Here is a 72,089-nt window from a genome sequence, read left to right as displayed (position 1 = left end):
AGGGAGAATATTGGCGGTGGTGAAAGGATCCATCGAACAAGGGGAGGACTCCTTCCCAAAGAAGTGAGCATGGAGATAAAGGCGGCGGAAGAAGTGTTCAGCATTGTGCTGAGCCCAGAATTCATTGAGGTGAGGGCGTAAGGGTATGAAACTGAGTCCTTTGCTGAGCACTGAACGTTCAGCATCAGAGAAGGAAAGGTCAGGGGGGGTGAATACACGGTTGGGGCTGGGATTGGAAGACAGGATGGGGTCAGAGGGAGGGGCAGGGGTGGAGGATCCTGGATGGGCATTAGTGTCGATGAGTTGTTGGAGCTTGCGTTCCTTTGTACCTGGAAGAAAGAGATAAAGTTTCTTGTTAAGGCATCGGATGAGACGAGGAATAAAATGAAACTGGGGACAAGGACAAATTAGAGAGTCGGTGCTGCTGGAGGGAAAGGATCTCATCTTCCAATTAGGCACTTTACAGCCTTTTGGACTTAACATTGAGTTCAACAACTTCAGATCATGAACTCTCTCCTCCATCCTCACTCCCTTTTTGATCTCTTTTTTCTAATAATTATTATTTTTTTTATAGACATAGTTTTCTTTTCCCACCTATTTCCAGTATTATTTTTAAAATTTATTTCCATCCATTGTTTTATCTCCACCTTTTAACTATTTCAATCCCTTTCCCCCACCCCACCCCCACTAGGGCTATCTGTTACTTGCTCGTCCTGCTTTTTACCCTTAATGTCACCATTAGCACATCCTTTAGCTAATATCACCACCGTGAACACTGCTTTGACCTTTTGTCTATGACATCTTTGGCTATCTCTCCTTTGCCCCCACCTATCACTGGCCCTCTACCCAGCTCCACCTGGCCCACCCCCTTTAAACAGCTTATATTTCATCACATGTCTATTTCTCTTTAGTCCTGATGAAGAGTCATATGGACTTGAAATGTTAACTGTCTTCCTCTCCAGATTTCCAACATCAGCAGTATTTTGCTTTTATCGTAGGGAGATTTTAAGGACCATCTCAAAGGGAGAGAGGGAAAATTGGAGAATATGGAGAGGGGGAAGCAGGGTTATCAGTGACACAGCAATAATCTCAGGGATCTTATGGATTCAGAAATGAATTGCAGAGATTTCGGAAGGTTGAGGGGCTAGGGGGTTTACAGTGAGAGGGAGGGGCAAGACCATGGAGGGATTTGAAAACAAAGATGAGAATTTTAAAGTCCAGGCCTTGCAAGACCGGGAACCAATGCAGACCAGTGAGCACATGGGTAGTGGGTGAATGGGACTTAGCGTGAGTCAGGAAGCAGACAGCAGAGTTTAGCTAACACAGTAAAAAATACTCCAATATGTTTCATGGGAGCATTATTCTCAGACAAAATTTGACACTGAGTGACAAAAGAGGGCATTAGTACAAGCAATCAATAACTTGGTCAAAAAGGAGGAAAGAGAGGTAGCAAGGCAATGAGGCTTAGAGAGGGAATTCCAGAGCTAAGGATCCAGGCAGATGAAGGCACGGCCGCCAATGGTGGAGCGATTAAAACCAGGAATGAGCCAATGAAGTAATTTTTTAAGTGTTTTTGTTGCTATATGCAGGGGCCAATGATTATAAAAAGACATTATGATGTCAGGCACTGGAGAAAGTCTTTTATTTTGTAAGCCGCAGATACAGAAAGTGATGTCCTTATAAAATTCTGTGGTGGTGCTATGTTACAGTTCACGCAAGGAGTCTGAGTTACTGTGGCAACATGTACTTTTACATGCGCGTTATAGTCTGGAGCTATGGACAGTGATGGTAGAGGCTCCAATGTTTTTTTCCAGCACATGGCTGATCAGGAATCTTTCCCGCTCTTACTGCCTGCTATTGGCGGATTTACAAGTGTATAATCAACCTGTTTTGCCACATTATGAACGCACCTTCCTTGGTCATGAAGTCCTGGATTGGGACTTGAACACAGAGAGGCAGGGACATTACCCATTGTGCCACAAGACCTCAATAGAATTCTGTATATTTACTTAAACATTAATATATTTATTAGATATTTAAGATTTGATAACAGAACTAGAGAACGTGAAGGCAGTATTAACACCTAGACCAGAAATGCATTTCAGGGGAAGCTAGACATACCCATGAGGGAGAAAAGAATAGAAGGATATATTGATGGGGTGAGATGAAGAGTTGTGGGAAGTGACTCCTGTGGAGCACAAACACCAATGTGGACAAAGTGGGCTGAATGGCATGTGTCAGAGCTATGGATTTGCAGGTAATTCAATGTAATTAGGCCTGTCTCTGCAGCTCCACAGTTTTTCAGCAGCATTATACATACGTAATTGGATATTGGCATTGTTGCCAACTATCTTTCATGGTATATATCCTCACTCAGATTAGTTAGGTTCCTGCTTCAGCAAACACGTGCAAAAAGGAACCCGGATCTCGCACAATTTGGATTCAATACATCTGAGAGTCACATAAGAACATAAGAAATAAGAATGGGAGTAGAGCATTTGGCCCCTCGAGCCTGCGCTGCCATTCAATAAGATTATGGCTGATCTTGTTTTTCGAGTTCCACATTCCCATCTATCCCCGATAACCTTTGTTTCCCTTGCCTAACAATGCTGCCAGACCTGCTGAGTTTTTCCAGGTAATTCTGTTTTTGTTTTGGATTTCCAGCATCCACAGTTTTTTGCTTTTATCTAAGAATCTAATTACCTCTGCCTTAAAATTACTCAATGACCCCGCCTCTCCCTGCTTCTGAGGCAGAGAGTTCCAAAGTCGCACAACCCTCTGAGAGAAAAAATTCTCCTCATCTCTGTCCCTAAAAGGGTGACCCTTAATTTTAAAACCGTGCCCCCTTGTTCTGGACTCACCCACAAGAGGAAACGTCCTTTCCACGTCCACCTTGTCAAGGCCGTTCAGGATCTTGTACACTCCAATCAAATCACCCCTCACTCTTCTAAACTCCAGTGGGAACAAGCCCAGTCTGTCCAACCTTTCCTCATAAGACAACCCACTCATTCCAGGTATCAATCTAGTAAACCTCCTCTGAACTGCCTCCAATACATTTACATCCTTCCTTAAATAAGGAGACCAAAACTGCACACAGTATTCGAGGTGTTGTCTCACCAATGTCCTGTGTAACTGAAGCATAACATCCTTACTTTTATGTTCAATCCCTCTCATGATAAAGGATAGCATTCCATTAGCCTTCTTCATTACTCGCTGTACCTGCAGACTAACTTTTTGTGACTCATGTACCAGAACACCTGGGGCAGAATTTCCCCACACGGACAGGCGCTCACCCCGGCCTGAACGGGAGGAAAATAGTGCACGATGACGGTGGCTGAGCGTCCTGACACATGTAGTGTCCATGTGCCATGTTTCTCCCGACTCCCGCGCGCGCGCCCACCGACAATTAAGAGGGCCGTTAAGCCCACTAATTGATTCATTAAATTGATTTTTACTGTCAGCGGGCGGGTGAAAAGGCCAAAGCGGCCTTCGCATTTTTTTGCGAGACCTCAGCCACGGGCGGGATGAGATTTCGACCAGCGATTTTAAAAAAAAAGACCAGCTTTAAAACTCATTTCTAACATGTCCCTGCTCATGTGACAGAGTCGCATGAGGGGACGTGCTTTTTCTTATTTTTCAATCGTTTGTTTTTAATGTTAAAAACCTTCGGCTCCCTGAGGCATCTCCGCTGACTTCCACGATGGCCCTTCTCTCCCCCGCAACCCCCCTCCCTCCCACCCCAGGCAGCGCTGAGTATTTCAGAGCGCGAATCGTGCCGGCTGGCCATTAATTGACCAGCCAGAGTGAAGTCGCGGGCGGTAGTCGGTTTCAGGACTGCACCCGAGCCCGCCCGCCCAGTGAGGTAAGAAACCTGGCCCTAGATCCCTCTGCAGCTCAGAATTATGCAGCCGTTCTCCATTTAAATAGTACTCTGCTTTTTTGTTCTTTCTGCCAAAGTGAACAACTTCACATTTTCCCACGTTAAACTCCATTTGCCACATCTTTGCCCATTCAATCAACCTCTCTATACCCATCTGCAACCTCCTCACGTCCTCTTCACAACATACTTCCCTACCTATCTTTGTGTTATCTGCAAATTTAGCTACCATGTCTTCAACCCCCCCTCATCTAAGTCATTGACGTAAATCACAAAAAGTTGAGGCCCCAGCACAGACCCCTGTGGGACTCCATTCGTCACATCCTGCCAATCCGAAAAAGACCCATTTATGCAAACTCTCTGTTTTCTGCCAGCCAGCCAATCTTCTACCCATGCTAATATGTTACCCACTACACCTTTGCGCTTTGATGTGGCGCCTTATCAAACACCTTCTGGAAATCCAAGTACAATATGTCTATAGGCTCCCCTTTATCCACTGTGCATGTTGCTCCTTCAAAAAATTCCAATAAATTGGTTAAACATGATTTTCCTTTCATAAAACCATGCTGACCTTTCCCAATTACCTTGAGCTCTTCTAAGTGCCCAGCTATAACCTCCTTAATGATCAATTCTAATAACTTCCCCATGACAGACATCAAGCTAACTGGCCTATAGTTTCCCATTTTCTGCCTCCTTCCCTTCTTGAATAGAGGGGATATATTTACTACTTTCCAGTCTGATGGAACCTTTCCAGAATCTAGCGAATTTTGGAAAATTAACACCAGCGCATTGACTACCTCATTAGCCTCTTTTAGGACCCTAGGAATGTAGTCCATTGGGACCTGGAGATTTGCCAGCCACAGCTCCATCACTTTGCTCAGTATTGTTTCTCCAGTGATAGTAATTTCACCAAGTTCCTCGTTCCCTTTCACCTCCTGATTTGCAGCTATTACTGGAATTTTTTTTGCATCCACTGTAGCGAAAACAGAAGCAAAATATTTGTTCATTTCTTCCACGGTTTCCTTATTCTCACGTGATGAACCTCTCCCACTGTCATATCCAGAATAGCTATGCATCAGTGCACAAAATGGGCCCTTAACTGACTTGTTGGTCTTATGGTCTTGTTTCAAACCCAAGCCCCAATCATAGTTTTTTATTTATTCATTCACAGGATGTGGACTTCGCTGGCTGGGCCAGCATTTATTGCCCTAATGGCCCTTGAGAAGGTGGTGGTGAGCTGCCTTCTTGAACTGCTGCAGTCCATGTGGTGTAGGTACACCCACAGTGCTGTTAGGGAGGGAGTTCCAGGATTTTGACTCAGTGATAGTGAAGGAATGGCTGATATGTTTCCAAGCCAGGATGGTGAGTGACTTGGAGGGGAACTTGCAGGTGGTGGTGTTCCCATCTATCTGCTGCCCTTGTCCTTCTAGAAGGTAGCGGTCGTGGATTTGGAAAATGCTGGTTAAGGAGCCTTGGTGAATTCCTGCAGTGTAGCTTGTAGATGGTACACACTGCTGCTACTGTGCATCATCGGTGGTGGAGGGATTGAATGTTTGTGGATGGGATGCCAATCAAGTGGGCTGCTTTGTCCGGGATGGTGTCAAGTGGAGAGTATTCCACCGCACACCTGGCTTGTCCCTTGTAGATGGTGGACAGGTTTTGTGGAGTCAGGAGGTGCAGGATTCCCAGTCTCTGACCTTCTCTTGAGGCCACAATTATCTATGTCACTAGTCCAGTTCAGTTTCTGGTCAATGGTAATTCCCAAAATATTGATAGCAGGGGATTTAGTGATGGTAATGCCATTGAATGTCAAAGTCCGATAACTAGATTCTCTTGTTGGAGATGGTCATTGTCTGACACTTGTGTGGCACGAATGTTACTTGCCACTTGTCAGCCCAAGCCTGGATATTGTCCAGGTCTTGCTGCATTTGGACATGGACAGCTTCAGTATCTGATGAGTTGCGAATGGTGCAGAACATTGTGCAATCATCAGCGAACATCCCCACTTCTGACCTTATGATGGAAGGAAGGTCATTGATGAAGCAGCTGGAGATGCTTGGGCCGAGGACACTACCCTGAGGATCTCCTGCAGTGATATCCTGGAGCTGAGATGATTGACCTCCAACAACTACAATAACCTTCCTTTGTGCTAGGTATGATTTCAACTGTTGGAGAGTTTTCCCCCTGATTCCCATTGACTCCAGTTTTGCTAGGGTTCCTTGATGCCACACTCAGTCAAATGCTGCCTTGATGTCAATGCCAGTTGCTCTCACCTCTTGTTTGAGGTGAGCTGAGTCTATGTTTGATCCAAGGTTGCAATGTGGTCAGGATCTGAGTGACCCTGGCGGAACCCAAACTGAGTATCAGTGAGCAGGTTATTGCTAAGCAAGTGCCACTTGATAGCACTATTGATGGTCTCTTCCATCACTTTACTGATGACGGAGAGTAGACTGATGGGGCAGTAATTGTCCGGGTTGGATTTGTCCTGCTTTTTGTGTACAGGACATAGGAGGGCAATTTTACACATAGCCAGGTAGATGCCAGTTTTGTAGTTGTATTGGAACAGCTTGGCTAGGGCACAGCAAGTTCTGGAGCACAAGTCTTCAGTACAATTGCTAGAATATTGTCAGGGCCCATAGCCTTTGCAGTATTCGGTGTCTTCAGTCATTTCTTGATATCACCTGGAATGAATCAAATTGGCTGGAGACAGGCATCTGTGATATTGGGGACCTCCAGAAGAGGCCAAGATGGACCATCGACTCGGCACTTCTGGCTGAAGATTGTCGCAAATGCTCCAGCCTTACTTATTGTACTGAAGTGCTGGGCTCCCCCATCATTGAGGATGGGGATATTTGTGGAGCTTCCTCCTCCATTGAGTTGTTTAATTGTCCAGCACCATTCACAACTGGATGTGGCAGGACTGCAGAGCTTAGATCTGATCCGTTGGTTGTGGGATCGCTTAGCTCTGTCTATCACTTGCTGCTTATGCTGTTTGGTGCGCAAGTAGTCCTGTGTTATAGCTTCACCAATTCAACACCTCACTTTTAGGTATGCCTGGTGCTGCTCCTGACATGCCCTCCTGCACCCTTCATTGAACCAGGGTTGATCCCCTGGCTTGATGGTAATGGTAGAGTGGGGGATATGTCAGGCCATGAGGTTACAGACTTTGTTTGAGTACAATTCTGCTGCTGCTGATGGCCCACAGCACCTCATGGATGCCCAGCCTTGAACTGCTAGATCCGTTCGAAATCTATCCCATTTAGCACGGTGATAGTGCCACACAACACGATGGAGGGTATCCTCGATGTGAAGGCGGGACTCTGGATTGCTAGTGTGGTGACAATACTCCTAAACCACCACCTCCCCTATGGGAGGAGCCATGTCCTTCACCAGTGCCATCAGTTTGTTGCTGTAACCTCTTCCAGACCCACAACTTCCCGTGAACTCTGGACTCCTCTGATTCTGGCCTTTTGTGCATCTCCAAAAGACAGCCAGGCCTTAAGCTGCTCAGGCCCTAAGCTCTGGACATCTGTCCCTCTGGACAAGCACACATCATGTTAGTGCTCTGTTATTTGTGTAAATACACGGCATGTGCTTCATTTCATATTAGTCTCTCCGTCTGCCATATGTTGTAATCCACTCACAAGCGGACAGATAAACATGCAACTGGTTCACGAGCAAAGTGACCCTGTAGCAAAACATTTTCTTCTCCGCCGATGCTGCCAGACCTGCTGAGTTTTTCCAGGTAATTCTGTTTTTTTTTGGATTTCCAGCATCCGCAGTTTTTTTGTTCTTAACAAGGGGTCATTTGACTGAGGGTTGTAAGATCTTTAAAAGGATTGATAGAGTAGATAGGATGTTTACCTGCTGGTCAGAGAGCCTAGGACAACAGGGGCCATAGACGTAAACTCAGAGCCAGGCTTTTCAGCAGAAGCAACTAGGAAACATTTCTTCACACAGAGGGTATGCAGAGCTCTCTCCGGCATAAAGCAATAGATGCTAGCTCAATTAACAAAGTAAAACCTGAGACTGATCGACGGTGGCCAAGGGTTACGGGACCAGGGCAAGGTTGGTGGAGTTAGGGTGCTGGTCAGCCATGATCCCACTGAATCACGGAATCACAGAGCGTTAACGGTGCAGAAGAAGGCCATTCGGCCCATCGCGCCTGCACCGGCTCTCAAAAGGAGCACCCGTGGGGCAGAATCTTTCTCTCCACGGGGCAGCCGTGCACCCGACCCTCACGGGAATGAAGCAGTGCGCGGTGGGGGTGTGGGGGCGAGCGCCCTGTTTCAGGTCTTTCGGTCAGCGGACACAGCAGCGAGAGGCAGCAGCGCGCTGGCTGACAATTAAGAGGCACGCTACGGCCCTTAGACAAGTGATTCATTTGTATTGTTCACCGCCCGCTCAGCCATTCAGTAGGCGGGCAAGTGAATGGGCCCGGCGACCTTTGCACTTTTTAACGAAAGCTCATCCACGGGCGGGATAAGGTTTCCAACGGGTTACTACAAAAAAAAAATTTTTTAATTTTAACATCATTCTCGACTTGTCCCCCTTCATGTGACTAAGTGCTCGTGCTCCTCCTGCCCCCGCCCCCCCACCCACACCAGCAGCGCCGGAGCAGTTAGCGTGCATTTCCCGTCAGCCGGCCGCTAATTGGTCAGCCGACCGTGAAATCTCGGTCAGAGCCCGATCGCGGGCAGTTGTCCCTCTCTCGTGGCCGTTGCCGGGCAGACGTGCCCGGCAAGGGGGAGATCCTGCCCTATGGCTTAGTGCCACTCCCCTGCCTTTTCCCCGTACTGTTACGACCGGGATAGATAGGTTCTTGGTTGGTAAGGGGATCAAAGGTTACGGGGAGAAGGCGGGAGAATGGGGTTGAGAAACTTATCAGCTATGATTGAATGGCAGAGCAGACTTGATGGGCCGATTGGCCTAATTTCCGCTCCTATGTCTTATGGTCTTATGGGATGGGAGGAGTGCGTGAATTCGTGAATTATCAAGCCTCACTACTCCGCTGGCCATACCTTTAACTTAAACGCTTACTTTGCTCACCGAAATGGCCAATTGTTTACCTATACCTCTAGCACCCAGAAGGAAAGAGACTCTAAGCAGGCTTCTTTCAAAAACTCAGAATGATTAATTTATTATAAAACAAAACTCCTTCTCAAATACCCTATAGGTCAGGTGATTGCTTGGACGAGGCCTTCTTGTTGACAGTTCCAAGGTGAACTTACGACCTTCTTTAAAACAAAATCCCGGGTTAGCATCCAGATCATGCCAGGTCTTTCCATTCTGTAAAAGGAAACTTCAGCCTTGAGAGATATGATTCTGACAGTACCCCTGCACATTGTTCCCATTTAAATAATCATCTAATGCCCTCTTGGATGCCTCGATTGAACCTGCCTCCACCACACTTCCAGGCAGTGCATTCCAGACCCGAACCAATCGTTGTGTGAAAAAGTTTTTTCTCACCTCGCATTTGCTTCTTTTGAAAATCACTTTAAATCTGTGCCCTCTCGTTTCTGATCCTTTTACGAGTGGGAACAGCTTCTCCTTATCTATCCTGTCCAGCCCCCTCATGACTTTGAACATCTCTACTAAATCTATTAGCCTTCTCCTCTCCAAAGAGAACACTCCCAACCTCGTCAATCTATCTTCAACTGAAGTTTCTCATCCCTGGAGCCATACTTGTAAACCTCTTGTGCACTCTCTCCAATGTGTTCACATGCTTCCTGTAGTGAGGTGCCCAGAACTGTACACAATACTCCAGCTGAGATCTAATCTTATATTAATTCAGCATAACCTCCTTGCTCTTGCACTCTATGCCCCTATTAATTAAGCCCAGGATACTATATGCTTTATTAACTGCTCTCTCCACCTGTCCTGCCACCTTCAATGGTCTATGCACATATACACCCAGGTCCCACTGCTCCTGCACCCCCTTAAGAGTTGTACCCCTTACTTCATATTGTCTCTCCATGTTCGTCTATCAAAATGCATCAACTCACATTTCACATTGAACTTCATCTGTCACCCGTCTGTCCACTCCACCAACTTGTCTATGTCCTTTTGAAGTTCTACACTGTCCTCCTCACAGTTTATAATGCTTCCGAGTTTCGTATCATCTGCATGGTGGAATGGTGGAATAGACTTGAGGGCCTGAATGGCCTCTTCCTAGTCCTGTGTTCCTCCTTATAAGACATTCCTTAAGCCCTGTCTTTGACCAAGCTTTTGTCCACCTGTGCAGAGCTCTGGTTAGATCCCATCTAGGGTACTACAGTCAGTCCTGGGAACCACACCTCAGCCAAGATATAATGGTCATGGAGAGGGTGCAAGGCAGATTCACCAGAATGACACCAGGGATAAAATAGAAAGTGTGTGCAGGCAAGGAAATCAAGTTTCATAGGCTAGCCTCGCATATAGAAGGCTGAGCGCTGATTTGAGGTGTTTAAGATAATGAAAGGATTTAATAAGGTAGATAAACTATTTAGTCTGGTGTGAGGTTTCCAGAACAAGGAGCAAAGCCTTAAAATGAGAGTCAGGCCACTCAGCGGTGTTGTCAGGAAGAACCTCTTCATCAAAGGGTCGTGGAAACCTGGAAATCTCTCCTCAAAAAGTTGTTGAAGCTGGAAGTCAATTGAAATCTTCAAAACTGAGATTGATAACTTTTGTTCAGACAGTGTACAAAGTCTGCAGAATTGGGGCAGATAAATGGAGCTATGGTGCAGATCAGCCATGATCTAACTTAAGGGCTGACGGACAGAGGTCATGTTCCTAATTACCTTTCCATTGGCATAATTTATCAAGTAGGAATGTCTTCTAGTGCTTAGACACATTTCTTTTTGGCAATGTTGAATGCAAAGTAAATAATACAGCCCCATTTGATTTCCAGACACATCATTCTAGGGCATGGACTCAACATCACCAACAACAATGAAGTCTTTCATGCATGGTATCAAATGGTAGGATCTGATTATTATTGACAATGAAAAGCAAAGGGAACAACACCCTAGTATGTATTACTTGTGGTTTTGAGGAATGTATCAGTGTGCCCTCAGCGAAATAACAAGCAGTGACTCATGCCTGTGACTCCACAGAATGGCCATGTGCCTATCAGAGAGAGGGCAGAACTTTCCCAGCCTCGGAGAAACAGTTTGGAAATTTAGAGGACAAAAGCATTGGGCTGACTCCCTCACGTGTTCCCACTTCCTCGTGCTTTTCCCACAGGTGGCTTTAGGCAGATGGCGGCTCTACCCCTCTCCCCCCACACACCACCCCACCCACGCCCGAGGCAAGTTAGCAGCCATTTTTAGAAGGGGTTTGGATTTAGCCAATAGCGCGCCTGCCCCCATCCCGCTTTATGTGCAGCTCGTCTCCACAGAAGGCGAGAGCACAGCGGGAGGTCAGAGCACCATAAGATTCATACACCCGCATTCACTCCGGAGGACCGCTTTGGCAATCTGTAGCCTGCAAAGGTACACAAATCTCTGTGATCCACCTGTAGACGAATCCACCGGATAGTACTGAGCGTGAAGGATTGGCTGCCACTCCCATCTTCAGTATCTTGTGTTACCCAGAGTACAATGTGTGGTTTTCATCATCTAACTTAAGGAGGGTCATACTTGCATTGGTGACAGTGCACCTAGAGTACTGTGTGCAGTTTTGGTCTCCTTACTTAAGTCCTTGCATTGAAGGCAGGACCACTAGGGTGATCTCTGGGGTGAAGGGGTTGCCTTATGAGAAGAGGTTGAGCAGGTTGGGCCTGCACTCATTGGAGTTTAAAAGAATGAGAGGCGACCTTACTGAAACATATAAGATTCTGAAAGGTCTTGATAAGGTGGATGCCAAGAGAACATTTCCTCTTGCGGGGGAATCTAGGACTAGGGAGCACAGTTTCAAAGTAAAGGTCAAACCAGCCATGATCTTATTGAATGGCAGAGCAGGCTTGAAGGGCCGAATAGCCTACTCGTGCCCTTCAGCCTTCACAGTGGGGCTGTCAGCTGTGCTTCACTTTGGGGTCTCGAGTTGACCCTCCAGCATCACTGGGCTGCCTGAGCACGGAGGAACATTACTAATTCCCTGCCTGCTCTAAGATTAAGCCAGCGGGTGTTCTATGATGCCGCGGTCTCAATGTTGTTGCTCTCGATTTGGCAAAGAAACAGTGATCCCCTGCAGAGCTCTCTCCTTACACTTATAATTCAGATTTGGTTCTGATATGGTTAGCATTAGGGACTTCATTGCCAACGCAATTCTGTTCTACTCTGAATCCCAGAATATAGCAGAATCCCAGCAGATGGCTCATAACAGGAAATTAAATGAATTATCCCAGCATCAGCAAAATGTCCTAAAAAACATTAAAAGGCAACTACTTAACTAAAACTAACCATAAAAATGCAACCAGGTCCTTAAGAAAATGAGTGTTTTCCACATTTGGTAGAGATTACGCATTTTCATTGGTTAAGGAATACAACAGTTATCATTTTGCAGGAACAGCAGTTTCATATAGTGAGGGCCTCAAAGAACTGTGTGTGTTTACTTACCTTCAATCATTTAATTGAAACTTAATAACTCTGTTATTGTGAACTTATCTCAGGGTTCATTGGCTTCTCACTCTAGAAGGAATCCTGCCAGAGGCAATGATCTTTTGTTCAAAAACACTTACTTACACGTTGCTATGGTACAGCAGTTTGTAAAGGCTGAATTATTTAAAACCCCGGAAAGAAACTTTAAACAAACTGTCATAACCTATATTTTCAATTGGTATGTTTTGAGTTGCAGCTCTAAAATCAGGAATAAGACCACCAGTTCTCAAGAGGTTTTTATATCAAACTAAATGAGATATTTATTAATTTGCAACAAATTAAACACATACACATGGCTACAAATTACTGCTATCATAACTTTTAACAGATTCCCAAATTAATCTCCACTAAAGCAACAATAACCAATAGACTAAAACAGAAACCAGGCAAAGCATTTTTCACCTTATAAATTAAAAATGAGGCTCCTTTCAATTTGGTCCTTCGCAGACACAGTGGTAGGGCTTACAGGTTTAGATCTTACATGCCTCTGACCTGCACACACACAACTCCTTTCTGTTATACCCAGCCTTTCTCTTTGAATGTGAATTTTCATTGTATCACCAGGCCCTTTGAATCCCTTTCATGGTATCAATTTTATTAGTAATATAAATATTGCTTGGTGTCTCCTAGCTAGGTACAAGATTTCACCCCCAGCCTTTGAATGGTTTATTCAACAAAATGAAAATGCACCCTTCACCTTACTCTTTACTTCTCAAAACTACCATCTATCAAAGCACTCAGGCTAAATGGCTTTAATCCAATTAACACACATACAGACTAAATTTCTAGTTTAAAAAATAATTTCCAATAACATTATATCTATTAATATCTCTTCCTGACATATGCTCACTATTTACAAATGTTAAATAAGACAAAGGCATAGCTGGAGGTACTCTCTTGAGTCTATGCATATGCTCAGTAGCCATCATTAGAGTTAACTCTACTTCTTTACTCTACAATAATAGGACTAGAGAATACAGACACAGCTAAGGCAGAGGTGTATTTAAGGGCAAGCGAGATAAACACATGAAAGAGAAGGGGATAGAAGGATATGTTGATGGGGTGAGATGAATTAGGGTGGGAGGAGGATTGGGTGGGGCATAAATACAACTGAACTGAATGGCCTGTTTCTGTAGAGTAGACTCAATGCAATTGGGCACGACCCATTTCTGCAGGCCCATAGTTTTCCAAGCATTAAAATTAATGAACAGAAAATTAGGCCTGTGAATTGGCTGTCTAGCTAATTTTGCTCTGGAAATGTTTGCGTAATTGACACTTGTATGTGGTTAGTTTAAGTGACTGACCTATGGAAACCACACATTTGCATGGAATGGCACTTTTCTATTTTGTTATCAACTGAACTTCCTACGAGACATAACAATGGTGTTATAAATGTTTGATAAAGACGTTCATCAAAATATTGCCATTCTTCTCAGAAGGAATTGCAAATATTCTGGTTGAGCCTGTTTGTCTTGTAAATTCTATATTGTGAGTCTACCCAGCCTGCGTGTTCTTTTTTATTGATTCATGGGATGTGGGCTTCGCTGGCTGGGTTAGCATTTATTGCCCATCCTGAGTTGCCCTTGAGAAGGTGGTGGTGAGCTGCCTTCTTGAACCGCTCAGTCCATGGGGTATAGGTACACCCACAGTGCTGTTAGGGAGGGAGTTGCAGGTTTTAACCCAGCAATAGTGGAGGAACAGCGATATATTTCCAAGTCAGGATGGTGGGTGGCTTGGAGGGGAACTTGCAGGTGGTGGTGCTCCCATCTATCTGCTGCCCTTGTCCTTCTAGATGGTAGTAGTCACAGGTTTGGAAGGTGCTATCTAAGGGGCCTTGGTGAATTCCTGCAGTGCATCTTGTAGTTGACATACACTGCTGCTACTGTGCGTTGGTGGTGGAGGAAGTAAATATTTGTGGATGTGGTACCAATCAAGTGGACTGCTTTGTCCTGGATGGTTTCAAGCTTCTTGAGTGTTGTGGGTACTGCACTCATCCAGGCAAGTGGGGAGTATTCCATCACACTCCTGACTTGTGCCTTGTAGATGGTGGACAGGCTTGGGGGAGTCAGGAGATGACTTACTTGTCACAGGATTCCTAGCTTCTGACCTGCTCTTGTAGCCACAGTATTAATATGGCTAGTCCATTTCAGTTCAGTTTCTGATCAATGGTAACCCCCAGAATGTTAATAGTGGGGGATTCAACAATGATAATGCCATTGAACGTCAAGGGGCGCTAGTTAGATTATCTCTTTTTGGAGATAGTCATTGCCTGGCACTTGTGTCGCGTGAATGTTTCTTGCCACTTGTCAGCCCAAGTTGGAATATTGTCCAGGTCTTGCTGCATTTTGTCATGGACTGCTTCAGTGTCTGAGTCGTCACGCACGGTGCTGAACGTTGACTCTATGATTGCATATAGACATTTATAGCACGAGGAGGCCATTCAGCCCATCGTAGCCCATCAGCGAACATCCCCACTTCTGACCTTATGATGGAAGGAAGGTCATTGATGAAACAGCTGAAGAAGATTGGTCATAGGACACTGCCCTGAGAAACTCCTACAGTGATGTCCTGGAGCTGAGATAACTGACCTCCAACAACCACAACCATCTTCCTTTGTGCTAGGTATGACTCCAACCAATGGAGAGTTTTCCCCCTGATTCCCATCGACCCCAGATTTACTAGGGCTCCTTGATGCCACACTCGGTCAAATGCTGCCTTGATGTCAAGGGCAGTCACTCTCACCTCACCTCGGGAGTTCATCTCTTTTCTCCATGTTTGAACCAAGGCTTTAATGAGGTGTACCCCTCTACTTTAGTGAGACCTGGATAACGCATGCTAAGCAAGAGGAAAGGCCGACTGTTCCACCTTCGTTGTCTCAGACGTTATCATTGGCATCTCTTGGCAGGACAAGGTCACCAACTCAGAGGCCCTGGAGCATGCTAATTCCATTCACATACACTCATTGTTAAGCCCATGATGCCTGTGTTGGCTCGGCCACATTCATTGGGTGGATGATGGCTGTATACCCAAAGATGTCCCATACAGTGAACTAGCCACCGGGTCATACATACATATGAATTACGAGTAGGAGTAGGAGTAGGCCATTCAGCCCCTCAAGCCAGCTCTGCCATTCAATACGTCTGATCTGACTGTGGCCTCAACTCCACATTCTCACCTACCCTCGATAAACTTTGACTCCCTTGTCAGTCAAGAATCTATCTCTGCCTTAAAAATATTCACTGACCTGGCCTCCACCACTCTCTGCGAGAGTTCCAGAGTTTCAGACACTCAAAGAAAAAATGTATTTTCATCTCCCTCTTAAAGGGGAGACCTCTTATTTTTAAATTGTCTTATAAAGTCAGAAGTGAGGCTGCCTGTTGACGATTGCCGAAATGAGATCAGCCATGAGCGTATTGAATGGCGGGGCAGGCTTGGGAGGCTGGATTGCCTACTCCCGCTCCTAGATCTTGTGTTCTTATCTAGTTCTAGTCTCTCCCACAACCACCCTTTCAGCATCAACCTTGTCAAGTCTCCTCAGGCTCTTTTATGTTTTAATAAAATCACATCTCGTTCCTCTAAACGCAAATGGATACTGGCCCAGCCTGTGCAACCCTTTCTCATAAGTTAGCTCCTCCATCCAGTGAACCAGTCAAATATTTATATCCTTTCTTAAATAAGGAAGCCAAAAAATTGTATACATACTCTAGATTTTCTAAATATCTAAAAAGGGACATGCAAGGATGTGGGGACGTTGGGAGTGGTTGCATGTCATTTTCTCCTTCAGGGGGCTAGCACAGACATGATGAGCTGAATGGCCACCTTCTGTGCTGTTGTTTCTACTTGGCCTCATCAATGCCCTGTACATAACACCTGCTGGATGCTCACCTCCACCACAAGGACAGTGCAAGATATGAAGATGGTGGACATTGATACTGACAACTGACTGCCACAGCCTCTGGAGGGTGACTGTTTGGAACAGGCCAAGTGAAGCAGAACATAGAAAATAGGAAGAGGTCTTTCAGCCCTTCGAGCTTGCTCCACCATTCAATATGATTATGGCCGATCCTCTATCTCAACGCCGTACTCCAGTGGTGGTCAAGAGCAAAAAGGGGAAGATGGTTATTGATTATTATGCGTTAGCTGCGCTAGTTTTACTGTTGATGTTAAGTGGTTTTGGATGTGCATCATAAACAGCCAAAGATGATAGGCTGAGCCTGGACTCCAGGAAACCAAGAGCTTCAAGGCCACATTCTTGGGGATTTCCGATTCTGACCTCTTGTGCATCCCATATTTTGATCATTCCACCATTGCTGTCCAGGTCCAAAACTCTGGAATTCCTCCCTAAACCTCTCAGCCTCTCTCCCTTTTAAAAATGCTCTTAAAAGAACCTACCTCTCGGACCAAGCTTTTGATCACCTTTTCTATTATGTCCTAATGCAGCTCAATGTCAAACTGTTTGTGAAGCCCCTCGAGACATGTCACCATGTTGAAGCTGTTATAGGAATACAGGTAGCTGCTTACTAAATTACAAAGTTCGGTATAATTACGATTACTCTTATACTCTAACCCCTTTTCTTATCTTAATTGCTTGCCGCACCTGGATGTTAAATGCTGCATTTTGTGTTCGAGAGACCCAGATCCCTCCAAATACCAACATTTCTCAGTCTCATCATTTTAAAAATATTTTTCCTACCAAAATAGAAAATTTTACATTCTCCCACAATGTATCCCATCTGACACATTCTTGGCTATTCATTTAACCTGTCTACACTCCTTTGCAGCCCCCTCTCAGTTTACTTACCCAGCTAACTTTGTATCATCAGCAAACTTGGATACGTTATACTTGATCCCTTACCCAAGTCATTGATGTAGATTGTAAAAAGCTCAGGCTCAAATATTGATTCTTGTGGCATCCCACTTGTCATCCAACCCAACTAGAAGCTGACTCATTTATTTCTACACTGCTTGAATAATAGATTTGAGATTTGCTTTTCAAATTTGCCTTATAAGTCTAAGCATCAACTAACTGCAGCCACTTGGTGTCTGTGCAGTTGTAGAAAATTATTTCAAAGGAGAAATTATGGTTTGGTTGATTTTCATGGAATTAGGCCTGGTGGTTAGTTTTAGACTAACTTCACCATTTTTATACTGCACACATGGGGGACAATTTTGCCGTCGGAGAGCAGGGGCAGGGTCCACTCGCTGACACATAAAATGACGTGGGTGACATCAGGCGGAACCCCCGATGTCATCCCACCCCATTTAAATTTTCAGGAAGGCGGGGGTGCAGCAAAATCAGCTGTGCGCCCGCTGACCTGTCAAAGGCCAATTGAGGCCATTGACAGGATCATTTAAACAATTAAAGGACCTGCCCGTCCAACCTTAAGGTCAGTGGGCAGGCCAGGAGCCCCGGCGGCTAATAGAGAAAACATGAAGCCTCATCCAGCGGCGGGATGAGGCTTCACGCAGGGTTTTAAAAATTTTAATAAAGTTATGTAAATTATGAACGTGTCCCATGTCATGTCACAGGAGGTGGAGAGGTTAGGGGATTTTTTTTCTCTATTTTTAATATTTTTCAATGTGGAAACAATCTCCCTGAGGCTGCACTTAGCCTTAATTGGCCCACCCACGTAAAATGGCGTTGTGGCCTGCTTCTCCGGCGGGGGTCAGGCCCGCCCACCCGGTAGGCAGAAAATTCTGCCCATTGTAACAACTAACGAGGTCGAGGAAGCCATTCTGACACAAGCATTCATCAAATTACTGCATTCAGATAGTCAGCAGTCAGAAACAGATGGTTGAACAAGTAGTAATTCTTAATTGAGTTACAACTAATGAATCTATAGTGAATTAATAATGATTTTAGTAATGCTGGATTTTTATTTTAAAAAGTTTAAACACAGTTCATGTATCGGTATGAGAAAGCCAGTTTCAGATAGGCTGTGCTAGCAGTGACTCTGATAAGCAAAGTGCACTGTGGCCTTTAAAGAATTGGGCTTTATGACATACTTATTGAAACTTTAACAGTAGTGAAATTGCGCAAGATCGGATAGAAAGATGGAGTGATATACTTATTTCTCAGTGAATGGTCCGTGTTTCTACTTGGAGCTGGTGTACTTGGGTCACCGCCTTGGTGCCCAATGGAGTGATATAACCCCATTGTTTTCTCAACTGAAATAATGAGCACAGGTGGCTGTAATAATTGGGAACCCATTCAATTAGCAACAGCAAGGACTGATTATTAAATTGAATGTAGCCTGACTGACACAAGGTGATGGTGAGTCAGGGGTTAAAAGCAGAGCTTCCAAGAGGCTCCTTTGCTAGCTAAATACTGAAGATTCCAAGATGTTGTCTCAAAGGAGTTCCTTGTGGGTTATGTTATGTTTCAAATGGACTGAACACCCAGAAGTTGCAAAAAGTCATTATCTTAAAGTGTACCTTTTCTCCTTTCAAACTTCTTTAAAATTTACTGCTCAAAGAGTCCTGCCTTTGAGTTAATTGGTTCAGTCTTGTCTGAGTCAAAGTAAATTTATTGGTGTGGCTGAAAATCAATTAAGTTGCAGATAGCAGGAACGGAAAAAAAAAACTAAGTTAATTATGTACATGGTCAATCCTGAAAATATTGTATAGCATTAAGTTAGTTTGGCTCGGTATATTTAAAAATTTGCGTAAAAATACACTCCCATCAAATTCAACATGCTCTTCCAAACAAACACGTAGTCTCATCCCTCTTTATGTACAACATCAATTTTATTTTACACTGACAGATATAAAAAAAGTCAGACATCTCCTATTACATCACAATAATCTCCATTCTGAGCAAATGCAGCATTGGGGTAACTCATTGTTAAATCCAGAGCTCCCGGAGGAAGTTTGACTGTGTGAAGCACCTAGCAATTTAGTACAACTTTGGTTCAATACCTGCGAAAATTATGACACTACAAAAGACATCACACAAAATGTAATATTACCTAAAAGGACAGGATAACTTAACAGCATTTAAAATTACTTGTGGATATTTACACCAATATAGCCATGGAAGGCCACATTCTCTTATTCCTGTAGGTTAACAATAATACACAAATACACTTGAAGCATTACAGTAAATGAAACATAAATGGGTAAGGTTCGACACTGCACCCCACCGCAGATATTATTTATAGCTACAGTAGAAATCCACAACATGTCTATAACTTAAATCTGCATCCTTTAAAGGGAGCATTGCAATAGAATCTGAAGACCCATCTCTGCCTACTCGCCCTTGTTGGAGCGTGAGAGCTCACTAAAATTTACCAAAACCTGATGAAGCCAAGCCTCAGGGAGAGATTCCTCTCAAAAGGAAGACAAGATTCTGCACATTTCCATACGGAATGAAGATAAGTTGACAGATCCCCCCAATCAAGCCACAGCTCTTATTGAATATTACCCAAACACTGAGGGAATGCACACTGTTCAGTGATTAAGTATTATGCTATTCAAAGCATTCATTTTATTTAAGATGGCAAGTCTCCTGTTGGTTGTTGAACCTCAATTACAACAACTAGCATTTATATAGCACCTTTAACATTGTAAAATGGTCCTAGGTGCTTCAGAGGGAACATAACCAAACAAATTTTAGCCCCACTTCACGGAGGAGATGTTAGACCAGATGACCCAAAGCTTGATCAAAGAGGTAGGTTTTTAACAAGTGTCTTAAAGAAAGGGAAGTGAAATAAAGTGGGAAGAGAGGTTTGGTTGTACCATTCCGGAGAAATTAAAGTTCAACTACCAAGCTTCCATGGAAAAAAAAAACTTAAACATGAAGTGACAAAGCATCACAATACCAACATGAATATAGAATTACCTGGAAAAACTCAGCAGGTCTGGCAGCATCGGCGGAGAAGAGTTGACGTTTCGAGTCCTCATGACCCTTCGACAGAAGGGTCATGAGGACTCAAAACGTCAACTCTTTTCTTCTCCGCCGATGCTGCCAGACCTGCTGAGTTTTTCCAGGTAATTCTGTTTTTGTTTTGGATTTCCAGCATCCGCAGTTTTTTTGTTTTTACCAAAATGAATATGTTTTACAAGCCAGAGACAAGGGTCTACCTGGATCCTGCTAGTACAAAACTATGGCAGCAGTTCAAGGTGGCAACCCAGCGCCATCTTCTTACAGCAACCAACATGCCAAGAAGTAAAAGGCAGGCAGACCAGGTATATGTTACACAAGTCCTGCAGGAAGAACAGGAAGTAGCATTAAATTCCGGTAAATTCCACCCACCCATCAAAAAAGTTTCAGCTTATCCTGGCATGCTCCCACATGCGCTGTAGCCCTTGGTTACTTGGTTCAAGTTCTCATTCCAATCTCCTGGTGAGTTTAGACGGGCAGCATCAGGAGCTGGTTGAATATGGCGTCTAACTGTGCTATACCATCACTCAGCTTTTATACACACAATTTCCAGCAAGGCTTGATAGTGATCTATCAGGAGCGGAAATCCCTTGCTGATCCACTTTCGCCCTCACCCTCCTCACAACTAGAGAACTGCACTGGAATTCAGGCCAAGTTTGGCTAACTTTGATAAGTTGTTCCTAACTTCTGTTGATAGGACATGCACAAGAAGAATATAATAATAATTGGGGTGACAAACTAGTTAAAATCATTTGGGTGATTTAAAACCGGTATAACATAGGAAGTGTTAAACTACCAGCATTCAGGACACAGCAGGACCTGCAATTTCAGGAATGTACCTGTTTTGAGTGTAGCCAACTCAAGTCCAGGTTTAAAGCTCCAATTAGCAAGGATGGCAAGGTAATGCTATTTGTATTTCACCTTGTATACATATCCTAACCAAGAACCAATAGGAACATCTCAAAACGGCTTAACAGCTTTTAAGAAGTATATATTTTTAAAAAATATATTCAAGCTAAATGTAACCAGCATCTTAATGAATCATTCAACCATAAAATCAAAGGGTGCTCGTTGGAAGATTTATACTATCTGGGCAGCCCGATATCTGTTGAATGCATTTAAGGCATGAGAAAGAGGATAAGTCAACAACTGCCTTGGAAACTTTCCAAAGGAAACACTGCACCTTTGCAGAATTTCCAAAATACCTTTCACAAGATACTAAAGAAAAAAAAAAAAAAGTGGTTTTCGAAGCTCGGTCCTCGTTGTTATCTATTTAACGAAATGTTAGTCAAGGTCCCATGTTTGGGTCCCAAACTGCTGTAGTGCTCCAGTCCCATATTTTCTCTCACATCACTGCAGCAGCCAACAGATCCATTAACTGACTCAACTCCCTCATATCGATAGTCGTATACATAATCACTGGGGATAACCTGGTCTTGCGGATCCTCCTCTTCATACACCTTAAGCAAATCAAACGTCAAGTTAAAAATCCATAAGCCTTTCAGTATCAACAGCAAAACACATTCATTTCAACTTCAAGCTAAAAGTACCTTTCTTTTTTGGAGTGCCTAAATGATATCTTTTTTCGCAGATTGAAGAAACAAGCATTACTTACCAAGTAAACAAAGAACAAAGAAAAGTACAGCACAGGAACAGGCCCTTTGGCCCTCCAAGCTTGCGCCGATCATATTGCCCATCAACTAAAACATTTTGCACTTCCAGGGTCCGTATCCCTCTATTCCCATCCTACTCATGTATTTGTCAAGCTGCCTCTTAAACCTCATTTTCTAAATGGTAATTAGTGAAATAAAAAGAACCAGATGGGAGATGGGGAGAAATCTTTACTTCACACAGTGATTTGTGGTGATCTGGAATAGTGGAAGCAGATTCAACCACAATTTTTTTTAAGAGGGGAATTGGATAAATAGTGAAGGGGCGATCACTTGCAGGACTACAAGGAAAGTGATGGTGGCATCGGGTTGGGGGTGGGGGGTGGGGGGGGGAGGTGGGGAGAAGGGGCTGATGGAATCGGTGGGGGGGGGGGGGGAAAATGGGACCAACTGGGTTGTCGTTTCAAAGAACCAGCACAGGCACCAAGGATCAGAAACGGCCTCCCTCTGTGCTGCATCATTCCACGATTCATTCTAGATCACTTCAAACTTTCTCCCCCACTCCATTACAAACATGCATATATAGCTTAAAATACTTTGGATTTAATCCCTTGAAAGTTACAGGCACAAAGGCTTTACAGCTCAATTTAAAGCAGGACCAACATTTACCTGGTCAACACGTGATCGCAGGAGGTCCATCAGGCTGTGACTGTTTCTGCAACCTAGCGTGTTATCTTCTACCACGGTCAAGTTTGCATTCGCCATGCTGCTCTGGGAATGCAGCGTATGATGGATATTCATTGTTTCGCTATAAATCCCTCCACTGTTTAAATTCATTAGTTCATTAGTTGTCACCATTGTCCCACTATTCATTCCTTTCACTCCATCTGCATAGCTGACAGAGGGAAAATGTCCTCTTCCAAAGTTTGTTTCTTGGTTGCTGAGATGCTGGTTGCTGAGATGCTGGTCACTTAGAGATGCAAGGTTATCTTTCTGAGACAGTGGGACATCCATGGCATCAAGGTTCTGGGAAATGGGAGCACAGCAATTAGGGAACTGCGTCAATAAAAATCCATGAATCACCGTGATTAAGTAATAACAACCAACTGCACTTCACATTATAAATATAAAAGTGACACTGAACTAAAGACAGGTAAATATTGCTGTTGGAATGCCACATAGCTGGGAGGGTTCCTCGATGGAATCAGCAGCATTCAAACAACTGGAAAAAAAGTGAAATGCAAGAAAACTGTAATCACATTGGGGTGGATTTCGGCACTGGGCAATAGCGGGTCAGCAGCTCCCCTGCTACATCTCGCCTTAATTTTATTCCCATTTTAGCTCCAGCACAGTTAAGGTCCCAGGATTCCAAGAGAGTACTTGCATTTATGTACAGCGCTATTAAAGCCCTCAAGGAATCCCAGAGTGCTTTAAGCCAACAAAGCCTAGTAACTGTTTATAACGTGGGAAACACAGCAGCCAATTTGTACACAGGAAGCTTCCGCAAACACCAATGTGATGAATGGCCAACAAAGATAAAAACAAAAAAAACTGCGGATGCTGGAAATCCAAAACAAAAACAGAATTACCTGGAAAAACTCAGCAGGTCTGGCAGCTGTCGAAGGGTCATGAGGACTCGAAATGTCAACTCTTTTCTTCTCCGCCGATGCTGCCAGACCTGCTGAGTTTTTCCAGGTAATTCTGTTTTTGTGATGAATGACCAAGTCTGTCTCTGGTTTTGAACCACAATCTTCTGCCAAAAGGAGGTGAGATTTCTACCTACTGAGCTAATGCTGTAGTTCACGAGAGACGCAGAGAGCAGAAGCCCGGGTCTGAGGTAACCCACCTTATCTTTTTGACCGCCACCCTCTTCGTTAGAGACAATGAGGCTTTGGTGATATTGAGTACCGGGATATAACGGTGGTTTCGTCTTTTGGCCACCTCCACAATACAACACAACTCCTGCCAGGAGTAAGCCTGTTAAGAATATGAGACAAGGTTATTATGCACTTGAACATGCACGAAGTTTGTTAAACCAAAAGTTGGCAGCGTGCTTGAATTAATTATAGATCCACTAATTCTGATGAAAGGACACACACACACACACACACACACACACACACACACACACACACACACACACACACACACACACACACACACACACACACACACACACACACACACACACACACACACACACACACACACACACACACACACACACACACACACACACACACACACACACACACACACACACACACACACACACACACACACACACACACACACACACACACACACACACACACAGAGTTAACCTGAAATGCTAATTCTGTCTCTCTCCACAGAGGCGCTGTCTGACCTGCTGAATCGTTTGAGCATTTTCTGTTTTTATTTTGGATCTCCAGCATCCACAGCATTCTGCTTCTGCACAAATTCACAAAGCTCATCCTATCTGAACTTATTGAAGATTCATAGTGCTTTATACAATACAAGAAGAGGGAATGAACAACCCATTGATAATACAAATCTGGGACCACAGCTGTACACAATTCAAACTTGGGAATTGGCAGCTCAATTTCCAAATATGCAGATGACCCCAAATTGGGAGCTGCTTATAAAATAAAATGCAACAAAAGACAGGAAGACGTTAATAAACATAGAATGGGAGTATAATTGGCTAAGGTAATGGATACAAATATAAATAGCAGAGAAGAGGAAAAATATTCACAGGGTCATACCAAGACAGAGGAGTATACTCATCACAAAATGTCAGTCATTTGGTGGAAGGGTAATCTGATGGAGGTTAAGATTATGGAAGAGAGTTTTATAGCAGTGATGAGGGATAATATTTCGACGTGTGGGAGAGACTCTGGATCATAAATATAAGGCTGAAATGAAAAATCAAGCAGTGAATTCAGTAGAAGCCCAGAGAGCAGTGAGAGTGCGGAACTTGCTATGACATGGAGAAGTGGAGGCAAATAGCACAGATGCATTTCAGGCGATACTAGACAAGTACCGAGGAAGAAAAGAATAGAAGGAGGTGATGATACAGCAAGATGCTCATGAGAAACATAAACACCAGCATAGACATAGTGAGGCCTTGTGTGCTGTAGGTTCAATGAAACAGATGTGTAGATAAACCAACACTACAAAGTATTTTTCTCATTCTTTCATGGGATGTGGGCACTGCTGGCAAGGCCAGCGTTTGTTGCCCATCCCTAGTTGCCCTTGAACTGAGTGACATGGTCATTTCAGGGGGCAGTTAAGAATTAATCACATTGCTGTGGGTCTGGAGTCACATGTAGGCCAGGTCAGGTAAGGATGGCAGATTTCCTTCCCTAAAGGACATCAGTGAACCGGATGGGTTTTTACGACAATCAATGGTAGTTTCATGGCACCATTACTGAGACTAGCTTTCCAGATTTTTTTTTATTAATCAATTAAATTTATCAATTGAATTCAAATTCCACCAGCTGCCATGGTGGGATTTGAACCCATGTCCACAGGTTGGTAGCCTGGGTCTATGGATTACTAGCCCAGTGACATCATCACTATGCTACCACCTCTCATTGTTGACTCAACTCAAAAACCATAACAGTTATTCCGTGTGTACAACCTTAAGTAGTTATACTGTCACTAAACAAAAATCAGGAAACTTGTATTTCCCCTCCCCCCACCCCCCTTTAGCTCTATGAGATTTTACTATTAGAACTTTTAAAACAGAAGATAGCCATCTCACAAAACTTACAAAGCAGTAACAACATGGCCAACGACAATACAAGGATTCCCAATCCACCAAGAACAGCCCTTCCAGATGCAAGTCTTCCTGCGCAATTTATATTGTTTGGGCAGTCGCAGATCATAACCTTCAAGGTTTGTTCTTTTCCCTGGTGCTGCTGATCCTGAACCATGACAGGAACCTCATAATAACCGGGAGGAAGTTTATCGACTGGTTTTATATGGGCGTAGGATCCTAGAAGACAGGATATTGTGATGAGCTGGGGGGTGGGGGGGAGCAAGTCAAACTTACATTTTAATGTAACAGACAGTGAAACAATCCAATTTCTTCCAAGTCGCAAACGTAAGAGTACAACACTGTGCTTTCACGACTTTCAAGAGTCAATTAAAAAAAATTTTTTACGCAGAACTCCTGATACACTACACAATATACTGGGAACTAAAATAGGAAACCCACTAAAGTATGCAGATTTTTTTAAAAAAAGGTGCAAAATCATTCATAATGAATGCCATGTGATCAGCACTCAACACAAGCAGAAAAAGTTGTGTTCAAACTGTCAACCTAGAGTTTGCTTCACATGATATATTTATCCTCTAATGCAAACTAAGGCCAATTCGTTCATCAGCCTCCACATCCAAATGCACTGAGTTTTCAAAAGAGACAAGATTGGTAAAGGCAAGCTCTAAATAACAAAAAAAAACATCAGTCCACCTCATACTCACAACTTGTATGTACATCAACACTATCCAGAGCTTATCAGTAACTCCTGCATTATTGATTCTGTGGCCTCTCACATCAAGTATAATATCAAAAGAACATAAGATTTACAGATTTTCCGTCAATGGCAATTGTGCAAATTGCCTTTGTTGATGTACACTCTTCACATAACTGAGATATCAGACTCTACAGAAGTATACAACCAAAGTAGTGAAGATTTATCTTTTTTTTAAAAACTATACCCATTTGCTTGGAGATCAACCATTTTCTTTTAATTTCTGGTGGGTTATCTGATAGCAGAAATGTAAATGGAGCTGAATTAGGCGCTACATCGAGATCCTCAGCTGAGACATTCACGTATTGGCGGAATCCATTCTCGCAAATATAGAAGTGACCATTGCTAATTATCGGAATATTGTCATTGACATCGTCCAGGTTTATGACCACAGTTCCAGTTCCAGTCTTTGGAGGGACTCCTTATAAAACAGAACAAAAAACAGACCAAATGACACTGTATTGCAAAAAACTTTAAATTATTTAGAACATCTCAAATGTTTTGAGTGGCACAAAATGAAGATGATCATTTTCACACCTCACCAGGGACGCGCGCGAGAGAGGGCATGCAAGAAAGGGCGCGTGACTGCACTATTTAATGCCTGTGCACCCTGACCAGCCTTGGTGGTGTCGAGTCTGAGAAACATACAGTGAGTAGGCTGTGTGCACAGCTAAAAATGAGCAAAGTATTCACCCTTTTGGTGAAGAGGTGCCGCTGAGCACATAGGTAACCAGCTTCTCGTCTGCCTCTTACTTATTTGAGAAAATGCAAACAAATCTACCCAGTTAGCATATTATTTTTCAGTCTATGAATTACAGTCTTAAAGATATGCAAATCTGTACTTACTGTCTTCTATGGCCAGCACTGTAACATTATACTTATTATTTTTTACAAATTCAGATTCTCTGTCCATCACAGCGGTAGTCCTGATCCTGCCAGTTTTTGGATCAATGGAAACCCAATCTGCCGGATCACTTAGTTCTCTGTAGCTGGATAGTCAAACAAGAAATATAATAATTTCAGAAGTTAGCTCCCCGCCCTCATAATCCAGGTCATAAAGGATGTTCAGTTAAAAGCGTACTGTCCCATTTGAATGGGCATCTATGATTGCACTACACCCTGTGGCAGTGAGGTCCACATTCTAACCACCCTCTGGTTAAAGAAGTTTCCTCAGATTTATTAGTGGCTATCTTATATTTACAGTTCTTGCCTCGCCTGGAATTGGAAACATCTTCTCTATGTCTACCCTAACAAACTCTTTTCATCAGCTTGAACATAGAAGAGTTGAGAGCTTGAGGACATTGCCACTTACCTTATGCCAGAGGTGATACGAGGAAAAAAAAACATTTAAAAAAACAAAACAAAACATGTGATTAGAATCTGGGATGCACTGCTTGAGGAGGTGGTGGAGGCAGATTCAATCATGGATTTTACAGAAGGATTTGGATAAACACCTAAAAGGCAAAGGCAAAAAAAAAACTCGTGGCTACAAGGTAAGGGCTGGGGAGCGGGACTAGCTGATTTCCTCATGCAAAGTGTCTGCATGGACATGATGGGCCAAATGGCCTCTTTCCGTGCTTTTAACTATTCTATAACCTCTTATCAGGTCAACCTGCAGTCCTCGCTTTCCCGGAGAAGAGTTTCAGCTTATTCAAATCTTTCCTGATGTATAACGCCTTTTTATTTTTGCATCATTCTGGTGACCTAAGCAAGATGCCTTATGTCTATGACCAATGCTTCATATATGTATATATAAAAAAGGTGTTTAGAAAGCACCACAAACATCTACAGAAATAACAGCACCACGTCATTAACCTTGAAAGAATAAAATGAGCATTTCCTGTGTCACTGTCCTGGCCAACATTTACCACTCAACCAACATCACCAAATCAGATTACCTGTTCATTTCCATATTTCCTGTTCGTGGGAGCTTGCTGTGTACAAATTGGCTGTTACATTTCCTATTACGTAACAACATGACTACGCTGTAAGGAATTACTGCATTGACTGCAAAGTGCTTTGGGACATCCAGAGTTCTTCCAAGGCGCTATATATTATTTTTGCACAAGTGCTTTCTTCATTTACTTGAAATAAGTAATGGTCCTACCTGATGCCGTGGCTGCTCTTAGTCTCGGGATCTCTTGCTGTATAAGACCCCAGAACCTTCCCAATTGCCACGTTTTCCTTCGTCCAGAGCTGTTTGATGGCCGGATCAAATTCTGGACCTTCATCGATGTTCTGCACGTTAATTATTACCAAAGCAGTTTGCCTAGTGCCAGAACTCCCAGTCAGAGGGACCTCATTTTCAACTGTAATTTCTAACAGGATTGATGATGTTGCCTCAGCATCCAGTGGCTACAGAACAGGCGCAAGAGAGATTACATTAAACTCTCGATTCACCCCAGAATTCAAGCAATCCTGCAAGCCTATCTCAAAATGGATCACTGAATACTCCCAGGGCCACTGCCAGTGATAGCACAGATATGTTTATTATCTTAAAAGGAACTACATAAATTAAAGTGCAGTTTCTACACCTAGTACCCACCACCACCCAACCCCCCCACCAACACCCCCCCATAGCCACTCCACCTTTTATTTTGGCCAATACTAATAATTTTCATTCTGATAGGAAATTATTTTAACATTTGATTTAAAGATTGCAATATTTCAGGGATCGGTTTTAGAATAACTTGCGTATCCTGTTATGCATAGAACACAATAAAACCAAGTGAGACAAACCATGAAGGCTGTACAATCAACTGTGTCAAAGGCTCACTCACGGGTTCAGGAGTTATACCGCACCAGAGCCAGTCACAGCTGTTTAGTGACATTGGTTGGGGCTGGTTTGGAGGTGTGAAATTGAATGGAAGGATTCACGGTGGAGTTATGGGCACCGGCATATCCTGAAAAATCCACGAGTTGGGTAAAAGAACTTGACCCCTAAAATTAACCAAAGGCCAAAACGTGCAGATGAGAGCGTAAAACTTGTGCTGGAAAATCGGAAATAAAAACAGAAAATGCCGGAGAAAGCTCAGCAGGTCTGACAGCATCCGTGGAACGGGAAAGAGTTAACGTTTCAGGTCCGCGTGACCCTGCTTCAGCTCTGAAGGGCCAAATGGACTTGAAACGTCAACTCTGTTTCTCTCTCTGCGGATGCTGACAGACCCACTGAGTATTTCCAGCATTTTCTGTTTTTATTTTACACCATAATATGGCCTCGCTTTCATTCAATGCCTTGCAATAATTGTAAAAAAAAAACGTGAATGTTTCATTAAAAGCCTCGCAATACTGTTTTCTGAAAAATCTTTAGAACCAAACACCATCATTTGTTTACCTTTACAACATACAAGAGGCCATCATTTGTTTTGGGGTCAGTTTGGATTTTGAAATTTCCATCGCCGTTCCCCTTGGTGATAGTGAACACAGCCCTGGTAGCAGGCGTGTTCACCAAGTCTTTATCCTCTACAGGCATTCGGAGAATCATTATGTCGCTTATGGTCTCGTTAACAGAAATGATATACTGAAGCAAGACAAAGGTTCACGTTAAAAATCGTCTTGTTTTTTTTTAAAAAGTCAATACAGTCACAATTAAAGTTCTTTAAGCTTAATAAATGGAGAGAATTTGATTAATGATGCAGTACAGTTGTTATAGATGTGAGAGAGAATTCTGAAACCATCAGATAGTCGTTACTTAGGTCATGAAGATTTGTGTAATGATGATAATTACGCACGTGCACATTCCTTCTGCTATTTGGCTGCAACTGAACAGGTTTAAATGGCCTAAATCCTTTAATAAAGTAATGAACATTTCTGAAGCATTAAGCACTTTTTACAGCGTCTTCAATGCTTTGGTCTTGGGTCAACCCCACTTTCCAAAAGTTTATATTTTGTATGCAAATTTAATTAAAAAAAGGAAGGTTTCATGGTCATGTTAAATAAGGAGGCAGTTCATGATAACATGCAGAACCAATATGTTTTATCACCTTCTAGTAGCAAAAATCATAAGCCATTTCTGGGATTGTTCCCCTTCAAGCAGACGTTAAGATTTAATAGCGGGATTCTGAATTACCAAGGGACTTTGATGGAGTAAATAAAATGAAACTGTCTTCACTAGCAGGAGGGTCGGTAACCAGAGAGCACAAATGGCATAGCCGGGGGGGTGTGGGGAAGGGAGGGTATTGGGGGAAGAGATGAAGAGAATTTAGTTTTCCGTTAAGATCTGGAAAATGCAGCCTGACAAAAGGTAGAAGTAGATCCAATAATAAAAAAACTTTCGGTAGGGAATTGGATAAATATTTGAGGATAGAAAACTGTAGGGTTTTGAAGGCAAAACAGGGGGGAGTGGAACTAGTTGAATAACTCTCCCCCAAAGGGGTAGCCCATGAATGATGAACTGACTGTGCTTCTTCATGAACTGACTGTGCTTCTTCAATGCTACAAGTTTCCATGATTCTTAAATCAAGCACAAGAAGGATGACCGTGCTTTTCCAACAAGAAAAAAAATCAGATTTTTTTGTAGATGCCAGCAAACTTACTTTGGAGGTCTTAAACGTTGGAAGATTGTCATTCACATCAGTGACATGAACAACAACAGTTGCTGTCGAAGAACGTCCATCGCTTCTTCCTTCCATGTCTCTAACCTCAACTGTCAGGGTGTAAGTGTCCTGATCCTGAAAATATTTGAGATGTGAAGATGAAACAGCGCACGTAACTTCAAATGGCAAATCTTTAAATCACAAGCGCACTTAGTGCTTGGAGGAACCGGAGTAAATCATTTGGTTCCATCGAGCCTGCTCTGCCATTCAACAAATTATGGCTGATCTTTTCTCTCAACTCCACCTTCCTGCCCTATTTCCTTAATGTCCAAAAATCTATCAACTTCTGTCTTGAATATACTCAAGGACAGAATATCCCTCTAAAATGAAGAGATTTTTCATCCCAGTACTAAATGGTTGACCCCTTATTCTGAGACAGTGACCCCATGCTCTAGATTCTCCAACCAGGCTAACTGATTCCTCAGGTGTGTGTGTGCGTGAGTGTGCTAAACTGAATTTTGATCATCCCAACTCCCACTCATGCAATACAAGATAACTAGAATGAACATGTCTGCGGAAAGTGAAATAATTCAGTACGTATGGACAGTCTGACACATGATGCGTGGTAAAGCATAACATGATTGGGAGAAGCCAGTTTATTTGGGCACACGGTTCTCAAAGTTCTCCATCACTGGGGGCTTTCCTGGTTTCATGTCTGAGTCTACTGAAGGCCAATAGGTTGTAATTCAGAATGGCTTTCTCGATGGAAAAGGGAAATGAGCCATCTGCGGCCAACAGCTCACATGTCACCCCAGCATTCCCTTTCCCGTGTCACTTGACAGGCTGCGCGTTTCACTTTTGTCTTTTTAGGTCCCCAAACTACCAAAAGTGGTATTACACTTCGGAATGTGAAGAGGAGGCTTACGTCTCGGTCTAGTTTATCACTCCTGGTTTGGATTTCGCCCGTGAGCTCGTTAATAGAGAATAGCAGGTCGAGTTTCGAGGCCGGCTCCTGCAATAGAATCTTGTAGCGCAGCGAAGTATGTAAGGTGTTGGGCTCATCGCGGTCAGTAGCATTAAGCTTCAGGAAAATTGTACCTGAAAGAATGAAGTTAATTGTCACTTCCCGCAAGACTTACGCCGGCACGGTTCACTGCACAAGGCGAATCCTGCCAATTTCAGGCTGGTTCTTTACCCAACCTGCTCAGACCAGCAAAGAGAGGGTGCACCAAGCAGGTTGCTGGCAGTTTAAGTTCATGCCAGCTACCTACTTGCCCCATTCCTGTTGGGCTGCTGAGAGTTAAAATCGAGCCCAAGCTGCCTAATGGAAATCGGCTGGGCTGTTTTTATGCCTCGCTCGGAATGCAGAGAAAGTATCTAAAAGCGATGAGGTAGGCGTCTGGAAGAGATTCGATAAGTTACCCAGATATTCCACCCAAGGCAGGGCAGATCAGTTAAAAACAAAACCGAGACGCTGATAGCTAAAACTCAGAAGCTGTTGTTTCAGACAGAAATTGCGGCACAGAAACAGGCCATTCGGCCTAGCTGGTTTATGCTGATAGTTCTGCTCCACATGAGCCTCCTCCCACTCTATTGGCTTATCCTTCTGTCCCCTTATCTAGTCTCCACTTGGTTACCAAAAAGAACGCAGGACTAGGTAGATGCAGGAAGGATGTTCCCGATGGTGGGGGAGCCCAGAACCAGGGGTCACAGTCTGAGGATATGGGGCAGACCATTTAGGACTGAGATGAGGAGAAATTTCTTCACCCAGAGAGTGGTGAGCCTGTGGAATTCGTTACCACAGAAAGTAGTTGAGGCCAGAACAGTGTGTGCTTTCCAGAAGGAATTAGATATTGCTCTTGGGGCGAAAGGGGTCAATGGACATGGGGAGAAAGCAGAAGCGGGCTATCGAGTTGGATGATCAGCCATGATCACGATGAATGGTGGAGCAGGCTGGAAGGGCCGAATTTTCTATGTTTAGTTGTCTCCAATATCTACAATTATGTTATCGATAACTGCAATTAATGCCTTTCAATTATAAAAGTCTTAAGTCAATGCGCCCTTACATCTGTGGAGAGAAAGAGTTAATGTTTCAGGCCGACGGGTCATTAAGCCGAAACGTTAACACTTTCTCTCTGCAGGTGCTGCCTGGTCCTGCTGTGCTTTAAGCTTTGTTCGCTCTTGTTTCAGATTTCCAGCAACTGCAGTTTCCAGCTTTTGTATCCTTACCAACTGATGAACCTTCAGCTACATATGCAGTGAACTCCTCTTCAGTGAATTCAGGGGCATTATCGTTGACATCATTAACTTTCACAGTCAGGGGAAGAGGATCTTCGGGGAAAAAACCCTCCCTGGTTTTTGCCCTTGCAACCAGCTGAGGAATGGAAAATGAGAGAAGCCGTTACAAATTTGTCTGCAATAAACGTTATTCTTTTTTCACAAGTGCATCCAAAACAAGTTGCGTACTGAAAGAGCATCACCTGAACTCTTAAGTCGTCGTAGGGTTTTGCTCCCCAGCACTTAAAAGAAAAGCAACGTTGACAGAACATCTGGAGAACTAATCGATCTATAGAAAGTTGCAGCACAGGAGGTGGCCATTCAGCCCATCATGTCTACGTGCACCCTTTGTTTCAGCAATCCAATGCCCTACTCTCCTCATAGCCCAGTAACTTGTAATACTTGTTCAAAGTTATCTTAAAACATGCCTTTACCTGTGAAAAAGCATTCCATACGCCAGCGGCTCACTAAGAAAGATTCTCCAAGCTCCCTCTTTTAAAAGCTCCCTCATTTAAAATGATTATTTTTTTATTCAGGCCCTCATCTCTCCATATATATCTGCAATTTACTCTTACTGATCACTGTAGTACGCTCTCCTTTTGAGTACCCAAAATGGCACACACTGTGGTCTAAACAATGTTTTGTTCCTTTGTAAAAATTAATCATTACCCTTGGACTTTATGCTGCTATTTAAAATGTCTAAAATTCCCTGCGCCATTTTTATAGTTTTACCTGCACTTTCAGAGGAAAACACGTTTAAACCCATAGGCCTCTGTTCATTCACACCCTTCAGTTATTTTTCCATTGAATGTATATTCCTGCTCCTCAAAAATTCCTCAAGTAGTATAACTTTGTGCTTAACCATGCTAAACTACTTCTGCCACCTGCCTGCCCATTCCACCAGCCTCTCTAGGATTTTCCTGAAATCTTTTCTCTGTGCCCTGCATTTATCAAACCTACTTTTTGGTTATCCAGTTTCAAAACTATTCACCCCCCAACCTGGCTCTTTTAAATAGCGTCATCGCATCTTCTACGTTCAGCCTCGGATTAACAACTCACCCTAAGGATGGAACCTCTAGATTATTTGAAGTCCGTGGAGGAGGAGTTTTGAGACCACAACCTCCTGACTCAAGGGAAAACATGTTACCTACAAAACCACAGCTGACACCCATTATGAAAATAATAATTATTAAATCTATTAAACTGTCATAATATGCGAGATAGCAGGATGATATTACTAGAAGGGAAGTGTGTCATGTGATCCAGTCTCAGTTTCACTTTGGCCTGTGAGCAGAGCACAGCACACAGCCTGGCTGACACCTTCAAGCTTTCTACCTTTGCATAAATGGTATGTGCCTGGTCCAAACAAATGAGCCCTGTTTCCCCAATCCCTTATGAGTGATTGGAATCATTATATATATAAAAAAAAAAACACACTAACACGACTTGGCTTTAACAAACGAGTGCTGTCCGTCCTTGATTAACAAATGCATTTGCAAATATTCACTAATTGAATTATGGATTCTAGAAGAGCCTAAAACTGTGGCTTGATTTAAGGGATGATGGTTAACTGATCTATTCTACTCTCTCTCTCTCTCTCTCTCAGTAAAAGACAATGGCCCGGATTTTGCATTGATAACAGCAACGAGGCCACGCAGCACATAGAACTGCAATTTCTGGGGGCCATGTTCAGCTCAGCACGGAAATCTGGGCATTGCTGTTGGCGGGAAACAGCTGCACCAGTGGTAAGCACCACCCCTTCAGCATTGAGCGCCAAAGTCAGGCCACCACTTTTACTAATCTCAAGTCCTGACATAACTCTGGCATTTGAGGATCTTCAGCTAAAGAAAAGGGAGCACGACTTCCTGGCTGAATCACTTTCTGCAAGGGCAGAAAGAAAAGGGGCCATCAGAGATGCTCACGTGAAACATGGGGTATTCTTCACGATCCACAGGCCGCTGCACGTATATTTCACCAGTGTCGGGTTCGATCTTGAAAATGCCTTTTGGAGCTTCATTTACTCCTCCGCCACTTAATTCGTAGATCAGTTTATACACTTGGTGATACTCTGAATTTATCTGGAAAGGTGTGAAGAATTGAGCGCCGATTAAAGTTTAAGACAATTTACACTTTTCTCCCTCATTTAACTGGGGTCAGTTTGATCTTAACAAATAAATCGCAACTTACAGTTTGAACATACTTGGGGAAAGGTCCAGGGGAATTCTCGGTGATAGAAAACGGAGGAGGTCTCCACCGCCTTTTCTGACGCCGCAGTATAGCTGAGCGGCGGACTCGAGCAAGCGGTCCTGCTATTGACTGAAAAACATCAAGCACAGCGCAGGCAGCGTTAACTCGATTCATCTGCAGTCTCTTTCACAACCTCAGCAATGATCCAAATGCTTCACAGCCAATGAAGTATTTTCTGAAGGAATGGCAATGCTGTAATGGGGGAAGATCATGACATAGCGGTAATGTCACAGGACTAGTAGTCCAGAGGCCCAGGTTAATTTTTTTTTTTTTTTTTAAAATTCGTTTACAGGATGTAGATGTTGCTAGCTAGGCCAGCATTTATTGCCCATTCCCAATTGCCCTTCAGAAGGTGGTGGTGGTGAGCTGCTTTGCTGAACTGCTGCCCTCCCTGTGGTGCAGTTAGGGTACTGTTAGGAAGGAAGGAAGGGAGTTCCAGGATTTTGACCAAGCGACAGTGAAGGAACGGCAATATAGTTCCAAGTCAGGTTGGTGAGTGTCTTGAAGGTGGTGGCGTTCGCATCTATCTGCTGCCCTTGTCCTTCTAGATGATAGCGGTCGTGGGTTTGGGAGATGCTGCCTAAGCAGCCTTGATGGGTTTCTGTAGTTCACCTTGTAGATGATACACATTATTGCCACTGTTTGTTGGTGGTGGAGGGAGTGGGTGCATGTCAATCAAGCGGGCTGCTTTGTCCTGGATGGTGTCAAGCTTCTTGAGTGTTATTGGAGCTGCTCTCATCCAGGCAAGTGGGGAGTATTCCATCACATTCCTGACTTGTGCCTTGTAGATCGTGGACAGGCTTTGAGGAGTCAGGAGGTGAGTTACTCATCACAGGATTCCTAGCCTCTGACCTGCTCTTGTAGCCACAGTATTTGTATGGCTAGTCCAGTTCAGTTTTCTGGTCAATGGTAACCCCCAGGGTGTTGATAGTGGGGGATTCAGTAATGGTAATGCCGTTGAATATGAAGGGGTAATGGTTAGATTCTCTCTTGTTGGAGATGGTCATTGCCTGCCATTTGTGTGGCATGAATGTTCCTTGCCACTTGTCAGCCCAAGCCTGGATATTGTCCTGGTCTTGCTGCATTTGGACATAGTGTCTGAGGAGTCGCGAATGGTGCTGAACATCGTGCAATCATCAGCAAACATCCCCACTTCTGACCTTATGATGGAAGGATGGTCATTGAAGAAGCAGCTGAAGATGATTGGCCTAGCAAGCCACTCAGTTCAAGGGCAATTAGGGATGGGCAACAAAGGCTGGCCTCATCAGCGATTCCCACATCCAATTAAAGAGTAAAAAAAAAGTGCAGGAAATACAGCTACTAATTTTCACACAGCTAAAGCCACACACCCCACAGCATTGAATTAATTTTTTCTTTCCCTCCCATAAACAAATTGGTGTTAGTTGAGGGGACATGCATTGACAAGGACACCAGAGAGAACTCTTCTATCCTACAGGTGTGTACCATGAGGTCTTTTTATACCCACCCGAGGGGGACAGATGGAATTTTGGTTTAACGTTTCATCTGAATGACAGCACCTCAGACAGTGCGGCACTCACTCAGTTCTACCCTGGAGAGCCAGACTGTGGGACTCGACTCCAGAGAACTCCTGACTCAGAAGCAAGAGCACCACCCACTAAGCAACAGATGACACGGCATGTTTATGACTCGGATATGAAAAATATCAACACAGAATTATTGCAGTATAAGCCCCGGAAGTGAAGACGGGAGTTTCAGTCTCTTGAAATCTAAGGCTAAATGCTTTGAGTTACTTAACCGTTTCTGAATTCTGAGATTGAGGTCACATTCAGATCAGCCGTGATCTTACTGAACGAGGAGCATGTTCGAGGGGCCGAGTGGCCTACTCCTGCTCCTGCTCCTGGTGCGAATGTTTGTATGAGCATGACTGACCAGAATGGTCAGTGGTGGCAGGGGTTGAAAGGAGGAAGTTGCTCACCTGTGGATCCGGTTGAAACAGCAATCGGACACGAATGGTGCACGGCACGGGTGTCACTGGACCTTGCAGTTCAATGTCAAAGGTCCGTTGTTGACCAATGTGGAGATCGTGAGTTGCATACAAGGAGCCATCAAGCTTCACAGCAAAATCTGGGTCATCAGTGCTGATTTGTAACGTGTCTTTGTGACAACATTCTAAATCCACTGTATAAAAAAAAATTTAGGACAGAAAAAAATGGTCATTTTTAATTCAATATTTCACTGTTTATGATGCATCTAAAGGCTATTCCTTGAAGTATCTTTCACCACAGTGCACAATGTAGTTAAACAGTAACAATACCAAATCTAACTTACAGCTAAAAAGGTGAAAGGCATAGAGCGAGACTGGGATCAATGGACACATTTTCAAAATTAATGGGACAGTAACTAAAAAAAATTAGGGAGAACAGAAGTCTACAAATCATTTCATGTGTGTACAGCTGAGTTAGGGTATAGTCCTCAAGTAAAATAGATATGGGTAGGGAAAGCATGAAGAAGAGAGAACAGGCCAAGAGGCAAAGTTAATTATGCCTTCAGCTGGTGTGTGGATGACAAGCAATAGTCATGGGTGATGAACATGCAACATGACCCCATGTTCCTCCAACTCAAGAGGTGCGCATGCTACCCACTGAGCCTTGGGAGTCTTAAGATTCACACAGCTGGATTTTATACTCCCCCACTGGCAGGTTTGAAGGTGATTGCAGGGGCCACTTCTAAGATCCAGCAAGTGGCCTTCCCAAGACCTGACTGAAATTTTAGATGGCCAGACAGGTGGTCTGCCCAGCCTTGGGCCAACTGAGGTCTTTAATGGACACTTAAGGGTCTCATCCCAACACCAGTATTTTACCCGCTACAAGGGGGAGGCCCACACCACACAGGTGTCCAGGCAGCTCGGACCGGTGTCAAAACAAGAGAGGGGTGGCCTCCATCGGACCATATTAGAGAGCTCCCCCAAAGTGTCAAACCCCCTTTAATCTTCGCCGCTGGCCTCCTAAACCTGGTCCACACGGCCTCCACCACTGCCACCCCCACCCGCCACTCACCGAGACTCCCCCCCCCCGGACTTAACTGGGCTTTTCCGAGTGGTGGGACTGCCCGTCATCCCCTCCCAGCTGGGATTGCAGTGTCGTCAGCCATCCGAATGCTTGGGAGCTCTCACAGGCGGGACTTCCTCCCAAGGTGGGGGCAGAAGCCTCACCTTAAAGCAATTAACACGGTACCCAGGAGAGACAGGGACTGCAACACCCCATACAATTCAGCCTATGCGGATACATAACGTTAATCTTGCTGAATCATTGCTTTAAAAGTCCCTTGAGCAGAGACGAGAGTTCAAGCCTCCACATACTGGCTTGGCATCCGATGGGGTATTCGTGCCAGACCAGAGCAAAGCAAATTCATCCCCACCTCCCCCAGTGCAACCCCACAGAACAGAAAATCAAAGCTACATCTTTCGAATGCTGGGCTGGCAACAAGACTCATGTCCAATGAGAGTGGACTGGCTGACGCCCATTATATCCAGAGAATCCTGCCAGTAAGAAGATAGCTTTCTTACCTATAATCACTATTTAGAGTCACACAAATCAGTCAACAGCTTACGCCTATATATTGCCTTTAACATAAAACATAAGGCTCTTCACAGGGGTATTACAGAACAAATCTTGCTACCAAACCTCATAAAGGAGGCAAACGGACAGATGACCAAAAATGTTGTCAAAGAGGTAGGTTTTAAGGAGTGTGTCTTAAAATGTGGAGAGTGAGGTAGAGGGGAAATCACAGACCTCAGGGCCCAGGCCACTGAAGGTGCAGCCGCTAATGGTGCCGTGATTAAAATCGGGGATACTCAAGAGGCCAGAATTAAACACGTGCAGATATCTTAAGAGGGTTGTTGGGCTGGAGGAGATTTAGAGTTGGGGGAGGGGAGGAGATGGAGGAATTTGAAAATAAGAATGAGGCAAGTAGGATCAAGACAAGAGCTCGAACTCATAGCTTTTGTACAACTGCACTAGTCAGCCCTTTCAGAAGGAAAGAAGGGAAAACGATTAAATTGACATTGAGAAAGTAACCACACTGGATTTCCAGAATCCTTGCTAATTCATGATGGGACTGCCGAGTGGTAACTGTCAAATTTCTACTATCTCTTTACCCGCGAAAGCAAAATTCTCAGCTCAAGAACATGCTCAGGCAAAAAGCAAGCCGAATTCACCAAGATTTTTCTTTTGTTATTTTTAGGCTCTTGCTTACCTTTACACCCAAGAAGGAATTTTTAACCCAGCCCCTCTTCCCTCTTGAATCAAATCCCAAAATTTTGCACGTCACAGTAAAAGCATTTCATTAGGTTATTTGAGTTAAGCTTCCTCAAATTACAATACTTCTTTCCTGGACTCTTTTTTCTTTAAAAATAAAAAAGAGGATTGTTGTTGTTGTTTAAAAAAAGATGATGCTTGGAAAGGCCTGGCCGCCATTTCAATTCACGCGATAATTTGGCTTTGGCAGGCGGTTATACAACGGGGATATCCCCTCTTGCTGCAAGCCCTCCCTATTTATCCAGGCTGGGGGGGGCACCCGTAACGCTGGTTTCCCTGCACCAGCGTGGAGTGACGAGAAAGGACAAAGATCAAGAACCAGAGGGGTCAGTGAGAACCGTGGGACCATCGAAGGAAAAGTAGCCGCCAAGGGATCGAAATGGCACGGTCATCGGCTGTGGGGGTGGAGCGGGGTAAATGATGACATGTGGTGAAGCGAGTGACGGAGCTGGGACTGCCAGGAGGAAAAAAGGGCTACATGGACTGCAACGATTCAAGAGGGCAGCTCACCGCTGCCTTCTCAGGGGGGTAATTAGGGATGGGCAATGAAGGCTGGCCTAGCCCAGCGACACCCACATCCCACGAAAGGACTTTTAAAAAGAAAGGCAGGGCACGACCAAATGGTGCGGCAAGAGACTTAAACCTGGCGGGGTTGGAAAAGGAGTGGGTGACTGACAAAGAGGAGATGGGGAAGGATGATCAACCAGCATTGTGGCAACCCCCTCCCACCCCCCCCCCCCCAGTAAAATGGAAGAGGCAGAAAGAGAACGAACAACAACGACTCAGGAGAGACCCAGGGAGTTTCAAACTCCACCAAATTCATTAGGACACCATGTTTCCCCATTCCCATCCTTGCCACAGCAACAACAGCAATAATTTGCAGTTACAAAGCACCCTTTTAACACAGCCAACCACCCCACGGGGCTTCACTGGAGCTGCGTTATTAAACTAAATTTGACGCTGAGACACATAAGGGGATATTACGATAAGTGACTGAAAGCTCAAAGAGGTAAGGTTTTTAAAAAGGAGGACAGATCGAGGGGTGGAGGGGTTTAAGGAGGTGATTCCAGATCTTAGGGCTGCTGCAAGCACAGCTGCAAGTGACGGAGCGATGAAAAACAGATGTGCAAGAAGTTAGTTGTATTACCTTTCGAAATCACTTGATTTTTTTTAATCTCCTGACTCGGCACATTTACGTCAATAGATTTGCTGATACAAGTATCTCCAAAGCCTGAGAGAATCTAAAAAAAAAAAGAATATATTTTATAATCCAATGAAATTAAATTTAGTTTCAAAATTTACTTAAGCACTCTCAAGTGCTGCATTGGGAAACGTGGGAATAAAATACAAGGATCAATGCACCATTGTTTTTACATGAATTAAATATTTGATATCATATTTTTAAAAAGTGAACAAAGACAAAAATGCTGGAAATCAAACAGAAAGGGAAAATTCTGAAGACATGATGTCTGGTCAGCATCTGTAAACTGCAAAGATAAATTAACATTACAGAAGTGATCCTTCATTGAAAGTAACTGGGGAGTAAAAGAACCCCTTCATGGGACTGAACATGTCACTTTCAATTATCTAGCCTCAGAGTGATGATCCTAAGATCCTTCCTTAACAAACCCAACATGATGCAGAGGCTCCTGTTTGGCTCCCCTTTCTTCTTGCCATCGCCATCCTTCTTGGACCCTCCTGTATCCCATTCCCCTGTTTTGCCCAGCAGATGTCTCCTCCATAGCTGATGATGCAACAGCAGCCACCTTAGTTTCTTCACTCCCCTTACTTTACCTTTTGCGCGGAAAATGTAAAAGCACCAAATCCCTCAATTCCAATCCCAACGATATTATTCATCCTTTTGCCTCTCTACGGATCCTTGGCACATGTGGATCACTACCCATTTCCCAGAGTGTCAACCCAAGACCTTGCCTCCCCAGACATCATCCCATCTTAGTTACTCAACATCATACCCTTCACTGTCGATGGGTCAAAATCCTGCAACTCCCTTCCTAACAGCACTGTGGGTGTAGCTGCACCACATGGACTGCAGCGGTTCAAGGGGGCAGCTCACCACCACCTTCTCAAGGGCAATTAAGGATGGGCAATAAATGTTCACCTAGCCAGTGACGCCCACATCCCATGAACGAATAAAAAAAATAAAAAAGCAATCCCAAAATTCAGATAAAAAGTACCCTGGTAGGCATTTGAACATTTGCTTCAGTCCCTCCAAACTACTAAGTCCACAGGTTTCCACAACTAATTACATTATGCTGCATGACACACTACTTTATGTAAAGGCTCCATTTTCCTCCCCTGTCCCCATGACTACTTCTGAAGCAGAACTTCTGAAACGTCATTTTACCTCAGCCAACATTTGTACCACCCGCCTCCACCTCAGCTGTGCCAGACAGAGCCCTTATTGCGTCTATCCCATTTCCTATGACTACACTCACTCAAAAAGGCTTTCACCCACCAGATCATTTCCCAGCTTTTCCAAATTAACATTCCTACGTCACTCTCTTTCTTTTCCCTTTCGGGAGGGGGAGGGGGTGGTGAATCACACTCTCCATGATACCTTTATCTACTATGTCACCATTTCGACATCCAGCCACCCGTACCAGCCATATTACATTGCAAACATAGCTGGTGCATTATCTGGGTCATTGACCTTGACCTTGTCCTGCTTGCTGCCCAGAACTCAAGCAAACAAACAAGAGATGGCAATTTACACTGCCTTTCTTCCAAATTACTCACATTTCAGGGTAGGAGTCATGAAGTGTGAGCTGAGGCTTGCCACATTAACTCTACTCCAGGGATTTCCAAACTGCGGGTCATGACCCCCAGTGAGGTCACCAAAACAGGTTTTGGAACCACGAGCTGAAGGCAGCAATGGAGCTCGGACTGAGTTTTGACCATTGGCTTCCCACTCTGACCAACCAAGTTCACCACAGGCTACAAAACAGGATTTAAATCTTCCTCCTAGGTGCTCTGCAGCCCCTTTGTATAAACACGGAATTATAAACCTCAGATTTTAAGCTCCTCTATTTTCTTTGGAGTAGGGATGCAAGGAGGGTCCATCTGCACATGAGAGGTTACACAGGAACAGGAGGAGGCCATTCAGCTCCCTCCAGCCTGGTCTGCAAGGGAGGCATTACATTACAGCACAGAAACTGTCTTCTCAGGTCCATGCCTGTGTTTATACATCACAAGAGCCTCTTCCTCCCACCCTGTCAGAATATCTTTCTATTCCTCTCTCCCTAATATGTTTTTCTAGCTTTAACTGCACAGACGCTCGTCACCTCAACCGCTCCCTGCGGCAATGAGTTCCACATTCTCACCACTCTCTGGGCAAAGATGTCTCTCCTGAATTCCCAGCTAGATGTATTAGTGACTATGTTATGTTATTGGCCCCGAGTTATGGTCTCTCGTGCAAATGCAAGCATCTCCTCTACATCTAACCTATCCAGCTCTTTCATTATCACCTCCATTGAGTCACTCCTCAGGTGGATGCATATTGCTTTTGCCATGTGGATTCATCATCATAAATAGCCTGCATTTTCCCTCATCAGGCATCTGTGCACACGTCTTGGAGTTTTTTTGTTTTATTTCATATTACCTGCACACCTCTTTAAATGCTTGCATCTTTCGTTACCATGGGCCAGTTTCACAACATTTTGTTTTATTTAAATTGTTTTAATTACTTTGGGAAAATATTCTTTGCATCTCACCCAGCAGTTTTTACCCTCTTGTATTTCAACAATACAGGATCGAAAGACTTTTTAAAAAAAAATTTGTTCATGAGATTGGGGTGTCACTGACTAGGCCAGCATTTATTGCCCATCCTCTGAACAAGGGCAATTAAGAGTCAACCACATTGCTGTGGGTCTGGAGTCACATGTAGGCCAAGCCTGGTAAGGACAGCAGATTTCCTTCCCTAAAGGACATTAGTGAACCAGATGGGTTTTTACAACAATCGACAATGGTTTCATGGTCATCATTAGACTTTTAATTCCAGATTTTTATTGGATTCAAATTTCACCATCTGCTGTGGCAGGATTCAAACCCAGAGAATTACCCAGGGTCTCTGGACTAGCCCAGTGCTAATAACACTAATCCACCACCTCTTCCCTTCACTAAAGGGCCTTCTCTTGCTCCTCTAATCATTTTGCAATAGTGGGGAATCAAGAGTTTGCAACACTTTGTCGTCTTGTCTCGCTCTCCGTCTTTCCCCCACCCCAGCCCTTGTCTTTTCTTGAGCCATATTAAAGGGTGCCTCATCTTCAGCTCTGATGAGCTCATACTCAAAACACTAATCTAATTTTTCTACAAGAGTATTGCTGAATAAAGGAGAGACATGCTATCCGAAGTTCTGTGTCTTGCACTCATCAGGACAGCTCTCAAGGAAAACCAACAGTAAAGGGAACAACAATTTATACCACACGAGAAGAGTGCTGACTGCTAGGAAAGCTACTGAATATAGTTTTCAACCTAAATGCTACAATTTGTTCTTTTTTGGGAGAGTAACGAGAGATATATTGTTCTGCTGAATGTGCCACAGTTTTGCTCCTGATTTATGCATCCGTGATTAAAGCTGGAATTTTTGGGTTTTAAATAAACTTTTATTAAGGAACACCTGGCAAATTTAAAAAGATTCCAACGCCCTCACAATGACTGATGGTTTAAGTAAGTCTAATCTCTCCTTTTTATATTAGTTATAGCCTTCAAGCAGACGGTTGGCCTATTGGTGAGTCACCGCACCCCTCATAGCCCCAAAACTTCAGATTCAAGTTGGTACGCTGACCAACCTTCAGCGAATCCAGTCAAAATGTTTTCACAATCTTACAATTATGGTTTAACTGTTTTCTCCCATGTTAACGTTTCACCTGTTTAAAGAGTGAGAGAATTTTATGACCAATTTCAAGTGCCAAGGGATGGGGAAAGCCAGAAGGTGAACCATTTCAAAGTTACTGTCCTGACCACTGCCCAGGAATAATACAACACGTGCAGGTTTTGCTGACGATTGCAGAGCAAAATGTGCAACACAATTTTTAGTTTGCACTGATTACATACCCATTTGTAGGTAAATTATAAATGAGAATATTGCGGCGCAGATGGACATTAATCACCAAAGGCCAGGACAAACGGTAAATCCCCAAAAGGCCAACTGAATGTTAGCTTTTACCTCAAGGTGCCTGGATTACAAACGTGAGGAAGTATCTTGTTTTCTTCACTCACAGGGCGTGGGTATTGCTGGTTACGCCAACATTTACTGCCCTCCTCGGACTACCCGAGAAGCTGCAGCCTACGTGAAGGTACGCGCAACGGTGCTGTGAGGGAATGGGCTTCCACGACTTCGGCCGAACAAGTGATTTTATTCTAAATTTTTTTTAAAATCAGGATAGCGTGCAATTTGAAGGGTCATTTGGCGGTGCTAATGCTCCAGTGGCCTGCTGCCCTTGCTGTTTCAATGTTCCTCTGGTCAGGCCCAGTCAAGGTACTATGTTCGATTCTGGACACAGGCTCAAAGATGTGCTAGCCTCAAATGGGGTACAGCACAGTCTTGCAAGAATGATACCGGGGCTTAACAAGGGTTACACTAAGACCAGTTGCACAAACTTAGCGTGCATTCCCAAGATTATGGAAGATTTTATTTTTGACAGGAGGCGGAGTGATGATCTAAAGATTCCAATAACATCGTGGAAATTTTCAATAGAGTAAATATAAAGAAGAAAGTATTTCCTCAGATGTGTCAATCTATAATTATAGTATGTGGTTACGAACGTGAGGCTTTATAACACAGTTATGTTTTAGACTCTTTTAATTTAAGTTAAAACAGGAATGGTGAGAGGGAAATGGTGTGAAGTTGGGCTGCACTCATCCCAGCAAGAAGCCTGTGAGACCGCAAACTTCTTTCATGGGTTGTGGTTGTCACTGGCAAGGCCAGCATTTCTCGTCCACCCCTAACTGCCCTTGAACTGAAAGGCTTGCCATGCCATTTCAGAGGGCAGCTAAGAGTCAACCACATCGCTGTGGATCTGAAGTCACACATAGGCCAGGCCAAGTAAAGGCAGCAGATTTCCTTCCCTGAAGGGACATTAATGAACCAGATGGGGTTTTTTTTTTAACAACAATTGACAATGGTTTCATGGTCATCATTACTGAGGCTAGCTTTTCAATTCCAGATTATTAATTGAATTTAAATGCAAATTCTGTCAGCTGCCATGGTGGGATTTGAACCCTGGGCCCTGGATTAACAGAGTGACATTACCACTGCCCCACCATCTCCCTGAACCTAGTTGCCATGGGGTCAGGGGGGCCAGGCCAAAACTTATTCAAAGTTGGGAGCAAGCTTTAACACGCGGACACAAAGACAGATGACAGCTGGCCTTACTGCTGCACTCTCACTGACTCAGTCACTCAGGCCAAGGAGTTGGAAAGAGATAACCAAAATAGGCTCACCAAGGCTCCTTCGACAGCACCTTCCAAACTCACAACCACTGCCATTTAGAAGGACAAGGGCAGCAGATAGATGGGAAAACCTCCACCTGGAAGTTCCCCTCCAAGTCACTTATCATCCTGACTTGGAAATATATCACCGTTCCTTCACTGTCACTGGGTCAAAATCCTGGACCTACACCCCATGGACTGCAGCGGTTCAAGAAGGCAGCTCACCTCCACCTTCTCAAGGGCAAACTAGGGATGGGCAATAAATGCTGACCCAGCCAGCGAAGCCCACATCCCATAAATGAATTTTTTTCAAAATTTGCCAAGCAAAAGAATTGGGCTGCTTTTGGGTTAACCATCCAGTGCGGGCTGGCGAGGATCGAACCCATCTTCGAGGAAACAAGGATTGTGAAGAGTTAGAGCTTACCAAATCATCAGACAGAACAGTACAATGGAGAGTCCTCTCATTTATACTCAAAGGGCTGTGTGAAGAGAACTCGGTTTAAAAGGAACACTGCAAGATTGGACTTGGCAAATCAGGGAGAAGGGATCCTGTTCACCCCAGGGGGAGCTGGCCTTTAAACTAAAGACTACATGTCCACAGAGAGTGCAGTATGATGCACGTGTGGTGTGGGTTTTTCTGTTATGTTAATAAGTTCAAGGGGGATACCTTTTCTGTAGTTTATTTTGTAAGCAACTGATACATTACTGTTTATTTGGCTTGTTACAGTAAAAGGTCTTTAAAAAAGTGAAATCTTGTGTAATTCTTGTGGGAATTCATTCTCCTTTTAAAAGTTATCAGTCTCTACAAGGATGGTAACAATGTCCATTTAGCAGTGAATCAGAAAGTAACTTTTCCACACGTAAAAGGGTACTGGGATCGATTGGAGAGGTTGGGACTGGTTTTCTTGGAGAAAAGAAGGCTGAGAGGAGACTTGATAGAAGTGTTCAAGATCTTGAGGGGTATCTGACGGGGTAAATAGTGAGAAACTATTCCCACTCAAGGGAACATCAAGAACTAGAGGGCACAGGTTCAAAATAATTGGCAAAGGAGTAAAGGTGGTGTGAGGAAATCTTTTTCACTCAGAGGGTGTTTGGAGTCTGGAACAAACTTCCTGAAAGGGTGGTGCTGGAGGCAGGTTCGATCGAGGTGTTCAAAAGGGAGTTGGATTGCTACCTGAAAAAAGACAGAATGTGCAAGGTTACGAGGATAAGGCAGGGTACAGGACTAGGTGGAATGCTCTTTCAGTGAGCCAGCGCAGACTCGATGGGCCAAATGGCCTTCTCCTGTTCTGTGAAGATACTGTGAATCTGGAACATGCTCCCCCAAAATGCTGCGAACTTGGGGTCAGTTGATATTTTCAAGACAGAAATCGATCGATCGTTGTTAAAGGTACCAAGGAATATGGAGCCATAAAAAGTAATTTAATTAGAGGGACTGATCAGCCGTGATCAAATTAAATGATTGAACAGGTTCACAGAGTTGAAATGGCTTACTCCTGTTCCTATTTTGAGCAAACAAAGGACATCAGCATTGTAGTCAAGGTGGCATCTTCTCAAAGGCAATTGTGGTGGGTCAAGTAAATGTTAACCCACATCCCCATGAACGAAGTGCCGATATGGCACTGTGGTCATACAGTGGTGAGCGCTGTGCATTATGGCAGCAGTACCTCAATTCGAATCGGAATAGCAGCTTACATCCCACGAATGAATAATTAAAAACGGACACACCATCGGGAGTTTGAATATTGAAAGGGATGGTGCTACTGTCCATCATAGCGTAGGATTGGCCTAGAATTACAGGGGCAATTTTTTTTTTTTTTAAAAATTCAAGTATTTGCATTCAATTTAAAAGGAGGAAATATTAGCAGCAACATCTTAAACCTAAATTGTATTTCTCAAAGAAGCAAAATTTACTACCAGGAAGTTGCCTCGCCTCATCAAAATACCTTTTAAAAATGTTAAAACGTAAACAACATTAAATTTAAGAACAAGTAAGTTTGCAAAAAAAAATAACTACACAAAATCAAATACTCATTTCTTCCCTAAAGGACATCAAGTGAACCAGATGGGTTTTTTTTTATAAAAACAACAATCAATGATAGATTCACGGTCACCCTTACTTTATATTACATCCAGGTTTTATTAATTTAAAATTCCACCAGCTACCATGGTGGGATTTGAAACTCATTCGCCTGGGCCTCAGGGTCACACTCCAGTGACATTACTACGTTTGAACAAAGAATCGAAACTTCGAGAAAATGTGTTAGTATTTTTGATTGAGAAATTATTCTAACTAGAAGTTTATACGAAGTGCTGGATTATCCTGGCCCTGTAGAGATTGGGGGCGGGTGGGGGGGGGGGTAAGTCACATCAGGATGGCTCCCTAAGTGAATTCTCACCGCTCGAGATGTTTCCCAGGGTGAGGTGGGGTGGGGGTGGTACGCTGGCATTTGCCCACCGGGTAAAGCACTCATCCCACACACACACCACGCGGAGGGCACCAGCTCAACGGAGGCAGACTCACTGCAGGAGGCCACCAGGGCCAGAGTCTCCCAAGCCCCAGCAACCAGGCCACTGACATAAAAAGTCCGCGCGTGGCCCAAACAACTCCTCTGGGGGGGGGGTGGCTGGCATCCTCTGAGGGCTGCCTCTGCAACTGAGGACACCTGTGATGGCTGATCTGCCTCGGCCTATTCCAGCCAAGGTCTGCCAAGGCTCCAGAAACTGCGGCCAATTAGGAGGAAGACTGCGTCACCAGCCTTGCTGCCAGTAAATGCCAGCTCAGGACCCCCACTCGGTCCTGTTGTTGGGGTTTTTGAAACCCGAAAGAAAATCCAGCCCTTAGCATCAATACGTACAGAAAACAAAAATCGCCAAATATCAAGCAACAGGAATATCAAGGGGCCAAGATCCATTGCATTATGTCACAGACACAAGACAATTATAAATTCTAGTTGTCTATTTAAGTAGCCCCAACACTTATATCATCAAGTAAACCATATGCTTCACAGGAAAACCATATGTCTGTATTAATAGCATCCAACAATAAAATGTTGTGAATATCAAAAAGGCACCTAAATGCACAATATTTTACATAGCAACCAGGGCAGAAACTAAAACAAACTACAGAAAACTTCCTTGTGATTCAGAGAATTATATCTGGGTTTTTTTTAAAAATGAAGCTTTAATTGCTCTAGGGAGAAAAAACAGAAAATGCTGGAAAAATGCAGCAGGTCTGACATTATCTGTAGAGAGAAAAGCAGAGTTAACGTTTCGAGTCTGTCTGACCCTTCTTCAGAGCGAAGTGCTTTTATCTAATGAATATAGTGTCCTTTCACAGGCCAAGTGAAACAAAAAGCAGAAAAATACTGATATCATGGGATATTACAACAGTTGTAAATTCTAATTTTAACAGAGACAAAAATTACATCTCATGCTTGGTTTTCTTTCTAAACAGGCATCAAACAAAAACTTTGTCAGGATCGCATCCTCCAACTAAATCTTAAAACTGGGCAAAGAGTCACAGCAGGTTGGCAGGGGTATTTAACGAATGGCTTTACAAAACAAAATTACACAGGCAGAGCCAGTCCAGATGGTCAAAAAAAAACTACTTCACACGCATTGAAATGTACTTTGAACAATCTATATATAGGAAAATAATGCAAACGAATATTGTAAATAAAATTTGAAATTTTAAGTGAGTGAGGCACTCAAGGGTGCTACATAGTCTCTTGAAAGAAATTCAACTGTACTGCCCTTTAAGATGAATTTATGCTGTTACGAAAATGTGCTTTTTATAAATTTTAACGAATGAAGCCTATTGTTTTTGGAAACAAAACTAGAAGACACAAGGCGACAAAGAAGAGCACAAATCAGCAGTTAATTAAGTGCATGAATGCCTGGTTAAATCTCAAGTGGAGTTTGCTCGGTTCAGTTTTATTTTAAAATGTATTGATCCGAAGTAATCTTAAATCAAAAAAAAATAAGCAAGACCGAATCATTCGCTGATTTTCACTTTAAAAATAAAAGCCCCTATCATTTAAAATATTAAATAAAGGCAGCTAAAAAACTGTTAAAGAGTTACTGTCTCCCTTAAAGTTCAAACTAAAACAATCACCCTTCGCTGGTAAATAATTTTAGATTGATAATTAATAGAATTAAGAGCGCTCGTTCACAAATTTCCAACAGCTTATAGTGAAGGCAAAACAAAAACATAAGCAACCCCTGATTTCCCCCCCCCCCCCCCCCCAATAACATCCTTTTGAGAAGAAAGTGAATGAAAATTCTTACCAGGAGGAAGGAGGTGAGCAGAAGGGCTGCTCTCGGAGCCGCTGCCATTTGCCTGGGATCTCGACTCCACTTGAACTGAACGGGTGGAAAGTGACGCCTGAGCTTTTTATGGGAGAACACCTCCAGGGGAGGGAGGGGAGGGAGGGTGGGTGCTGGGCCCCAAAAAAAATTCTGTGTGAAGTTTCCACGTACGTGTCAAAGAAATGTCTAAAGCTTCTGCGTCTATGTGAAACTGGGTGTACAGTTTCTGTGCTAATGTGAAAAGAGTGTAAAGTTTCTCTCTACCTGTAGGAAAAAAAGTGTAAAAATTGTGTGAAGTTTGGGTGCACATGTAAAAAAAAAATGTATAAAGTTTGCTGTGTGTGTGTTTTTTTTTAAAAAAAAGTGTGAAATACAGGTGTAAAGTTTGTGGCAAAGAAGTTTTTATTCTTCTCTAAGTAACTTTTAAAGTAGAATACCTTTCCCTCCCCCTCCCTTATCCCTTTTCCCTTGATGCTTTCTCCACAGTCTGCCTCCCCGTTTTTCCTCTGTCGGCTTTTAGCCTGTCTATGCGGCTCCGCCCGCCTTTCCCCTCTCTCGCTCTCTCACTCACCTGGGCAAGGCTCCAGGTGAGAGCAGCTCCCCGAGGGCGTGGCCTCCCCTGCCCAGCCCACCCCACTCCACTCCTCCCCACTCCATGAGTCACCGGCAGGGCGGAGACCAGGTGGCACTCTGTGTGTAGTCCCATCCCCATGGCGACGGTGGAACAACGGGTTTGCTTCGGTGCCTCTGAGTTATGTGAGCCAGCAAGAACAAGGTGCCAAGCAGCTTCGTCAGGGCAATGAAAGAAAAAGTGCGCCACAGGTCACCAGCTGCTTAGGGGAGATGAGGAATACCATTCCACCCATCTTTAGAGATCTAACAAGATCAACCCTAAACTCACCCATTGCTGCATAATTACCTGTGCCACTGAAGGTGAGGGGAGGTAATGTCGCCCCCTGATTTGTTAGTCTGTGAACAATATATCTCAAAAACTAATGATGATATATTATTGTGTTCCGGTTCACAGTCGTTTCAGTAAATTCTCAAAAAGACTGCTAGCTGTAAAACCCCCTAACTTCATTGTATCATATTTACAGTTAGAAGGACACCCTACACTAGCTTCTGACCGTGCTTACTGTCCTAAAGTCCAGGAAAGCCTGAGCGTACATCGCTTCCTCCCATAACATCACAGGCTATTACAGTTAACCCTTAATGGGACTTAGCCTAACATACTGCATTATACTAATCTCCCCCCGCAACCGCCCCCCACCCCCCACCCCCCGCAAGTGGAAGGGTGATTTTCTGAATGGAGAGCTGTGACTAGTGCAGTTCCACAGGGATCAGTGCTGGGATCTTTGCTGTTTATAGTATACGTAAATGATTTGGAGGAAAATGTAAAGGGGCTACAGGGCTAATTAGTAAGTTTGCAGAGGACACTAAGGTTGGAGGAGCTGCAGATTGTGAAGAGGATTGTCAAAGGATACAACAGGAAATATATCGGTTGGAGACTTGGGGGGAGAAATGGCAGATGGAGTTTAATCCGGACAAATGCGAGGTAATGCATTTTGGAAGGTCTAATACAGGTAGGAATTATACAGTAAATGGCAGAACCCTTAAGTGCATTGACGGGCAGAGGGATCTGGGTGTACAGATCCACAGGTCACTGAAAGTGGCAACACAGGTGGATAAGATAATCAGGAAGGCATATGGCATGCTTGCCTTCATCGGCAGGGGTATTGAGTATAAAAGCTGTGAAGTCATGCTGCAGCTGTATAGAGCCTTGATTAGGCCACACTTGGAATTTTGCGTGCAATTCTGGTCACCACATTACCAGAAGGTTATGGAGCTGTTGGAGAGGGTGCAGAGGAGGTTTACCAGGATGCTGCCTGGTCTGGAGGTTATTAGCTATGAGGAGAGGTTGGAGAAACTCGGATTGTTCTCACTAGAGTGACGGAGATTGAGGGGCAACTTGATAGAAGTTTACAAAATTATGAGTGGCATGGACAGAGTAGATAGTCAGAAGCTTTTTCCCAGGGTGGAAGAGTCAATTACTAGGGGACATAGGTTTAAGGTGAGAGGAGAAAATTTTAGAGGAGATGTGCAGGGCAAGTTTTTTACGCAGAGGGTAGTAACTGTCTGGAATTCGCTGCCAGAGGAGGTGGTGGAAGCAGGTATGATAGTGGTGTTTAAGAGGCAGCTTGACAAATACATGAATAGGATGGGAATAGAGGGATACGGACCCCGGAAGTGCACAAAGTTTTAGTTTGACAGGCAATATGATCGGCGCAGGCTTGGAGGGCCGAACGGCCTGTTCCGGTGCTGTTCTTTTCTTTGTTCTTTGTTCTTTGTTCTTCTGTTCCTTCTTACTGTTCCCTGTTCTGTCTGGAGAATGTAAGAACTCAAGTGTAGCGATTTCTCCACTATTTCTCCATTTCTCAATTGATCCCTGAGCCAAACTGGTTCTTCTGGTGGAAGATCTGATAATTTTCTTGCTCTGTGAGAACTATCATAGTGTTTCATCTGTTTACTTCAGTAAGTTTCCTCTCTCATATTTTTAAACTCGTGTCTTTGACCTCTGGCATCAACATATATGGCAGGGTAGGAATCTGAGTCCACAACCTTCCTCACGTGAGTAACTTACATGAAGCAAATCCATTTTGGAAGGGTGAAGATCTATAACTCAAGAGCGCTAGTTGAAAATCCTCATTCTTTTTCAGTAATGGTTTTACAGTTCGGACACCTCTCTCTGCTTTTCCATTAGCCTAAGGAAACTTTGGTGGACTTGTGTGAACAAATCCAAACAATTCTGTCAACTCTTGAAACCCTATGTTCCTGAATTGTGGACCATTATCTGATATCACAATATCAGGAATCCCATGGACTATGAAAATTCCTTTCAATTACATTGTCACTGCCTCTGATGTGCAACCATGTAACTGTTTGACTTCAATCCATCTCAGGTAATAACCTGCTATTATGAACATTTTCCCTCTATGCTCAAATAAATCCATTCCAAGGCATTCCCATGACCTTGTAGGAAAAGAAGGTAACATTAGTGGTTCTTTTGATTCCTGTCTGTGAATTGAACATGTGATACATCGGGATATCATTTTTTCCAATGTCATCGATTGCTATTAAATGTGCTCGCTGCTTGAAATGCGACCTCAAGATAGAACTATGTAATATACATGTTGCCCATCCTTTAATACTCTGATCTGCTTACATTCCATGTCTGACTTTCCAGTCGCTCTGATTTCACTCAATCTTTGTGTCGTCACTAGTAATGTATGGACTTTCATTATAGCAAACTCCTCAACTTCTTCTACAAACTCAATATAGCATCTTTTTGGATTCTCTGTTTTAATGCATGATAATGCATTTGCTGCGCACTATTGTTTCCCTTGAATGTATACTGTATGAGTATCAAACCTCATCAATCTTAATTTAAATCTTTGAACTCTTGATGACATCACTGGAACTCTTTTGAGTTAAATAGTGCAACTAAAGGTTTATGGTCTGATCCTATCATAATATGAAGACTTAAGACTACAATGTTTTACCTGCTGGCCGTGATGGTGGGTTTTCACACTGTATCATCCCAAACCCAGGAAACACGACATTTCCATGGCGAGCGGGCTCTCATTCGCCCTCCCCCAATCACCCTGCTGCTGCATCACGCTGGACCCCATGTTTGAAATCCAGCCGCATGCCCACATCTCAGTGATTCCAGACCACCACTGCTGCATGGAAGACATGGCACTGAAACAGAAGAAGACTGCAGCCCCCAGGTTCAGAGACCCTTCCCTCGGGCGCTTATTGGATGCCGTGGAGGCCCGCCGGGAAGTCCTCCACCCCCGCTCTGGCCACAGCAGCAACAGCACTAACCGGGCTTGGGAGGCGGTGGCAGCTGTGGTCAGTGCCAACACCCTTCAGAAGAGGACAGCCACCCAGTGTCGCAAGAGAATGAATGACCTCCTCTGTTCCACCAGGATAAGTCACTCTTCTCTTCACACTAACTCACACACTCACAAACCCATCACACATCCACAGGGATCTCACTCACTATTGGCTCAAGGTATATCACCACTCACCCTCGTTGCCCTCATCCCATCCATGGGGCCACTCACCACCCACACAGGCTGGGCATACTTATCATCTGGCCTGGCAGGCATCCTGCTTACACTTCTCCTTACTCCTTCTCTACTCATGCAGGACAAGCTGGCACACAACAAGAGGGAGAGGTCGCTGACTGGTGGCAGAATACCCAAAATCGAGGTCCTCACAGACTTTGAATACAGAGCTGTCCAGCTGGCCGGCGACGATCTGGACCATTCCTGTGCTGATGATGAGGCTGGCGCTGCTGTACCAAGTGAGGATCCAGCAGTGCAAAATCTATCAATGATTTGTCCTGTTATTATCTATGAATGATGTGTCCTGTTTTACAGGCCACTGCCATTCACTAATTATCTCCCTTTGCTTCCGCAGGCACATCTGTCAAACAGCCAATGAGAGTCCATGACCCAGGGCCTCTGATCAAGCCCCGAAGAAACCTCTGAAGAGGAATCTGGAGGCACCCTCCTTGAAGTCCCGTCACAGCACTCACCCACACTCTGCACCAACGCAGAGACACACACCTTGGTGGGACCTAGTTTTAGAGTACCCTCGGGGTCACAATCTGGTGAGCACATCACACTGTCTGATCCACAGCAGGCGGCGGCAGGGACCTCCCTGGCATCCGGCACTCGGAGGATGGCTGGAGGCCAGAAATTTGCTGAGTCTGAGTCAAATGACCAGCCTCTGGACTCGGTCATGTCGCAGTTGTGACCAAGGAACCTGATTGTTGGTTGTGAAAATTCACACTTGCTGTTGAGTGTCAATCCTGCCTCTTCTCAGCACTGCTCTCACCCCCCATGTCATGCTCAGCTTGAGTGGAGCCACATATCAACACATCACCCACGTGGCAAACAACTCCGCGTAAGCCCTCTGAAAGATTTGACGTTGTTCTTTGAAAGATCTTTGGTGCTGATATGATTCCAAAAGGTTAACCTGTTGAAATGAATATTGCAAATGGTGGTATGAAAGTCATGAGAAGCTTAGGCTTCTCTTCTAGCGATATTTGTTGAAAGCCGCAGTTAGCATCTAATTTAGAGTATATTGAGCTCTTCCCTAATTTAGCTAATCTGTCATCTACTGATACCATTGGATGGCCTTCTCTTTCCACAACTTCATTGAGTTGTGTGAGATTAATATATGCTCTTCTGGAACTGGTTGGCTTCAGAACCAGCAACAGGCCTGAGCACCAACCTATATAAAAACAAAAAAACTGCGGATGCTGGAAATCCTAAACAAAAACAGAATTACCTGGAAAAACTCAGCAGGTCTGGCAGCATCGGCGGAGAAGAAAAGAGTTGACGTTTCGAGTGCTCATGACCCTTCGACAGAACTTGAGTTCGAGTCCAAGAAAGAGAACTGTTTTTGAAGGTAGCATCATCGGAACAGATGCGACGGAGGCGAAGGAACTGAGAGAATGGGATGGAGTCCTTACAGGAAGCGGGGTGTGAGGAGCTGTAGTCGAGGTAGCTGTGGGAGTCGGTGGGCTTGTAATGGATATTGGTGGAAAGTCTATCACCAGAGATTGAGACAGAGAGGTCAAGGAAGGGAAGGGAAGTGTCAGAGATGGACCACGTGAAACTGATGGAGGGGTGGAGATTGGAAGCAAAATTAATAAATTTTTCCTAGTCCCGACAAGAGCATGAAGCAGCACCGAAGTAATCATCGATGTACCGGAGAAAGAGTTGTGGAAGGGGGCCGGAGTAGGACTGGAACAAGGAATGTTCCACGTACCCCATAAAGAGACAGGCATAGCTGGGGCCCATGCGGGTACCCATAGCCACACCTTTTATTTGGAGGAAATGAGAGGAGTTGAAGGAGAAATTGTTCAGTGTGAGAACAAGTTCAGCCAGACGGAGGAGAGTAGTGGTGGATGGGGATTGTTCGGGCCTCTGTTCGAGGAAGAAGCTAAGGGCCCTCAGACCATCCTGGTGAGGGATGGAGGTGTAGAGGGATTGGACATCCATGGTGAAGAGGAAGCGGTTGGGGCCAGGGAACTGGAAATTGTTGATGTGACATAAGGTGTCAGAGGAATCACGGATGTAGGTGGGAAGGGACTGGACAAGGGAAGAGAGAATGGAGTCAAGATAACGAGAAATGAGGTCCGTGGGGCAGGAGCAAGCTGAGACGATCGGTCTACCGGGGCAGTTCTGTTTGTGGATTTTGGGTAGGAGATAGAAACGGGCCGTCCGAGGTTGGGCGACTATCAGGTTAAAAGCTGTGGGAGGAAGATCCCCAGAGGAGATGAGGTCAGTGACAGTCCTGGAAACAATGGCTTGATGTTCAGTGGTGGGGTCATGGTCCAGGGAGAGGTAGGAGGAAGTGTCTGTGAGTTGACGCTCAGCCTCCGTGAGATAGAGGTCAGTGCGCCAGACAACAACAGCACCACCCTTGTCAGCGGGTTTGATGACAATGTCAGGGTTGGACCTGAGAGAATGGAGTGCAGTAAGTTCAGAGAGAGACTGGTTAGAATGGGTGAGAGGAGCAGAGAAATTGAGACGACTAATGTCGCACCAACCTGTTGGCTCTTCCACGGGTGAAATGATTCCTTGTCTTACCATTGAGTCAATCTCTTTCTTTACCTTTGGAAATAATGTGTGGAACCTTTCTGGGTTTATCTAAGCAGATTGATTTTGCTTCTGGGCTTAGTGTTATACGACACCCTGTTCTCAGCTTTCCAAACCCTGTGAACAACTTTGAGAATTCTGCTGACTGACCTTCACCATTCGTTATTTCTTCTATTTTGCAAATTAGATTCAATTCCATACATGCCTTTCTACTTAAGAGCGAATAGCTCTAATCTTGAATTTCATGCGGTGCTTCAATAATCACTCGCTCTTTGTGCTTTAAAGTAGCTGTTAGCTCTCCCAGAATCTTCCTCTTGGTCCTTGTAGCTTTTTGCAGGATGGTTGAAAAGTTCTCTTGTTCAACCATGGTTCAGAATCTGAAAGAACTGAAACTGCTGCTCCAGTATCTAGTTTAAAGTGCATCTTGTGACCTTCTACCAGGATCTCTGCACTGCAATAATTTCCGCTTAATTCGTTAATTTACCCTAAGAAGGGGGTCTCAATGTCTTGTGAACCTTCAATTTCATGGACTCTGTTTCCTTTTAAAACATTTTATTTATGAGTGTTCTGCCCAGTTTTTCCACTGTGACATACTTCCTGAAAATGCCCCATCTTTTTACACCAATGGCATTGCACATCTTTGGCAGGACATTTCCCACCCCCCAGGTCTTTCTCTGCCACACCAGCAATAGTTAGTTGGGATGCCACCATTAATTGCTTTTCTTGCTACATGTTTCTCCTTCCCTCCATTTTCCTTTTTTTAATGTCTGACAAATTCTGCTGTATCTGTTACTTCGGGATTCAGGCTGTCTCTCTCTCCCCTGACTGCTGATCAGTTTTGCCTCCTGATCTTGGCTTATAGACTTAATTTAATCACCTTCACCAGCATCAAGTCATCTTGGGACTCCAAGTTATTTGATAATGCATCATCTACTTCTCCAACAACTATTCTGTCGTGAATTAATTCCTTTTTCAGATTAGTGTACTCACCATCTTCAGTATAAATCATTATTAACACATTGATGCTTTCCCCATGCCTCTGGGTACGTTTATTAAATTTTGCGCATTCCACAATGGTGTTCTTGTAGAGATTGAGAAATGTTTTTAATGCATGAATCACCTCGGCATATGTGGATTTACCTTCATTAATCCCCAGGGTAACTAGGTTGTTGTCCACACAGTCACCCATTGCGTACAAAAGTGTACTGACCTGCCTACAGTCTGGCTTCGCTACAAGCCCCGATGCGATGCAAAACTGAACAAATCTCCTGTACCACTTAGGCCGTGTTTCAGTCTGGTTTAGGCTTGCAACTGTCTCAAAGCACTAAGGTAGAGGTAGAGATTTTCCTAGTGCCACCTTTTTCTACCACTGCCACCATATATTATTGTGCTGTTAGATTGGAGTGGTTTCAGTAAACTCTCAAAGACTGATGGCTACAAAACATTCTAACTTTATTGTTACATAATTACAGTTATGAGAAAACCCTCCACTAGTTTCTGACCATGTGTACTCTCCTCAAGCTCCAGATCACATGAGTGTAAGTCACTTCCTTCCAAGTCATCACAGACTGTTACAGTAAACTGGTAATGGGGCTTAGTCTAACATACTCCATTATACCTCAGACAGGTTTTAGCAAAACATGGTGCACAGATAGGGTATAACACAAGGAAGAACGAATTGGTTTTTGGCGATAGCGCAGATCCAGATCCAGATCCATTAACAATGGGAGATGGGGTGGATTGATTTATTTTGTAGAATGTCGTGGATTGGAACATTTCAGAAACAAAAATCCAGGACCAGCTTTTGGTCTCAATGGCAGAAAAATTTGGTAAAATTCCGTTGTTTTTAAATTTTCTGAAATATTGTCGCACCATCATTGACAATCAGAAATACTAAAAAACCTAATTTCTGCAACTGAATGGATAATAGCCTCAGTAAAGAATTATAACAATGAATAATATATTGGAAATACTAATCACCATATCAGTTGATGCATGTTGGTAAATTCCCTGATGTAAGATATTAGTAATTAACTAGCTACGATGGTCAGAAGACTACAAGTGAATTTGGTATGTGACACTGAATGGAAGAGGCCCATGTAGGTGTCGTGGTACAAGTCACAAAAATTGGAGTTCACCATTGGTCACAGCTCTTGACATTTTCATCATTGCTTCTTTTCAGTTGCACTCACTGTATTTCCTAATCTTTTGATCATTGGCTAGTAGTTTTGCCTCTGATTCAGGAAAGGTGTTGGTTCAAGTTAACACAAAGACTTGAGGATATAATCCAGGAAATCATGACTCTGCCTGGGCCACGTATTTCCAGTTTTTCTAGCTGGGTGACGGTAGTGATACTGGGGACCTTTCCCTGGTCTTAAATCCTCTACCCAGCATTAGGCATGGTTTTGGCCCACAGAAGGAGAGGGTGACTGTTATAAACATACAAACATACGAATTAGGAGCAGGAGTAGGCTACTCAGCCCCTCAAACCCGCCCTGCCGTTCAAAAAGATCATGGCTGATCTGATTGTAACCTCAACAGCACATTCCCACCTACACCTGAAAACCTTTCACCCCCTTGCTTATCAATACTCTATCTAGCTCTGCCTTAAAAATATTCACAGACACTGCTTCCACCGCCTTTCGAGGGAGAGAGTTCATGCATCTCTGAGAGTAAACGTCTCTCCTCACTTCTGTCTTAAATGGACGATGTCAGTGTCTTTCTAAAAGAGATGTGCGGGGTTTACGTCTACAGTGAAGGTGGTGAGAGGTGGAGGAGAGGCAAGTTAGAACAGGGATGGGAAGTGACGAATGTCGCAGGCAGTGTGTTTTTAACGTGATGTGGAAGGAGTGTTTGGAGGAGTTGGTGTCTGTACCAACAGTGAAGTGTGAGGAGTTCATGTGATTGTTTGAAATTTGGCACTCTTGGCCAGAACTTTTCCCTCGTTAGGCGGGTGCGCGCCCGACCCAAACAGGAGTAAAATAGCGCGCGATGACGTCAGGCGAACATCCCAACGCCATCGCGCACTCTCATGATATTTCGCTGGCCAGGCGCAGGCCTGAGACAGCAGTGCGCCTGCCGACAATTAAGAAGCCTATTAAGGCCCCTAATCGATTAACTAAATGGAATTTTTCACCGCCCGTCCAAGCGTTCGGTTGGCGGGCAGGCGAATAGGCCAAGCGGCCTTTGCATTCTTTGCGAAACCTCTTCCAAGGGCGGGATGGGATTTCAACCAGTGATTCCAGGGAAAAAAAAAACTTTTAAAACTCATTTTCAACACGTCTTCCTTGTTTTTTGAAAACTTTATTTTTAACGTGGAAAATCTTCAGCCCTGCGAGGCAGCTCTGCACCTTCAGGGAGCTTTCCGTGAGCGCAACCGCATTCCTGCGCTGGCTTCCACCTTCGCACTCCTCCCTCCCCCACCCCCTCCAACCCAGGCGGCCCTGAGCGTTTGGGTCGGGGGTCCAATTGCGGGCCGCGGATTGTTGCGCGGCCGCTCCCTCACCTGCCCGACGAGGGGAAAATCCTCTCCCTTGTGTTTTTCCTGATGTGCGCAAGACAGAAAGGTTTGGCATCACGCCTCTCTCCTCAGCAATACTCAAATTGTTGAGCGATGGGTGAAAAGGTGTAAGGAGCATTGAGACGTGTTCTTGAGAGAGGTGGGGAGATGAAGAGGTGCCCTCCCTCCTAGCTGACCTTGTGAGCTCACTGAACCTCTTCATACATTGAACCCAAGTCCTGGGACTGACGTTGCTGGCACCAACTGAACCCCTTAGCCACTTTGTCGTGGCCTGAGGATGCTCCTTCCCTGTCCTGACTCCATTCACGCAGACCTCCAGGGTAACATCAAAAATCAGGAGGCGAACCACTGAGACATTTCAGGAGCCACGATGTGGTGAACAATGGAATAAAGCCAAAACTGGGTGTGCCTCCAGCTCAGAGGTACTGCAGATTTTATATTGAACATAGAGCTCGGAAACAGGATATTCAGTCTGACAGGTCCATACCTGTTTTTGTGCTCCCTGTGAATCTGACCATTAACATATCCATTCTCTCTCCTGTGCTTATCCCCCTTCCCTTTAAATGCATCTACACCTTTTTTTATTCTTTCACGGGATGTAAGTGTCGCTGACAGGGCCAGCATTTGTTACCCATCCCTAATTGCCCTTGAACTGAGTGGCTTGCTGGGCCATTTCAGAGGGCAGTTAAGAGTCAACCACATTGCTATGCGTCTGGAGTCACATGTAGGCCAGACTGGGTAAGGCCAGCAGATTTCCTTCTCTAAAGGACATCAGTGAACCAAATTAGTTTTTATGTTGATCAACAATAGATAGCTTCATGGTCACCATTACTAAGACTGGCTTTCAATTCCAGATGTTAATAATTGAATTTGTTGTGGTGGGATTTGATCTCATGCCTCCAGAGGATTAGCCTGGATCTCTGGATGACTAGTATAGTGACATTACCACGACACCACCATCTCCACAGACCATGTTCCTCAACCACTCCATGTGTTAGCGAGTTCCTCATTCTCACCACGCTTAGTTTTCTGAGCATGTGTGTGTTTTTGGGGCATATAACATTGATCTTAATATCAATGGGAAACCACATCTTTGATTACAGGCTCCCAACCATTACTCTTACGTGGAGCAAGAGAATCACATCAAGAACAAGCATCTTGTTCATAAACGTCTCAGGGTGAATAATCTCAAATGCGTTTGGCTGGCAAAATTTTCCAGTCAGGTCCTTATTGTTTTGCGAAGGTTGAAAACGAAGCCAAAATGATCGATTGATGGTCCTGTATTTATCAGGGCGACTAAAGAAAGTGCATTATGAATGATAGCACCTCAAGTTACTATAACCTGTAACATTTGGAATTGGTGAATATAGCAGCTAGCAAGCCAGCTATGAACTAGGGAAAAAGAGAATAGGGGTTGACTATAGTTACTCAGATTAGCAAATAGTGGGAAGTGGTATTCCACGAGGATCAGTGCTGTGATCATTGTATTCATCACTTACATCAATATTTTGGGCTCGGTGAGTACAATTTCTAAATTTGCTGATGACACCAAATTGAGGATTGTTGTTATAGTAGAGGAGGATTTATGACAGAATCCAGAAAGACAATATACTTGCAGAAAGGGTGTGTAATTGGCAAATGAACATCAATATAGCTCATTGTGAGGTAATATATTTCACAAAGCAAAACAGGAAAGCCACATGATCCTTGGAAAACTTCAGTCTAAACGGAGGAAAGGAACAGAGGGATCTGGGAATACATTGGATTACATAAAACATAGGATTAAGAACACAAGAGCACAAGAAATAGGAGCAGGAATAAATCGCATGGCCTGTCCTCCATTCAGTACAATCATGGCTGATCTTGGGCTTCAACTCCATTTTCTCACCCACTCCCCATATCCCTTAAATCCCTGAGAGACCATGAATCTGTTTATCCCAGCCTTAAATATATTCAACGAAGGAGAATCTACAACCCTCTAGGGTGGACAATTTCAAAGATTCACAACCCATTGAGTGAAGTAATTTCTCCTCATCTCAGTACTAAATGATCAGCCCCTTATCCTGAGACTGTGGCCTGTGTTTAAGGATTATATAGCATATATGGTACTTCCTCGCCCATGCAACATAAAAGAGATCATAAACTTTTTAAAAATGCTTATTTAAAAACGGACTTCGCTGGACCAAAAGCTGCAGGTCACATGATTTTCAAGTTGGCTATAGGCCTGGAAACTTCCAACAGTAATTACAAGACAAAGCTCAACCATCCTCCTTGTGGAATCTCACACCTACCATTGTGTGGATCCTCTTACAATCAATGAAACAAGAGAGCAACAGATGGTCTGTCTTCCCAGCCTGGACTTATAACAAAGAAAGAGAGAGCCGCCAAGACTCATTATACCTGCGGAGGCGCTAATAGCCACCACCTAAGAGACATGGGCCGGGATTTTATGGCCCCGACATGGCGGGACCTGTTGCTGCTGATTCGGCAGCCCAGCCAAAAGTCTATCTACGTTCAGTGGGACTGGACAATCCCGGTGGCAGGCAGGGCCAGAAAATCCCTCCCTTAGAAATTGATTGTTAACCTCAAACTGACTCACTAATGGGCAACACCACCTGACTTAAGCTCCTTTAGCCTTTGGAAAGATATAATGTCACATTCCTGGACTCCCAGGGCACTCTGCTGTTCACATCCAGCCTGTCAACAACAAAGCAGAACTCCATAAGAACATAGAAACAGGAGTAGGCCATTCAGCCCCTCGAGCCTGCTCCACCATTCAATCAGATCATGGCTCATCATCTGCCTCAACGCCACTTTCCTGCACTATCTCGATATCCCTAGATGCCATTAGTCTCCAGAAATTTATTGATTTCTGTCTTGAACATGCTCAATGCTCGAGCTTCCACAGCCCTCTGGGGTAGAGAATTCCAAAGATTCACCACCCCCAAGTGAAGAAATTCCTCCTCATCTGAGTCTTAAATGGCCTACCCTTTGTCCTGTGATTATGTACCCTGGTTTTAGACACCAGCCAGGGGACACATCTTATCTACATCCACCCTGTCATGCCCTGTAAGATTTTTTAAGTTTCAATGAGGTCACCCCTCATTCTTAGAAACTCTATGGAATATAGAGCCAGTCTCCTCATAAGACAATCCCACCATCCAAGGGATTAATCTGGTGACCTCTGTTGCACTCCCTCTATGGCAAATATATCCTTCCTTAGGTAAGGGGACCAAAACTGTGTACAATACTCCAGGGCAGGTCTCATCAAGGCTCTATATAACAGCAGCAAGACATATTTACTCCTGTACTCAAATCCCCTTGCAATGAAGGACAACATAGCCTTTGCCTTCCTAATTGCTTGCTGCACTTGCATGGTAGCATTTATGACTCATTAACTAGGACACCGGGTCCCTTTGGATGCTTGCAGTTCTCAATCTCTCACCATTTAAGAAATACTCTGCCTTTCTGTTTCTTTTTCTACCAAAGTGAATAACTTCACATTATTCATATTATATTCCATCTGCCATGTTCTTGTCCATTCACTTATCCTGTCCAAGTCCTCCTGAAGCCTCCTCACATCCTCCTCACAACTTATGTTCCCACCCAGTTTGGTGGAATCAGCAAATTTGGAAATATTACAATTGGTCCCCACATCCAAATCATTTATATAGATTGTGAGCAACTGTGGACCTAGTTCTGATCCCTGCAGTACCCCAACAGTAACAGCCTGCCATCCTGAGAATGACCCATTTATTCTTACTCTCTGCTTTCTGCCTATTAACCAATTCTCAATTCCTGCCAATATATTTCCCATAATCCCATGTGTTCTAATTATATTTACTAACTTCTTATGTGGGACCTTATCAAAAACCTGAAAATCCAAATACGCCACATCCACTGGTTCTCCTTTATCAATGCTACAAGTCATATCCTCAAAAAACTCCAACAAACTTCTCAAACATGATTCCCCTTTCATAAACCTATGTTGACTCTGCCCAATTTTACCATTATTTTCTAAATGTCCAGTTATCACATCCTTTATAATAGATGATAACATTTTCCTGAATACTGATGTCAAGCTAATAATTTTATACTTCTCCATTCTCCCTCTTTCTCCATTCTTAACTAACGGGATTACATTTACTACTTTTGAGTCCGTGGGAACCTTTCCAAGATGTATAGAGTTTTAAAAGGTGACCACCAATACATCCGCTATCTCCCTAGCCACCTCCTTCAACACACTGGGGTGAAGCTTATCTGGCCCAGGGTATTTATCAACCTTCAATCCAGTTAACTTGCCCTTCATGCCTTCATAATTTCCCTTCTTCAGATTTAAGATCCTAGTTTCATAATGAACCAAATCACATTCAAACTTAATGCAAAATTCCATCATATTATGTCCACTGTTTCCCAAAGGCTCCTTCACAGTGAAGTTACTAATTAGACCTTTCTCATTACGCAACACTAAATCCAAAATAGCCTGATCCCTAGTTGGCTCCAGAAATCCATCTCTTACACACTCCAGCAATTCCTCCTCCGCAGCGTTAGTAATTATTTGGTTAACCCAGTTTATGTGTAAATTGAAGTCACCCATTATTACTGTATTACCCATATTAGATGTATCTCTAATTTCCTGATTTATGCCACACCTAACATTAGCACTAGACTTTGGTGACCTATAAACAACACCCAACAGTGTTTGCTTCCCCCTTGCTGTTTCTTAGCTCCACCCAAACTGATTCTATACCTTGATCATTGGATCTGAGATCCCCTCTTACAAATGTATTGATCTCATCCCTTATCAGAGGTGCTACCCCACCTCCTTTTCCTTTTCATCTCTCACTCCTAAATGCTGAATATCCTTGCATATTCAGTTCCCAATCTTGGTCGCCCTGTAGCCACATTTCCATAATGGCACTTAAATCATACTCATTTACCCCAATTTGTGCATTCAAATCATCAACCTTTTTGCAAATGCTACGTAAATCCAGATAGAGTGCCTTTAATTCTGCTTTGTTAACTTTATCCACTATGCTGATCTTATCTGAGGGATAGATAGTTGAGTCAACTGTGCTCTCCTCAGCCGATGCTGCCAGACCTGCTAAGTTTTTACAGGTATTTCTGTTTCTGTTTTTTGTTTTTTGTTTTGTATTTCCAGCACCCGCAGTTTTTTGCTTTTATCATTGGGAAATACTTCACCCGCCTTGGCAATGATTTCTGCACCAACAAAAGAGTCTGCGAGGAGATTGCCCTCATCCCCAGCAAGAAACTTCACAACTTGCCTGTGCTTTGGCTGTTTTCTATTTTTGCATTCTACTTTTCAACCTCCTTTTTTGGGTTTTGCTCCCCTCCAGTCTAAGCTCCCTCTCAGGATCTATCCCCCCAACCCCCATCCCCAACCCCTGCCCACCTGGTTTAAACCCACGCCCAACAGCACCAGGGAATCTCCCTGCAAGCATGTTAAGCACCGCCCTGCCAGGAAGAAGCCTTCCATCTTGTACAGGCCCCAACTGCCCCAGAACTAACCCTAGCGCCTCAGAAATCTGACTCTCCAGGCTGACAACAAAGCCTGCCTCAAGGCTAAACCCCCTTGACGTCTGGTTCTCTGGAAAATTCCTGCCATTGCCTGTGCTGCTTCATTAGTTGTGTCGTGCTTTGGGACATGTTCAGCTCACAATTTTACCTCTGTTTTGTCCCTTTCTGTTGATCGTTTGGCCCATCCGACAAATGGTCTCGTGTCCTTAATTTTTCAGTTCTGACAAAGTATATTGACTCGAAAAGCGGACTTTCCCCTCCCTTTTTCAGAAACTGATGAATCTGCTATATATTTCCAGCATGAGCTGTTTTTTTTCCCTTACCTCCTACCATTAGTCAAAACTTGGCTGTGTCACCAGATCAGGGCAGGGCCTGAATTAAATGAAGACTTTATCTAGCGTCCAATCATTTGTAAAATTGCTGACTACAGTTAACCTGCCTCCACCCCATTTATAATTATGGATAATAAGCTGATTTCATTATACTTTAGTTGTTGAACCTCCCAACAATTATTAAATGCATTTTGCTTATGTACATACAATATTTTAAACAGCCTAACTTTGATTTTTTTGGGGGCTAATTCATTATTTTGAAGACTGTACATTTGATTACATATTTAATAACAACTTGTATTGATATGGTGCCTTTAGTGAAATGTGCCCCATGGTGCTTCACAGGAGAGATAGTGGCCATGTCACTGGGTTAGTAATCCATAGGCACCAAGCTAATGTTCTAGGTGGATTCAAATCCCACCACAGTGGGAGCAGTGGGTGAAATTCAATTCATAAATCTGAAATATAAAGCTGGTCCCAGTAATAGTGACCATCGATTGTTGTTTAAAAAACACCCATCTGGGGAGGAACTCTGCTGTCCTTACCTGGTCCTGGTCTGTATGTGACTCCAGACTCCAGACCCCACAACAACATGGTTGGCTCTGAAATGGTCTAGCACGTCACTCAGTTCAAGAGCAATTTGGGATGGGCAACAAATGTTGGCCTTGGCATGTGACACCCAAATCCCATGAAAGAAAAAGGAAAGGAATATTACCAAACTGAGCCATTTGAGGGAGGAAGACTAAGATTCTAAGCAGCATCTTAAAGGAAGAAAGAGAGGCTGAGAGGTTTAGGGAGGGAATTCCAGAGCTTAGGGCCTGGGCAGCTGAAGGCACGGCCACCAATGGTGGAGCGATGGAAATCAGAAATGCTTAAGAAGCCAGAAATGGAAGAGTGCAAAGATCGCAGAGGGTTATAGGGCTGGAGGAGATCACAGAGAGTGGGAGGGGTGAGGCCCTGGAGGGATTTGAAAACAAAGATGAGAGTTTTAAAATCAAGGTGTTGCTGAACTGGTATGCAACGAGCAGAGGAATAATAGGCGAATGGGACTTGGCATGGGTTTGGAAATATGGCAGCATAACTTGATGAGCTCAAGTTTGCAGAAGGTGTGAAGTGGGTAGTCAGCCAAGATAGTGTTACTGTAGTAATGATTGCAAGGTTGAACGTTGCCTGCCAACACAATCAGAACTCAGGGACTGACCCCTGTGCAAACAAGTAGGCCCGATCCTCACTGGCAAAGAGACTGCCAATTTTGGACCAGTGGCAGAGGCCATTTAGGTAAATGTGTAAAGGGGAGTGTAGGAAACTTGGAACAAAAACAAAAATTGCTGGAAAAACTCAGCATGTCTGGGAGCATGCTGACAGACCTGCTGAGTTTTTCCAGCAATTTTTGTTTTTGTTTCAGATTTCCAGCATCCGCAGTATTTTGCTTTTACCTTAGAAGGAAACTTGGAGTTGGTCAGCCGTGACAGTGACTGAGAATTCCTGTTGCCTTCGACTTTAATGGAATTATAAGCCGGGTGAGATGTAAGATGGGCTGATAAGTCCCTTTGAACACTTTTTATGCGTAAGAACATAAGCAACAGGAGCAGGAGCAGGCCATTTGCCCCCCCTCAAGCCTGCTCCATCATACATGGCTGATCAAATTGCAGCCATAACTCCAATTTCCTGCCTGCTCCCCCCGCACCCACACACACCCCCCCCCCCCCCCCCCCCCCCCCCCCCCCCACCCAACCATCCTTGACTCTCTTGAAGATCCGGAACCTGTCCAACTCGGCCTTGAACATCTTCGATAACCCAGCCTCTACTGCTCACTGGGGTAGAGAATTCCAAAGATTAACAACTCTCTAAGGGAAGAAATTCCTCCTCAACTCCTTCTTAAGTAGTAGACCCTTTATTCTGAAACAGTGCCCCCTAGTTCTAGATTATCCCAGGAGGGGGAACATCTGCTCAACATCTAGACTGTCAAGCCCCTTCAGAATCTTATGACATTCAAGTAATTGACATGTCCCAGCTCATGCGACGGTGTCACATGAGGGGGGACATGCCAATAACTTTTTGTCTCCTCCGTTCAGCATAGTTTTTAAAGTTGAAACGATCACCCTGAGGCATTTAGCCTCAGGGAGACCTGTGGGCTCTTCCGCGGGCATGTTCATGGCACTCCCCTCCCCCCACCCGCACAGGGAGCGCACAGCGCTTCAGGATGGACACCCCCCCCCCCCACCACCACCACCAAGGCAACCTGAAAGGATCCAGTAGCCAAGAAATTCAGCGCATCAGTCACCCTGACAGCCATTGGCACTGGGTGACCACCCACACAGTTGGGAGCCATCTCCCCTGCCAGCATCTCACAGAGAGAGGTCAGTGTGGCTCTGGAGAGCCTGGGTCTGTGAAAGGAAAACCACGTTTGACCAATTTAATGGACTTTTTTGAAGGAGTAACATGTGCGGTGGATAAAGGGGAGCCTGTAGATGTACTGTACTTGGATTTCTAAATGGCATTTGATAGGGCACCACATCAAAGGTTATGATGGAAAATAAAAGCACATGGTGTAAGGAGTAACATATTAGAATGCATAGAAGATTGGCTGGCTGGCAGAAAGCAGAGAGTTTGCATAAATGGGTCTTTTTCTGACTGGCAGGATGTGATGAGTGGAATCCCGCAGGGGTCTGTGCTGGGGCCTCAACTTTTTATGATTTACTTCAATGACTTAGATGAGGGGAGCGATGACATGGTAGCTAAATTTGCAGATGACACAAAGATAGATAGGAAAGTACATTGTGAAGAGGACATGAGGAGCTTGAAGATGGATATAAAGATAGGTTGATTGAGTGGGCAAAGATCTGGCAAATGGAGTTTAATATGGTAAAATGTGAAGTTGTTCATTTTGGCAGGAAGAACAAAAAACCAAAGTATTACTTATATGGAGGATGGCAACATAATTCTGAGGCACAGTGCATGAGTGACAAAAAGTTAGCATGCAGGTACAGCAAGTAATTCATAAGGCTGTTGGAATGCTATCCTTTATTACAAGAGGGATTGAAAATAAAAGTAAGGATGTTATGCTTCAGTTATACAGGGCATTTGAGAGACAACACCTCAAATACTGTGTTCAATATACTCTATACAATATACAATACAGTTTTGGTCTCCTTATTTAAGAAAGGATGTAAATATATTGGAGACGGTTCAGAGGAGGTTCACTAGATTGATACCTGGAATGAGTGGGTTGTCTTATGAGGAAAGGTTGGACAGACTGGGCTTGTTTCCACTGGAGTTTAGAAGAGTGAGGGGTGATTTGATTGAAGTATACAAGATCCTGAACGACCTTGACAAGGTGAATGTGGAAAGGAAGTTTCCTCTTGTGGGTGAATCCAGAACAAGGGGGCATGGTTTTAAAATTAGGGGTTGTCCTTTTAGGACGGAGATGAAGAGAATTTTTTCTCTCAGAGGGTTGTGCGACTTTGGAACTCTCTGCCTCAGGAGGCGATGGAGGCGGGGTCACTGAATATTTTTAAGGCAGAGGTAGATGGATTCTTGTTACGCAAGGCAATCAAAGGTTATCAAGGGTAGATGGGAATGTGGAAATTAAAACGCAAGATCATCAGCCATGATCTTTATTGAATGGCAGAGCAGGCTTGAGGGGCCGAATGATCTACTCCTGTTTCTTACGTTCTTATGAGTCTCCTCCGGCACTGAGGTGTCCCTGGCATCTGGGGGTAACTCATTCTCTGCCGATATGCTCGATTGGCAGTTTAAGTCCTTGCTCCCCGCTTCCCTGGTTGCAGCTTCCTGCCTTCATCAGCTACTTGATCAGGTGCAGGTCTGCCACCCTCGTCCACCACCAGGGCATCCTGTCCCTGACCATGCAGCCTCCTCTCTCTCCCTCTCAACTGCCTCCTCCTCCTCCTCTTCCTCTTCCTCCTCACTGGAGGGTGTGTGTGTCTCCCACAGAGACCACTGTGCCCAGGTCCTTACAGCCAAACAGGCTGAGGTGCAGGTGAGTCACTAACTGCAGTCTCAGTGAAGCATTAAAACAGCAAAGCTAACCCCCCACCCCCTGCACCCCGAACTGAAACACAGCTTCCAATAGTAAACGATAGCAACACTCAGAGCAGCCTGTGCTGCTGAGGTCCAACTGAGGACCCAGCTGTTGACTTTTAACCTGCCCTTTCAAACATTCAGTTAACTCCCCAACTGGCATGATTCACACTCTCTTAACATTTTATTGCTCCCAGCACACTTTATTCCATTCAACTGGCACGTTAACAATCTTAGCAAACCAATTTAAATAAGGTGGGCGGACTTCCGATTTCTAGTGCCAGCTGCCTACCATATTAGTGCGTTCTGGCATGATGACACTGGGAATGAGACCTGCTGGCACAGCACAGGCCCATTTTCGCTGCATTTTTTTTTATTATTCGTTCATTCTTGGACGGGGGGATCACTGGTGAGGCATTTATTACTCATCCTTAATTGCTCTTGTTCAGAGGGAAGTTAAGAGTCAACCACTTTGCTGTGGGCCTGGAGTCACATGTAGGCCAGACCAGGTAAGGTAGGTTTCCTTCTAGTGGACCAGATGGGTTTTTAACAACAAAAACCAACAATGATTTTGTGGTTTTCAGTAGGCTTTTAATTCCAGATTTTTATTAAGTTCAAATTCCACTGTTTGCTGTGGTGGGATATGAACCCAAGTTCCCCAGAGCATTACCCTGGGCCTCGGGATTAATTGTCTAATGAGAATACCACCACACCATCGCCTCCCCTAGTCAGCCCCACATCTTCTGACCTTAGTCATACATCTACTATCAAAGATTGCCTTTCGACAATTTGAATATATCACATCTGCTACATTTCCCTTATCTACATTTCTTGTACCTTTCTCTTACTTCTTCAGAGAACTCAATAAGGTTAGTCAAGTATGATGTCCTTCCCTTTTGAAATCTGTGCTAACTATTGTTTTATGTTTTCATTCCCTAGATAAACTTGAGCATTGCCGAGAAGCTTTCCACCTTGTGTCATCAGGACAGATGCAAGAACACCAGATTTCAAAAGGGAAGGAGAAAGTGGTATTTTTGTGTCTGTCCTGATGAGTGCAAGAGGAAGATCTTTGACAGCATGTTTCCTTTTTCAGCAATGCTCAAGCCCTGTACTAGATAAAGTTTTGCCTTTATTATAATTTTAATTTCTAAATTAACTATATAAACTTGCATTTATGCAGGATCTTCAATGTAGCAAAATTATCAGAGGAATTCTGATAGTGAGCCACTTTAAGAGACATTTAGCCAAAATCTTGGTCAGAAAGGTACATTTTAAGGAGTAGACGCGAGACAGGTAGAGAGTGCCACTTTCAACTGGTGGTCACGATTGTGCTAACACTATTAATCTTAAACCACCACCTTCCCCCCACCCCAAATTACATTGCTTGTAGGTGGG

General features: G+C 44.0%; 1 protein-coding gene across 2 annotated transcripts; it reads right to left on the bottom strand.

Moving 5' to 3' along the window:
* Positions 1–20,377: 20,377 nt before the first annotated feature.
* LOC121279305 (desmocollin-3-like) lies at positions 20,378–50,720 on the bottom strand. Of its 2 annotated transcripts, XM_041190444.1 has the most exons (16): positions 50,566–50,720; positions 40,973–41,066; positions 37,485–37,687; positions 35,468–35,596; positions 35,203–35,358; positions 33,233–33,377; positions 31,929–32,101; positions 31,004–31,138; positions 29,803–29,988; positions 28,576–28,823; positions 27,315–27,457; positions 26,656–26,889; positions 25,706–25,930; positions 23,795–23,925; positions 22,618–22,974; positions 20,378–21,798 (listed from the first exon to the last, which is right to left on the bottom strand). In XM_041190444.1, the coding sequence occupies exons 1-16, from the start codon at positions 50,611–50,613 to the stop codon at positions 21,604–21,606; spliced, it is 2,802 nt and encodes a 933-aa protein (XP_041046378.1). In that variant the 5' UTR covers positions 50,614–50,720; the 3' UTR covers positions 20,378–21,603. The 2 variants fall into 2 exon arrangements, with proteins under 2 accessions (XP_041046378.1, XP_041046379.1); XM_041190445.1 differs by lacking the exon at positions 35,203–35,358.
* Positions 50,721–72,089: the final 21,369 nt, after the last annotated feature.

Source organism: Carcharodon carcharias, chromosome 6 (genome assembly GCF_017639515.1).
Source record: "Carcharodon carcharias isolate sCarCar2 chromosome 6, sCarCar2.pri, whole genome shotgun sequence".
Lineage (NCBI taxonomy): Eukaryota > Metazoa > Chordata > Chondrichthyes > Lamniformes > Lamnidae > Carcharodon > Carcharodon carcharias.
Note: the sequence above shows the minus strand (reverse complement) of the source record. Positions and strands in the feature narration are given on the sequence as shown.

Coding starts and splice junctions, on each gene's coding strand:
- LOC121279305 (XM_041190444.1), bottom strand. CDS start 50,613: ATGGCAGCGGCTCCGAGAGCAGCCCTTCTGCTCACCTCCTTCCTCCTG. Junction 28,824..29,802: donor GCCTCTTGTATGTTGTAAAG/GTAAACAAATGA, acceptor CCTGTTCTGTAG/CCACTGGATGCTGAGGCAAC. Junction 27,458..28,575: donor AAGAGCAGCCACGGCATCAG/GTAGGACCATTA, acceptor TTGACTATCCAG/CTACAGAGAACTAAGTGATC.